Genomic DNA, 72,089 nt, shown 5'->3' on the forward strand with positions numbered 1-72,089 from the left:
GTCACCACCAACACCCAAACAATAACTTCTCCCTTCTGTCATAACTTTCCATCTCACCAGTGCCGACCCCTGCATTACGAAATTAAAATAGAATAAACTAAAACAGAAAATGTTCTTAGGGGGACTCACTGACACCAATCAATCATCCTCTCAATGCGTGTAACATCGAAATGTTTCCAATCCCTAACCCCCACCCCTCCCTTAACCGAGGGTCCTTCTTCGTGACAACATTACCATTTCAAATAATCGCCTTCGAATTAAACCGATCGACCAGCGTTTCGGACAGAAACTAGGGACGCGTATAAAGTTGGGCGAGGGATCGTAATAATGACCCTAACCAATGGTTACAGATATAGGCCGCTGCTGTCTAGTTCGGATTGTCTCCGCCGTATTGTCTTCGGAGTTCTAGGTCGCATTTCCTCGCTCTGTTGGTTCTCCGTTAAATGTTCTACTTTTTCCGTAAGGCCGAGGTGGTGCGGTGGGGCAAAAACAAAAGGGGAAGAGAGAAAGTTTCAAAAAGATTGTCGGGCTAACACGTTTGGGCGACTCAACAGACAAAGGTCCGTAACAGGCGTGTCTCCGCCCATGCCTTGCGGCGAAACTGCTGACCTTTAACCTACGTGTTGCGCTGACCACTTTCCTTCGCTCTCTCTTTCTCTTTCTCTATGACTTTCCTTTTCAGTGAGGGTGGCCCAAATTTTGGATGGGGAGGAGGCGAACTGTTGTGTAATGTGGGGCAACAGGAAGTCACCGTGTCTACGTATATATATATATATATATAAAAGGCCCAAGATGAACGAAAAGTAAGTTTCCTGTCATATGTGAGCTGGACTTATCACAACCATGATATCCAAGGTAAGTGAAAGATCCATAGCGCTTGTTTTTTCTGGTAGAGGTTTTCCAAGGATCTGAGGACGCGAACATTTTATTGCTAAAAGGAGAGTATCGAATTAAATTGATTTAATTTAATTTGAAGTCCCGTGTTCGATCGACGTGTTTCAGTTTTTTTTTCATTTATGTTATTTGAGATTGGACTATCTTCGGCATCCTGAAGATTCCCCATCTACCTTAGAAAGGCCTGAACGTGTTAAAATCCTCGCCTTTGAAGTGTACGAGTGCATGAAATCATTACAAAGTACTCTATCCCGAATCTTCGACAATTCAGTTGGGATTAAATGGAGGAAGAGCAGGATTAATCGTAGGATGTTCAATAGTGCACCTGTACTGGAAAAGGTCCCCCGCCAACTGCAAAATATTTTATTTTGTGAGAGTTTGTCTTTGTTCAATGTGCAGACGAAATTCACTTTGACACCCATCAAAAACGTTTAATATTTTGTAGTCTTCTCTTGAATTGCTATTAATATTATAATGGTTAAATGATGCAGGGTAACAACTTTTTCTGCATCTGCCAAAAGACAATAAAAAGAGAAAAAAAAAGAGAGAGGAAGTTCTCAATCACTCACACTTCCCTCATCGCCAAGGAGTGCCTGTTCAAGCCCACTTTAAACTTTGCCAAGCTCTCGTCCTGGACCACCGGCATGGAATTTATTCCAGTGATTTTCAACACCTTGCCCAAAGGTAAACTTCATGAGATCGATTCTTCTGTTACTCTCAAGATTTTATATATATTTTCTACCCGTACTGAGTGCCGGCTTTAAGACTCACATAAACCACGACATCGAACCAAGTTGTCCAAGGCCTCGATTTTTAGGGTCTCATCGTGTCTAAATCTTACCCTGGCCATAGTGCTTGTTTCTTCTACAAGTAAAAATAACCCCCCTTCCCAATTCATCTTACTAATTCTGTTCAGGACTTATATACCTTAATCAGGTTTCCCGTAAGATGCCTAGTTGCCAAGATTTGCAGTTCAGACCTAATCCGTTCTTCATAACACCGATTAGCACCCGTTGCCAATCGAGTTATAACCTTCTCTGAACCCTTTCTAGAAGCTCTGTCTTTCTTCAAGTGTAATCTCCAGACCTGAACACAATATTCTAAATGCGGTCTCATCATCCTCTTATATAAAGGGGCAATGACGTCTCATATGTGACTGAATTGTAACCGCTAAGTCTTTTCCGTCCTCGACCACTGTATACTCCACTCCACCTCTTGAAATTGTTAGAACCGGTTATTACAGGTTTATAAGTAACTGATGGGTTTCTATTCCCCAGATACTAAACCTACATCTAGAACCATTAAACTGCAGTTGCCATTTTTCATTTGATGTGTGTTTTAAATCGTTTTAAAGTAAAATAGCCTAGTTGTGGTCGTTATCCACCGCTTCTACTTTAATCATCAGCAAACTTTGATAACTTTCCCCTGCACCAACTCCATCGACAATATCCTTAAGGAAGATAAGAAACAGAACTGATCCTTACGCTGATCCTCGAGGGACTCCACATTGATCCTCCTTGAGGAACGTTCATTTTTGACTGCTTTTTCTCTCCTACTCACCTGAGTACCTTCTGTCTCTTAACGCACATCAAATGAATGCCAAATATTTGAGTATATGTATGTTGTGGTGTTGAAATTGTTAGAACCACATTATTACGATAAAATACATTTTCTGTTTAGGACTTACTTTATGAAAAGTTCGTTTATTTTAAGAGTGTACGATTTAATAATTATTATTTATGTCGATTACACGTTTAACTATTTTACCAATCCCCCTTCCTTTTCTTCAAATATGGCCTCCAAAAATATTCAAGCCCTCGTCAACATAATGGCAACAATAACTCAATTGAAAGTCCATCGTGGTTGTCATTGATGATCGTTCACTGGAACTGAACTTGGTGAGTTACCATTAAGTCTATGACTTCATAAAGTACATAAGGTAAAGTTTAGATTTTTGCAGTTTTTGGAGAATTATAGGACACAAGGATTTTTTCCAAAAGAGTAACAAGTGGTGGAACAAGTGTGGGCCATGAACACACAAATCCTGATAACAACCAGTCAGTCGGACAATATATAGAACTGCAAGCAGTATGAGTGAATGGTAGGTATACAAACTACATACTCTCATAGGACTTCTCTGTGACTCAAAGTGTTTCAAACTGTGGTTACTTTACAACAGCGAAGGAAAATTTGCAATATAACAAGAAGCCACCGAACAATTCAACTTTCAACTAATATATCTTATTTTAAAATTTTTAAATAAAATCAATTTAAAATTTAGCAAAGTTTTTCTCTAAACCATAAATTACATGCATTATGTGATTAGCTGTAATTTATTTATTTTTTCTCCAGGTTTTGCTACTTTACTTTCTTATTGCGGTAGCGAATGCTTCCGGATATGGCTACGGGCCCAAGCCTTATGCCTACCTTTACCCTTCATATGCAAATGAAGCTCCAGTCTATGATTCTTATGTAAGTATTTCTATACTTATTGGATTAATGTTTATGGTTAAAAAATTACAAATCTCAACTGCTTCACTGCTTAATATATATATATTTTGTGCTTTAATGGTGTCAATGAATAGGACCGGCATTAAGAAAGTTACTCCCAGTGACGAAATTTAGGTTAACGCCGACCGTGCTTATGAAATTCATCGGACTATCGAGATTAACTCCAGAAATCGCCATAAATAACTTAATTTAAAGGCAGCCTGATAAAGGAGAAACAAATTTTAACCGTGGGACCAGATTTTATACTTAAATTAAATTATTTATAATTGATTTAATATATAAAATAATGTATCTAAAAAAGAGATTTCTGAAGTAACTTACCCGTCCGTTGAGAAACAATTATAAATGAAGCATTCACTTACTATGTTTGTAAACAGAACAAATTTCTTAATGCGCATGTGTCATTAGTAGCAGACGTTAGTATGCTGAAAAAATCTATGAATTCATTACTGGTCGGCAGATGGCAGCATAATCGGCAGATGGCAGCGCTTCCATGCAGCACTTTTCTAAAGCTTGACTCGTGCTGCCATCTGCCGTCTATTTTCTTCATTTATTTTTTTAAAATAATTACTTTGGTATTTAAATAAATAAATTTTTGCTTGGTTACAGGACAAACCCCAACCTTACAGCTTCGGCTATGATTCCAAGGATGAATATGGAAACAGCCAATGGAGGCAGGAAGACAGCGATGAACACGGAAACAAAAAGGGATCTTACGGATACACAGACGCTCACGGGGTCTATCGTCAAGTAGAATACGTCGCTGACGCTCATGGATTCCGGGCTTGGGTCAAGACAAATGAACCCGGTACAGCCAACCAAGACCCAGCAGATGTAAAAATAGCCGCAGAAGATTCCCCGGTGAGACACGTTGCTCCGGCATATGCGACCCCCAAACATTACAGCGTTCCTGTTTACGGATACAAACCCGCTTACTCTCCCTACAGGTCAGGATACGGAGGGGGCGCAACTCATAAAATCCCTTATTACTAATGTCCTGAAAAGTACTCGCATTTTCGTTGTCAGGTGTAACACGTGCCAGCTATAGTACGTCACCACCTTCGGTATGGTTGTGTCGTACTGTCCGCCCCCTCTTCTTATCCCTCAACCGGCTGCTGTAATTTATTTCCTCTAATGAACCTGCCAGAGTGCTTGTAGTGGGTGGTTTTTTCTGTAATCTGCAGCCCTGGAAAAGTGGCTTGCATGTAACGTATGAAATATGTAAAGATATTGTTTGATTATTAAGATGTCTCTTGTTTTCTTTGCGTTTGTCTGTCTTATTCATCCTCAGAAAAACAAATTGGCAATGAAGAAATGCATTTATTAACCAAAATCGAATTACAAACACAATCTTTTCAGTATGAAATGATCTTGGAAGAAGGTAAGCTCGGATTGATCTAAAGAATTCTTTTCTTCAGAAATGATTTCACATTCTTGGGTGATTCAAAATAAACTGCGAAAGCTGTGTCTTTATTATTTACATCTAAAAATAAGCAACGATGCCATTTTTTAGAAATCAGAAAAAGGTCACTTTGGCTCGCAAGCCTCTTCCTATCATGGACTCATCAGCAAGAATTAGAATGAGAAAATTTCCATTGGTGGAATATTTTCTAGTGCCCGGGGCAATATCAGTGCCACAATACCTGTAAAATAAACAAGTAATCAAAAACAATACTTTGAGTTAGACGCTTGCGTGAAGCTAGAATTCATTTAAAAAGCTAAGGTTACTACAGTCACTGGCCAAAAAATTAGAAACTTTCATTCAGTATTTAGTAGAGCCACCTTTTTCCTGAATTCCAGCCCGTTCACATCGTCTGAGGTGTCTGAGGAAGTCCAGCTCTAGATTTGACAATTCTTCCATCAGGATGTTTGTCAGCTGTTGTATTGTGGTCAGCAGAGAACTGCGAAGCAGAACTGTCCTTTCCAACAGATCCTAGACATTCTCAATTCAGATCAAGACCAGGGTAGATGTTGGAAATTGTTACTTTTGAAATGGTTGCTTTCGATACACCAGTAATTCGTTTGCTGTCTCAATAGTGGCTCCCTCCTGCTAAAAGTGCTCAAACAACACCTTTCTGAAAATCAGAAAAATCACCTTCTTCACCACGATGACCGGATGGTCTAAGGAGAATCAGAAAAGCGTACAGTATTTCTCAGATACCAAGGAACTTGTGATTGTGCCACGTGACAACTGATATTTGTATACTGCACATTTGATTATCCGTTGACGCTAATTGTAAAAAGTTTCTAATTTTTTGGCCAGTTACTGTACTAAATAATCAAATTACCCGTTTCTGAATCTAAAAGCAGCGTTTAGAATTTACTTACATGTCCCCATCGTATAAATCGGTTGTCCGGATTTCCACGAATTCGTCAACACAACGCTCGTAGTAAAGACTGTACGTTGTATTGAGGCGAGGATGGAAACTGAAGTCTTCAAATTCAACTTCCACTTCTTTGTCTGTCGGAGCCTAAAATATAATAATTCATTATTCAAGAAGTTAATGATGACCGAATACACTGGATGTTCAAAAGTACTTATACTAATGAATATTTACCTGTATCCACCAACTGCAACTCTCATTAGGATTTTTTCTTTCTGGATAATTTGGGGTTTCGATTATTCCGGGTTCCGTAATGTTTCCTCCACAAGGAAGAGGCCCTGCGGAAAAAAAACTGATTAACACCAAAAAAGTATTTCGAATACACATATTAAAAAACAGGTCCATTAACTCAATGGAATTTCTGTACTGTTTGAATTGAGAAGAAGGGAAAAACTGCTAAAATATTTGGTACTGTACCATAATATTCCCCGAGGACTGTTTGGCAGAGCTCTCCAGAAGTGTATGGTGGGCAAATACAAGGGCAGGGCCCTTCGGTGCCTCTGTATGGAGCCAGATAACCCCCATTTCTGCAGAAAGTGTTCCCTTTGTTGGGACACCCCTCTACAAAAAGATAGTGGTGATTTTCTATCAGGACGAATATAAGAATTAATGGTTGTCATTCATTCATCAAGATATAGCTAATTATTAGAGGTAGGCCATACTTTATTTATAGTCCCAAACAGTGCCGAAGCCCACCTATACTCACCATTGCAATTGTAAATCATATTGGCAAGTTTTCTGTCCCTAAAACTAAGACCATCCCTCCTTCTGCCGATCAGCGATTGATAGTGTGGATTGAGTGCCACCAGGGTATTCTTCTCATAGGTGCTTCTACTGAAGGCCTAGAGGAAATAACATAATGTCAATAGATGTGGTATTTGCCCAATGAATGTTGTGAGTGTTAAAAATGAAAACGTTAAGAAAAGATCTTTGAGGGACACTTCGTTCGAACACTCACCATTGGATCGTAGTGCATTATAGATGTCAGGTCGTACTCCACTCCATGAGGGTTGTCTAACCCTCTCCAGAACTGCGCAATGCCCCCAAGTCGAATGTTGCGCCACAGAACTTTCACGTATTGATTTCTATCTCTCCTGGACTGTTCATGATCGAAACCCAGGGCGTGGCCGACTTCATGAACCACAACATATTTCTATAACATACACGCTGTTGTTATTAAACAGGCCTTGCTGAACTTAGTTATTAAGAAATACAGCTGATTAAAAAACATTAAGGAAGGAAATTCTAAAAATGTTTTTTCAAATAACTTCTTTAGTAGCTTTAGAAATTCATGACGGATGGCGCAATGTGTTATGCAAATTCAGTTTAATATCTTGATCGGTCTACCCCAGAGGTTCCCAAAGTGTGGGATGCGCTCTCCTGAGAGGACGAAAATTTGGTTTTGGGAAGCGTATTTTTTTCAAAGCATTTTTTAACGAAATATAGACGTCCCACTAATCCAATCTCTACCACATCTTTGGTGGCATTTTTAGGATCTTTGAGGAGGGAGAAGCGGTCTGTATATAAAAGATACCCAAAGGGTAACTCTTCAATAAAAGATGGCTCTTCCTACAGGCGAGGATGCTTTCCACTATACTACCGAGGAATTACAAGCGTTGTTTTTATTGTAATGCCTGATGTAGAGTGCTGTATTTGACGAATGAAGAGAACTTTAAAAATAGAGAGAGAGAGAAGGTATACGACTAAATTTATCTTATTTCTACTTATATCCATAAGGAAAGAAGCAAACCACTTTTCCCCCTCTCAGTTGTTATAATCGGGTGATGCAACAACAAAAATAGGAATCCTACCTTTCCACACCTTTCTCCAAGGGACACATCTTGGCCAATTAAGGGTAAAAGTCTTCTTCCCAAACTGGACCAGCACCTAAGAAATACAAGTAGTTAGCCCGCTGCACTAGCCAGTTAAAATATCATTCACTATGATTATAGACATGATTAACGTTCGCGTTTCAGAAAAAGCTGCGAGGGTACTAAGGCCACTAGGTGCCGGTAATAGATAACTTCAAGCTGTGTATAATTTATGAGTTTAGCTATTTTGTGAGTGAGAAACCCAGCCGGGGGTGAAATAAGGATTACTCCAGGTCTGTTTTAGAATCCACGTGACAACACAAAATATGGTAAAAATATCCTTTATCAAAAGAATGTTTTTACCATGAATCTCTATAAAAATTGTTAAATATTTGTTAAGACACGAATATCTTATTTAATTTTGAATAACTTCTGTAGGCCGTACCTTTGATATTTTTTCAGTGCTGTATTAATGTACCTAGCTAATTTAGGGCCATGGACTGTAGCCCTACAACTTAAAATTTATTTCATTCTTGCATTCCTAGAAAAACTTCACCCTGAGCAACTTACCCGTTCACCCATGCCTTGGCACAGCCCTGTTAATGAAATTCTGTACTTTCATTACGATGAAATAAAATGATAAAATCAGATGCATAAAAATGCGTTATTAGAAGTAAACGCGCAGGATTACTTTAAAACATATTCGCATTCAGTTTATATCTTTGCATTGCCGTAACTCACCCCGAAAAATCACTACGGAAGCGAATAAACCACATTTCCGCCGGTCTTCTGCTACGGAATTTGACACAAGTATTATCTTCCCAATGTTTGAGGGCTTCTTCAACTGCTGTCCTCGTCTTGCTGTCTACGGCTGAAAGAGATGTTATTGCTCAATTGCCTTCAATCTTTGAAACTACAGGTGCATTCTATTTCTTAAATACGTGTCATAAACTAGAACTATTCATTTATTTTAAAAATAATAAAGTATTAGTCGAAAAGAAAGCTAAAATGACATAAAATAGTTCAACTTTTCTACGACAGAGGGCGACACTAGAGTCAACCGTTAAAACTTACACGAATGAAAGGTGTAATATACTTCCGCGCGGTTCCATCTACTCAAGGTAAAGGCAGTCGCTTTCTTAGAGAGTCCATTTTCGAAGTTCAGAACTTCTTTGGGAAGTACGATGTCACCTTCCACTATCGGATCACCGGTTTCGGTGTAGCTTGGATTACCTCCGTAGATGACTAGCTACAATAAAATAGTACACTTTTTTCTCCATTTTAATAACTTCAATAAAAAGTACACTCTTTTCTCCATTTTAATAATTTCAATAAAAGTACACTTTTTTCTCCATTTCAATAACTTCAAAGTAAAAGAAATACAATAAAGTGTACGTATTTTAAACATAAATGTAGAGAAATTCATTTTTAAACTTACACCTTAAGAATCCAGTAGGAAATGTGCATTTGACGAAAAATGCAACCTTATTATATTTTTAAGAAACGAGCAATTAACATGACAATAAAAAATAACAAATAAGAATTTAACATGAAATAAATGAAATTAACGTGAAAAAAATATGAAATTAACATGATATAAACATGACAATAAGAAAACAAACATGATATAAACATAACAATAAGAAAGCAAACATGAAAATAACATGAAATAATCATGACATGAAAAATAACATGCAAAATAACGTGAAATTAACATTCAAAATAATGTGAAATTAACATTCAAAATAACATGAAATTTACATTCAAAATAACATGAAATTAACATTCAAAATAACATGAAATTAACATTAAAAATAATATGAAATTAACATGATATAAACGTGACAATAAAAATATGATATAAACATGACAATAAGAAAACAAACATGAAAATAACATGAAATAATCATGACATGAAAAATAACATGCAAAATAACGTGAAATTAACATTCAAAATAACATGAAATTAACATTCAAAATAACATGAAATTAACATTAAAAATAATATGAAATTAACATGATATAAACGTGAAAATAAAAATATGATATAAACATGACAATAAGAAAACAAACATGAAAATAACATGAAATAATCATGACATGAAAAATAACATGCAAAATAACGTGAAATTAACATTCAAAATAACATGAAATTAACATTCAAAATAATACGAAATTAACATGATATAAACATGACAATAAGAAAACAATCATGAAATAATCATGACATGAAACATAACGTGCAATTAACATGCAAAATAACGGGAAATTAACATTCAAAATAACATGAAATTAACATTAAAAATAGCATGAAATTAACATGAAAATAACATTGAAAATAACAGGAAATCAACATGAAAAACGTGAAAAATAACATGAAAAATAATACGAAATTAACATGGCATGAAATTAGCATGGCATAAAAATAATGTGCAATTGACACGATATAAAAAAAATAAAAACCAACATGAAAAGAACAAGAAATAATCATGACATGAAAAATAACTTGATATTAACATTAAAAATAAAGTGAAATTAACATGAAAAATAGCATGAAATTAACATGAAAAATAACATGAAATTAACATGAAATTAACATTAAATAAATATTGAAAATAAAATGAAATTAGCATTAAATAAATATGAAACTAATATTAAATAAACAAAATTTCCGTTGCAACTGAAAAATAAACTTTCAAAATCGCCAACTTGTGACAAAAGTAAAAACTTCGATGTATTTAGTTGCTTAGCAACAGTAACGTTCTAGAAAAATGCTCGAAATTAAATCTGCTTAAAGTGCGATGTCCCGTTTTAAAAGGTGTCGTGGCGCAGAACGGAAATCTGAAGTCTAAAAGAAAAAGGAAAGGTGAAAAACGAGAATTAATTAGCGCATCACCTTTAAATTATTAAAAAGAAACGATGATGATGTGAGTTAAGTGAGATCAACGAATCTTCCGATTGTATAATGCATGTGGGATCTTGAAAAAATCGGAATCCCACGGATGTGAGCAAAATGAACCAGAATCATGTCTCACAGCAGACTTCTGTTGTATTAAATGGATGTGACTGGAAACACTTTGAGTCCCGTGTTAGAAAGCAATTCATGTAGAATCCAGGTCAAAAGAGAATTCACGGCTTGATTTGGAGCAATGGGATTGGTAGAAAAAACGATCACTCACGAGAACCAGCTATGCATTCAGGAAGCTAAAAGACACTAGGAAGATTTACTGGAAGGTTGTTAGCTGTTATGCAACGTTCAGCAGACCACGAGGAAACATTATCCGTAGATGCAGCTCGAAATTCGGGATATTTTATAGATTTAGCGAGGTTAATTTATATGATCGTGTGCTGCGTGAGCATTCTGAGGTATAAATGAAAATGAAATCCGTGATCGTTATTTAAGCCATGAAATACAAAACGAGCTGACAGAGTTAATGGGAAATCAAGTCTAGCGTCTCTGGACGCATGGAGCATGAATTTGATTAAAATATCTTTGAAACTTCTCTCCAAAACGTAATGGGAAAGCAGATTAATTAGTGTCAAAATGTATAAGATTTCAGTTAGATGACATACAACGCTATCAGAAATCGTTGTAATATATACGGTGGTTCAACAACCACAAACTCGGTTTCATTTTCGATAGTTTGTGCCTGGTTTAGTGAATATTATTCAAAAAGGTTTCAGTCTACGTTAAGAGGAGTTGCAGTCTGCAGAAAACAGTAAAAACATTGCACTCATTTGACACTAAACGAACGAGTCTCCAAGAAAAGATTTAAGCAATATAATAGACACATAAGATGTAATGACCACAAAATAGTTTTTACACTACACTCATAATAGATCTCTAAGTCCATACAAACACGTCGTAACATTTTCCCTTGTAGCCATGGAACAAAGCAGAGTGTCCCACATGATGACTTCACACAATACAAAGCATTTTATAGCAGGAAATCGTTCCTCCTCAGTAAAGATAGAAGATGAGGAGGGCGGTACAATAGAACTCATAGCAAGTGTAGTAGTTGTTAAAGCAAGAGTTTAAATAATATCGTCATGCAGTAAATTCTGATTATGGTTAAGCATTGGTCGATGAAACCATAAAGCTGAAGCCGTAGTTGTATTATTTAAGTTGGAATTAGGAGATATTTGCAAGAAGATAGTCTTCTTGCAAAGACATCGTGGGCAAACAATTAGAGTGCGTGAAGAGAGTTAACATTTTGTATTAAGAGAATCTCTTGACCAGGAGAGAAATTTTCGGCCGACTGAGATAAACCATCTCTTATAGCGTACAGTTGATACTCATAGAGGACGTGTTTCCAATTCTACAATAAGAACAGAGATCAGTTTCAGATAACCTAAATTTACATAATTTCTCATTTAGAGATCCGTGTGTCCTGTTAATAAATAAGAAGTGTGCAGATCCAGGGAGAAAAAAAGGTAAAGTAAGCAGCAGCTGTTATCGATTCACTGCAGGATGGAAGCCTTCTCGGCAATTCATGTTCAAGGCAATGGACCATAATCTGCCACTCTGGTCCAGTACAGGTTGTCAGATCGACCGTATTTAGCAGTCAAAGGCTTGAACCCCAGTCTATTCAAAGGGTGCGTGCTACTGCACTCCCGCTCCTGACCACTCGGCTATGGAGGCCTTTTGATCCGTAGATAACCAGGTTTTAATTTTGTCTGGAAAAAAATTCTTTGTTGATGGTGATATTCAAAATTGAGTATTGATGGTGATATTCACAAACTCAGTTGAAATCTATCTCTTAATGCGATAGCAGAAGCCTCTGTATATTAGGTGTAAGTTCAAAGGCAACGTGCCACCGATAACTTGTATTGTTTCTTCGCCGAGTTGTTGGGTCTCAGGCGAGGTTACATGCGTTTAATAGAAATTCTAGTGGTTTTGTCCAGGGACAGTAAGCGATCTTAGGAATCGCCTCATAACCTTAGTTGCTTTGGCGTACTTTGATGAAATGAGCGCGGAACGGGCAGTGCATACAGTTGGTTTAGAATTAGGTTTGCGTGCTGCCATTAATTTATGGCATGGGGACACGTCATAGGATTGTTGCTATTGGTGCGTAAAATCAGTGACTTATTGATAATCAGCTATGGAAAAGAAAAATGAAAAGAGCTTCATTTCATTCAAATGAAAAAGGTAAGAAAAGTTAAATTTCAAGTTACGAGGACCGCTACCAAGGTAATGCCTCCCAATTTTTTTGCTTTCAAATGTGGCCCCGTAGATCATTTGGCGTGTCACTCAGTGGTCACTAGAAGGCTCTAGTTTCACCATACTGAGTGGCACTGTGATCGGTCTCGTGAGTGCAGCACACGGATAGTTCCAAATGGTGGCTATTACAGATATACGTATCAAGCAAAGAGTGGTGAATTGAATTTCTTACCAAGGAAGAAGTGACACCTGTCGAAATTACTCTTCTCTAAAATGTTTATGGTGATAATACTGGAGATATAAATACAGTTAGACGTTGGGTAAAACACTTTCAGAGTTGGGAAAGTGACATTATATATATAAGTCTAAGGTGGCACCTGGACTAACGTCCATCTCCACTGCTGTCTTCTGTATGCAAGTGGAACCGCTACGGATGGGTCTGCAGTGTAAGTGAGTGAAGAGTGTGTGGGTAGTATGAATGTAAAAAAAACCCAAAAAAAACAGGCCATTTCGCCACCAGGGAGTCTGCTTTCTGGTGCCTGTCCATGGCACGAGGATCTAGGACTGGGTCTACTTTACTGCCAGTGCATTCAGCACAAAACACCGCACCCACCAGATGTAGTGCAATACCGGTGGGTGCCAGCTCTCCCTACTCCCAAGCTGCCCACACCTGGGAGACAACAAAAAAATAAATAAATAAAATCATCCTGCATTCAGAGGAGAGAAAAAAATCCTACTGAGTGCCTGCAAAGCAAGAAGAAGTTCAAAAGACAGCCTTCTATCGCTAAAGTCATGGCGACAGTGTTTTGGGACAAACATGGGGTCTTGCTTGTGGACTTCTTGGAGCGTGGCACCACGATCAACTAAAATCGATATGTGGAAACGTTGAAATCCCGCATCCGTAGACCGGACAACAACCTTAATGAGGTTCTTCTTCTACGACCCCACACCAGTCTGCGCACGATGGAGGCCATTGCAAAACTGTGGTGCACTGTTCTTCCTCACTCCTCTCATAGTTTGGAACTTGAACCTTCCGACTATCACCTCTTTGGCTCGCTGAAGGATGCACTCCTTGGAACCCATTTTTCGGCCGACGACCAGTTCAAGCACAGTGTTCGCGAGGCCCCGCGGAGCAAGATTAAGGACAGGATTGGAATACAGCGTCTGACTCAGAGATGGCAGAAGGGCATAGAAAATGATGGTGACTTTGTAGAAAAATAATGGTGTATTTATTAATGATTGAGGATTAATTGATAGTTGTAGGGATTAAATTTTCTGAGAGAAAAAAAAATAGGAATTAAAGACAACAGCAAAAACTATCAAAATGAAGAACGCTCAGTGCAAACGCTGCGTTTAATCACCTAAATTAGGCGTAGTGAGAATTTTATTGGCATTTTATTAAAAAAAAAATAAAAGATGTTATTTTATCGCAATCATCGCAATGAGAAAACTAAGACTGCTACTCAGTGCATCGATCTCATATTGTGGATGCCCTTCACAATGAGTTGCCTCGGTATTGTATTACTCTATATAAACAGCACCAATGGAGAAGTATAGTTATTTTATTTTTTTTAATACGTATTAATTATTAAGCATAAGTATTTAGGGCTTTATGCCCTAAATTTAGTTGCTAATATTTTAATATTAATAATAATTTAAGAAATACTTACGTGGTCTTTCAGTGGCCAATTTATCAGCCTCTTGATTTTTTTATTCGCCTGTTTGAGAAACAATAGGAATGTTTGTTTTAATAAAGTAGAATGAAAAGTGAACAGAAAAGTCTATTATTTTTAATTGTTAGTGTATATATTGAACAGTATAAATGACCTTTGAAGCACGGAACAGAATAATTTTGCAGCAATACTTACCCCTGTAAGAGAAGTCAGGAATGGACGATCTTTGTTGGGCAAACTGGTCACAGCCTAAAAATATCATTTCATACTTGAATAGGAGCAGAAATAGTTATATCGTTAAATAGATAATGTCTATGATCATGGTGCCGATCATTCCTATCACTTAACAGAAAACCATTCATGGCGATATTGGAATGCCAAATACACTGTGCTTCAAAAAGTACTGGGACAGTAGTTAGAGTTAACATATTTTGTGGTGTGGTTGTGGAAATCTTAGAGGGAAATACAGGGGAACAATGGTATAAACGAAGCCCCAAGAAGTAGAGATCCAAAGAACTAAAGGTGTCATCAACCAATCTAAAAAAAGAACCAGAAATTTTTATCGTGGATAGTTGGTAGGATGTCATAGTCAGAATACCCTGTAGTGGATTTCAAAGCTTATCAGGATTTGGAAGATCTTCTTCCCATGTCTAAAACATCGTAAGCAATTGTAAGGCAGTTGCCATGCTAAAATGGAACATCGATCACAAGGAGCGACGTATTTTAATAAGAGATCTCTGAATAATCATTCACGCTCGAATGAATCGTGTCCAAGAGTCGCCCCAAACGTCTGGGAACGTACATAAGCAGTTAGTGCTTATAGTGACGCAGAGCTTTGTATCAAATGGAATTTCACACCACGAGCTACTTGTGTTCAAAAATCTTTGAGAACTCAGTATGATACCAGTTATGTTATAATTTGAGCAACTGGAGGAGTGGAAAACGATTCTACTGGGTAACGAATCTCAATAGAAGATGTTTACCTCAGATGGAAAAACTTCGGTTTGGGGCAACCCCGGAGAATGTTTTGAGGACTGCACCGTCCCAGTTGTAAACACAGTTCGGGCACCTCTAATGGTTTGGACCTTCTTCTCTTTGTATGGTGTTGGATTGATTGATTTCGTGGATGCTACATTGCAAAAGGAGCGATGCTCATCGAAAACTGGTGCTTAAAATGGCTCAGGACCATACGTGTCCCTACAAGATAATGCCTCTGTTGCAAAACTTCGTTGTGTGACGACTTGGTTCGGGGAAAATGATGAGGAACGGCTGGCCCACTCCAAATTCCAAAGGATCCGGTATGCTATGAACTGAAAAGAAGCGTGAGAGCTCTTCTTCGATGAGGAGGAGAGGGGGGGAAAGGATTAGAGTATCCTGGCCCGCAATCCTTCAAGGGGCCGTCCAAAACCTTAATATTATATTTAAGTAATTTAGTTAAATTTTTAATGATCGGCAAACAATTTCTACAAACTTAAAATAATAAACCTGTTTTTGTTTTATTAAATTTATATCTTTTTGATTTATTACATGTTAAAATTGGCATGTTTGACATATGGACACATACAAACAAAGGGGTAGCTGGCATCGTGCACTTTTTACCGGGACCACTGAAAACTGAACTGGAGAAATATTTCGGTACTGGAAAATTCATATATTGGTGGAATGTGTTCCATCTTTGGGTTGTATTGCAGGCCAAAGATGGCGCTACAGCTTATTAAAATCCAGTTTGCAAGTAGATGGCTGTTGTCTTTTCTTTTAAGAGTCCTAGTATGTTGGTAACATAACGTATACTGATAGATTTAAATTCGTGTAATTATAATTGAGATCAAGATACTTTAATATAGCTTCCTCTCTCTCTCTCAGAATTGAAAAACAGAGAGAGAGAGAGACTAAAAAATTTCGCTACCGAACTATAACATTTTATCATTCATTCATATAATTTATCAGTGATTACACATTATGGCCACTTACCTCTATTGCCACAATAAACAATAAGGCCAAAAGTGGACATCCATCACCTCTTTTCGACTGTTTGAAACTAATTTTCATGCTTTCAATTTCCTACAAAAGATAAATGCGTGGAGAGATTTTCAGTGTGTGATTCACCTGTTCGCGAATATTTATAATAATAACATTTCAAATTTCAAATCATAAGAGATCAAATTATGATGCTTTTTCAATCCATTAACATGCAGATTAACTTAGTCCAGTAACTGAAATTTATTTCAGTCAGCTAAACATTCACTTCCGTAGCTCAAGATCCACTTTCGTTATTTTCGGAAGTATACCTATGAAGATTTGGTAAAGTCAATGTTTATTTCCTATATAGTCAATGCTCACTTCCAAAGTACACGTGCTTTGAGTGACCCAGGTTCAAACCCGTGATCTGTTAAATACAGTGCTGTTTCTTGTGTTTTCTCTATCTTGTGAACTCGTCTGACTTCTGATGTGGTCGTCCCGGAGTATAAACAAAAATTTTATTATATTTAATCGAATTGATAACGCTATAATATTTTGTTTCTACGTTTATTTCGACAATTTACTGAGGTGATCCAACTCACTGATTACCTCTATTGTTTATTTTATTATTTTTATTTTTTAAGTTTAAGAATAAGTATTGTTAGCGAGCAAAATCAAGATAGATGAAATCCTATTAAAAACAAAAAAAACTTATCTAAAACACACAGCAACAAAAAATAGATTTTACTCAAAATGATTTTACTCTGATGTACCAAGCCTTTGTAATCTGTTTTCATATTTTAAATATGAAAACAGATTACAAATATACTTCCGCAATATTTGCATGAACTTCCTGTTTATTTTGAATGTAAACTTCCGGAGATTACTTCCGATTTTTTATGGTGTCCCGACCTCCATTTTAGAGAACTCGAAACGTCCAAATTGCTAAATTATCCTTACATTTATGTCACCAAAGCTATTCATTCTGATCACAAAAAATGCTTTTCCTTCGTACAATTCCAAGAATTATGGCTGAAAATGCTCAGAGTTACCTACCTGCTAATAGCAGTGCCACTGAGAATCTTCTTAGGGAGAAAATCTATAATGCAAATGTGTTGAAGAAAAAAAAAAACGAAATGGCGTATTTCTTCTATTGCAAACCTCATGCAGGTGTCCAATGCAGTTTCAACGGTTTCTTGCGGTGTGGCGCGAACAGCAGTCAAACCCGATGACGTCATTCGGTGTAAAAGGTAGACTCGGGCATTCAATCGGTCATCCCACCCGGAAGTCGGCTAGCGGTGACGAACGGTGAGAATCGACGGGGTTCCAAGGTCAAGCTTGGCATCCCCATGTTTGTTTGTTTAATCAGGGAGAAGAATTACCAACCAGATCAGGGCTTCCAAAACTCTGAGGACCAGGATTTTATTCAGCACCTTCTTTGCGGCCCAAAAATAAAAAAAGTGGATAAGTTTTCATTTAATCTTATACACGATATTGTATAACGTCATATAACAACTCTATGTCAGGAGCCAAAAAAGGAAATTTATCCTTAAATGCGGTTCGACACTCCATCTACAAATTTCTATAGAAATTTCTGTTTCTATACTTTACTTTTTTTTTTAAGAAAACCAAAGAAGAGAAACTAGTTTCACTTATGTCGTGACAAGTTAAATTATTTTTATATTTTCTAAGCACCTATTTTTTTTTATTTTTTTCAAGGGTCGGGTTGCAGGCACACTTTGGGAAACGCTAATCTAGATATATATATATATATGCAATTTTAACGAAATATGGGTATTATCCAGCATGCAGGACAATTTATGGTAAGAAACTGAGGGTTTGAAAATGTGATTGCTATTTTGGATTTTAAAAAATTATTCTTAACCATATTAATGCTTAGGATTTTAAATTATGTCAAGAGAAAAAAGATATATTATTACTCATCATCTATAATATTGCCATTAGCAAATAATAAGTGCACATTTTTAATTTTTTAATTGCAGTATTATTTAATTTTTCAATGTGCTTTTTCTAATTTTTATTGTAAATTGTTCGAAATAATATTATTCTATAGAATATCAGTTAACGTCAGATGTGTGTTTAATATAATGTTTTATAGGAAGTTAAAATTAAGAGGAAATGAAAATTCTCCACTTCCTTTAATATCCTCTTCCTGCAAAACATGTCTAAGGTTTCTTAATTTGTATTCTCGGAGTAGACAAAAACATTTCACTCTAATGAGGTTAATATATACACTACATTCAAATTATCTGTCATCTCTTTTGTTAAAAATTTCTCCCATATTTTTTTGCTGCAAAAGGCAGAAATTAATGTCCAGTAAAATGTCTGTCGGTTTATAAACATGATTAAAAACACAAAAGATAGTTTTAAAGTTGCTAAATATATTCAAAAATTTTAAAAATTAATTTGTTTAAAGACTTTATTTAAGCCACCCCAGTCTGCAATTATTACATTTAGAATTTTAAATGTTGATCTCGTATTTATTTCAGTGAGTATGCACATTATTTAATTACTGAATATATTAAAGTTAATTATAATTATTATTGCGTAAATTATATAATTTGGGATAATAATTTTTCATGATTCATTTATAGCCTTCGATACCTTAATGATTTTCTATACTTTTATGGAAGATCTCGTGTCCGTTTCCATGGCAACAGTTCAAATTAAGCTAAGTGGAAGAGCTCTACACCGATAGATGGTATGGAAAGCGTGTTGAAAATCTAAAAAAAAGAATTAAACTTTTTCAGTTAATTTAATAGACATCAGACAGCATATTAATATTGCAAGAATATTTTATAGATGTATATTCTGTATTACAAGTTCTTAATAAAAATGTTTAATTTTTTTCGATGTCAAGCAATGAGGAGGTTTTATGCATCCAATATAGCATTTATCAAGAAGTATTTTTGTTGTTGTTGTTGTTTCCCTGACAACTGTTGGAAACTTTGCAGTTATTTTATAATGCCAGTTTAAAGGCTCTGCCTTGCGTGAATAGAAAAGATATAAATTCACGCTCTAAGGTACAGATAAAAACTCTTTTTGGTAGGATAATCGTATTTTAGCTTCATCACTTATTTTTGTCTCAAATTTTCGAAAATTCTGTTTTGAATACTTGCCCTAATTAGTATAAAAGTATTGTCATAAAAGGTGTGTTCTTTAGATCTGAAAGGAGAACATTTCCCAGAGGGTAGAAAAAATATCAGATATACCCTAAGGGATTAGCCTAAAGAAAAAGAGAAAGTAAAATGAAATCAGTCACAGTAATGAAGTCATCTAGAAAGTCATTTCCATGGGAACTTGTCCTGACTAATCGACTCCCAAATGAAGTGACAGGTGTACTGGATGGCATTCACTTATTGGGACAGTTTGAGTCACACAATACACGTGTCATTCATCTGTCAGCTTGCTGGATTCTTAATTGCCCTCATTGTGATCTGGTTAGGTTTGGACATCCAGACAATTATAAATACAAAAAGGCTTTATAAGTGGAAGTGGAATATTTTTGTGGATCTCAATAGATCTTCGTTATATTAGCTGACAAAACGAAGGAAATTCTGCAAATGATAAAAGTATTTAAAATGCAAAATAATTTTTAAGGATTTTTTAGGTCAAAATTCCATCGCATGATCGACTGTAACGGTTTTAGGAGGGGGAAAATATGTCAAAAGTTAAACTCGGGCAACGATCTGCACTCAGATGACAGTGATAAACAGGACATTGTGTTTTTAATACTCTCTGACACTCTTACAGGGTTTGATGTCGTGGTTGGCCTTGTTTTTAAGCACAAAGGACTGTCAGACATAGTATTTTCATTGCACGGAAGCAAAAAACAAATACCGACTAGAAGACAATTGGGTTTTCAATGTATCCAAGCTACAACCACTGAAAGTATCCTCTCAGACGTCATTGTACGTGAAGTCTACTGTAGGGGTATCGCTTTGTCTAGTGTACACTTCAGTTATTTACAATTCCGGATGTTGAACTCAATGATTATTGTGGTAGTTGAACCCAGATGTCGTCCCTTGGTTATTTTCTGAACCAGAAAGACTATGACTAACAATTCAATTTCCATCTTAGAAAAGATTTTTTAAATAAAAAAAGAAATAAATTTTATAAACAAACAAATTTTAAAAATGCAAGAGTTCGAATTGAAATATTTCCTTTTAAATTAATCTAAAATTAAAACTTAAGATTTTTCTTATTATAATTATTAAAATTTTATTAATTGTAACTCAAAGATTTTAAAATACTAGTGCTTCGATACAATTAACACAACAAATGTCATATTTTTTTATTTATTAAGGAACACATTCATAGTATAGAATACTGAACTAGAATGTGATAAGTTTAAAATGTGGAAATAAATCAATTAAAATCATTTATAAGAATAAAAATAGTTATATAAAAAGGTTTATTAGTATTCCCTTCTCTATTTATCAGTATAATAGATCAAATTAATGTCATAGTATTAATATACTCTGTAATTAATTAGCAACCTTTCTTTCCCTTTTTTATTATATATTATATAATCCTTCTGTTGCGTCATCTTTGTTGTTGTTGTTGTTGTTGTTGTTGTTGTTGTTGTTGTTGTTGTTGTTGTGTTTTAGGAGAATCAGCGACTAAGGCAATGTTGCTCCATGTATATTGTCTGTAAATTCTGTTCTGAGGTCGATTTTCTGTTTGCTGGACGAAAAACTCCCAAGTGTCTGGAAGAAAACCATGCTACCCTCGCTTGGTATCTTCTGTTGCGACAAACACCCATAAAGAGTCTGATTGGTCAAGGGTAAGTATCGAATTCAATTTGGAGGGAGGTAGGGCTCGTCTGCAGGTGTCCTACCGTTTTCCTTGTTTGACCTTTCCATCAACTCTGAATGAAGTTACCAGTAGAGAGTCTACATAACCCCCAGCTGGCTGTACATGACATCTAGACATCATTTATTCCCTTCTTAATCGGATCTTATCTCTCTTGCTGTCTGTCTCTTGTACGAATTTCCCGTCAGTCTGGTATATATTTATGGCAATCAGGATGCGTGACTTAAGACAAATTCGTTATTTATTGTGTACTTTACTCAAAAATTTTGTAATAAAAAGTATAATTCATAAAAAAGAGAATTCATATAATTCATAATAAGTTTGGTATCAAAGATAATTCCCGGATTTGTGTCTACACTGACTTTAAGGATGGCTGTATCTGTGGAAGTTGTTTCTTGAGGAAGAAAACTACGTATGATCGCCGATTTGGATCAGGAGTGACCAGAATTCCAAAGGACATTGCCTTTAATCCTGTAGAATCCTTTAAGATGTTGAGTTAGAGCATCGATGATTAGAGAGTCAAATGCCGAATGGATGTCGAGATACATAGTTGTGATTTCTGAAGTAGTTCCAAATGCTTGAAGAATTTTTGTGGTTGCTCATAAACGGTTGGTGACTGTAGATCTGTACTGGTGAGCGTAGTGAAATTAGAAACATATCTCGTGGAGTACGTGGTTGTAAAAATGGTTCCAGTATTCTTTTCAAGACGCTTAAACAGACTAGATACTTTGGATATAGGCCTGTAGTGATCCATTAAAGTTCGTTAGCCTAACTTCTTCGTAACAGCATAACTTCACAGGCGTTCTATTGCTGTGTATAGAAGTTTTCTTTTAGCACAATGTTATAGATTGTCAGAAATACATTTGAAATATATGGACTCAAGCATTTTAGCACGAAGTGTGGCATTTCATCATAGGCGGCAGCAGCAGAGAGTGATAGTAATTTGATAGCATTTAAGAGCTGTGTTTTAGTGACGAAGATCAGCACCAAACAGGTTGGTGAATTATTTGGGACCTGGATAGCGATGGGCACAGTTTAAGAACCTTGATATAAGTTGATCCGCTCCTTTGGATTGATATTCTGAGCGGCACTATACTCAAAATTTGATAGGGGTTTCTTGTTTCAGGCTTGGTTTGGTTTGGTTTGTATCAGCGTTTAGTGGCGCATGGATTACGTAGGTCATTTTTCTGGCTTTTGGCTTGGCATGATTAAAGGCAGCCCTAGCTCTTGAGTAGATTATCCTGCACAAGATAATATTCCAATGAATCCAGTAGATTAACCAGCACATAATAATCTTCCAGTGAATCCGGTATATTATCCAGTACATTATAATCTTCCAGTGGATCCGGCGGATTATCTTCCAGGAGATCCAACGTATGGAGATTTACTGGACAAGTAAATGTTTACTGGAACCTCCCATGGGAATTTCAGACTCAGCAAAAATTAACTTTGGGATGTTCATATAGATTTAACCAATAATAATTTTTGTTCACTTCCGAAGCGGCTGACTGAACTTAGTGAATCGGTAATTGTCATTGTTTTATGATCGGAATCAAAATATGTCTCTGGCGAGACATATTTTGAATTTTGCGTCGAAACTGGCAACAGGGCTGGTTTCCAGCCAAAAATAAGGTTCAGCTGATTGGAGTCCAGGGTTGGAAGCTCACAAACACTCCCTTTGCCATTAACACCAAGGTCCGTGTTTTCTAAGATTTCCGAGTTGCTGAAGGTTAAAGCCCCGCCAAATTACGTGAATGAAATTTTGATCAGTTCCTAAACTTAACGGAGACTTTAAGCCTTCAAAGATTGGCCGGACTCTTAGCTAACTGGTATTAAATAAATCTGCGCTCCCTTGTACAGTATACGCCAAAATAAAAATACTAAAATACAAACAGCGCGCTCCTAGTGACAACGTTATGAGTATGTTTTACTACTGTGGTGTTTATTGTTCAAGAAAACCGCCATTTTTTTGTAGAACATTATCTTCGTAATAAGGAGACAGATGACGAATCCTACTTTAAAATGCTGAACAATATCAGTTTTTAAAATGGTATTGAAATAATGTTTCGAAATGCTAATATTATTTTCGAATTTCTCAGAGAGCAGTGGATTAATTTTAGATGAGTTGTTAAGCTAATCCCAAATTATGAAGGAAATAAATCTGAAAAATCCACTTTTAGTACAACACAGTCCACAAATTATCTCGTTTTGAGAGATAAATATAATGTATGTGGGTATGAAGCCCGGTTCCCTCAAAAATTATTTTTGAGATCGTTGGCTTTTACCTCACAAATCAGTGTTCTCTATAGTATAAAAAGAGGATTTTATTTTTAAATATTTTTGAATTCGTATGACATGTCTTTGAATGTCATAAATTTATCTTGAAATTGCAGAATATTAAAGTCGCACCTGTTTGCTAATAAATCAATAATATAAGTTTCAGAATCTCATAAACCAAAAAACGTAAGTTTTAGAGAACTGCTCAGTCACTCATAAAGACTATTTTGTAATGTGTTTTTGATTTGTTATATTTTCTCGATGTAACGGATAAAAATGTTATATGTAGTAACGTTCAACATCAACAGACTTTGTTTTCTAAAAAATAGCATTTTATTTATAAAGCAAATACAAAGTAACGGTACACACCAACATATAAACATAACACTGGAAAAATCAGTGCAAAACACAAGCCCGATTAAACTAAACAATACACGAAAGACTGCATAATTTATGTGCCAGTGACTATCAAAATACCACACGACCACTCCTGTTCGCCTCTTCTCAGCTGCCTTGGCGTTTACTGGGAGGGATTTTTGGTCCTTTCGATGCACGCAACATCTGGAAAGTAGACGCTGAATTTCCACTGGTGCACACTTCGAGGCGAGCTACTGACATTGACCAGACAGTGCACAAGCGGAACCTTACAGAATGATAAATTGACATGGAAAACCCGCACAAACATATAATGCCCGTCTTGGATATTCAACGAATCCATTAACAATAATGTCCCGTCGAACTTGAGGTTAATGAACTTTGACACGATATTACACTTCAATAGGATTTTGATTGGCCACCGAATGATGATTTAGACTGGTCCACAGATCCGAAACCTTGCTGACCGCCGTAACCTCCTTGACCTCCGAAACCTCCTCCTTGTTGACCACCGAAACCGCCACCTTGTTGACCACCGAAACCGCCACCTTGTTGACCACCGAAACCGCCACCTTGTTGACCTCCATAACCTCCACCTCCTTGCTGACCTCCGTATCCTCCTCCTTGCTGACCTCCATATCCGCCTCCCTGCTGACCACCGTACCTGCCTCCTTGTCCTGCGCCTGCGTACTGGGCCACTATGTGAGCAGGGGGTGCTTCGGCTGTGTAAAATGCGTCGGCAGGGTTAGCGTTGTCTGTACCCGGTTCGTTCGTCTTGATCCAGGCCTTGAACCCTGATGCGTCGGCAACGTAATTGACCTGTCTGTAGAGGCCGTTGGAATCCGTGTATCCGTAAGATCCCGTCTTGGAACCAGCTTCGTCTCCCTTTTCTTCTTGGAAGATAGTGGCTCCCTCGTCAGTTTGGATGTTGTAGTTGAACTCATAAGGTTTGGGTGCCTGAAAGTTAAGAAAATAATAAGAAATAGCAGTATTGTTAATTATACTGTATTTTGTATTTGCAGTAAGTTATACATTTTGAGTTTTATGAAGAATTGTGTAAGACAATAACGTATTTTACCTTTCTTTCATTTTTTTTATCATTTCGACGTATTTGTATTTATTTAGCCACTAATAAAACTAGATTTTATATTTGAGTTGGAAAGAAAACGATTGAAACTTTAAGGGCTCATAGCTCCATCTACTGATTATATTCTTAATGTGCTAAGGGGGAAGATTTGCAATGGGGGAACTCTATGGTAATGTATTCAATAAAAAACGTTGATATTCCAGCAATATGAGTGCAACACATATTGCAAGAATAAAGAAAAGATTAATTACCCACCCCACTGTATAAGAAGATTCAAAAGAGGGTTGATTTTTTTTAGATACTAAATTGTGAGGATAAGAAGTAAGGAATTATTTGGACGAAGGTTTAAATGCCTGAAGCCATTGAGCATCGATGTATTGTGTTTCTAATATGTGTGTATTCCAAGGCCGGTTTGTTCGTATGCGGGAACCAAAAAAATTAGAAATCCGCACGCTTTGTTTGAAACCCATTAACTCAGTTCTCTTTGAAAAGTCTTTTTTCAGTAACGTACTCTTGTTTATTGACGGGTTCGAACCTAGATATTTTCAAACGGCAAGGAAGACAGTGTTACGTACACAATGGCTAATCGTAATAAGAAGTATAGATCTTACAATTTAATATATAAAAGAAGTTTAAAATTAAGGATCGCTTTGTTTCTGCATTAAAATTAGTAGGGGTGTCCTGCATATTAACAGCATGCACTTAAATTAGCTTTCTTACAGTAGAAACCGTAATGCTGTGTAGTAAAAGAAAAGTTTCAGGTTAAAATTGATAGAAAGTCAAAATAAGTAAAGAGAAAGAGACAAGGAGAACTTCGTACGCAATGTATCAGAGGATAGAATCAATGAGAGTAAAAGACATTTAAGCATACCTCATCTCCATATCCTCCTCCACGTCCGGCTCCTCCACCATATCCGCCAGCTCCTCCAGCTCCGCCATAAGCTCCAGCACCTCCGGCGCCGCCATATCCTCCGCCTCCGAGTGCTCCGGCTCCTCCTCCAAGAGCTCCGCCACCTCCGTATCCTCCGCTACCGGCTCCTCCATAACCTCCTCCAGTTCCTCTGCCGCCAGCACCTCCGAAGCCTCCAGAAAGCCCATTAGAAGCGCCGCCAAACTGACCTCCTCCATAACCGCCTCCGCCTCCCAGTTTACCGCTTCCTCCAAGACCACCGACGCCGCTCTGACCTCCATAAACTCCGCCGGCTTGTCCTCCACCGAACTGTCCTCCTTGACCACCATAACCGCCGCCTCCTTGTCTTCCACCGCCACCTGCTCCACCTCCATAACCGACAGCGTGAGAAGCCACTGCTACACACAACAGAAGCGTTACCTAGCGGAAGAAAAAGGAAGTAATGTGATCGATATAGATTCGATATGGGACTGTCAAACATACAACATCCACGTTTTCACTCGTTACTAACTCGTATCCATTTCAGAAGTTCTTCGATGGTACGTTAGATGGCGCATTAGTAACAAGACGAAAATATTATCAAAGCGCAGATTAGATCTCAAATTAACACGCTGCATGGTAGCCAACGTGGAATCTCGCGATATTGCGAGATGTATCAGCTTCAGTGGTCACTTTTGAAAAAAAAAAATCAAGTTAGACCAAACTAGAGAATTTAAGGTATTACATTTTAAGTTAGATAAACGTTAGTGAAGATTAAGGTACATTAAAAGCATAGAGTTAAGAGAGCATAAACTCACCTTGGCTAACATTTTCTGTATTGCTGGCAGACCCGAACAGATAGAGAAGCTGTTGATGGACTGTGTTTCTCATCAAGTGACCATCCGTCTGCTTATATATACCACCGGCTGCCCTACAATTCTTTTTCTTCGGGGGCAGAAGGGGGCGGCGCAAACCAAATAGAAAGAAAAAATGTTCCGAGGATAAAAGAGAGATACAGGCATCATTCCAAGGATGGACACACATTAATGCTCTTCTTACACAGCTAAAGAACATCCCGATTGACCTGATTAGACGAAGAGGGGAGGCGGGGAATTACTGAAAGTGAGGCAGTGAGAGGGCCGATACAGAGAAAGCGTTCAAATGTGGAACAAGTGGGTCTTCCAATGAACACGCGGTTTCCTGTACAGCCGTAGTGACATCTGTCCCCAGGCATCTCATCCTTTATGAGTTTTATTAATGGCTTCAGTCCTAGTTTCTTTGTTCTTCCCCCCACTTCCTCCCTCCCTTCGTTAGTGTGAAGTCGTGAACGCGCTCGGGTGCTTCTTCTGGGCCACGGCAGTCTTTGCACAGAGAAGCTACGATAGAGATTTACAGGTGGACGGAACAGGAAAAGTCTAACGGTTTCCAAGGTCAGCCTACTTAGGCGGATAGAAGAAGAAGGCGTTTGAGAGGGAGCAGTTACTGTCCCTTAGCAGAAAGGGAGAATTAGAGAAAGGTTGAATCGAATTTGATCATTTTTAGTTTCGTTCTGATAAAGGCAATTGTTTTAAATAGGACCGGAAGGAGAAAGTGTAAGACCGGAAGTTATGTTCCATTGTTAATTACTGAATATTCTATTGAGGTTTAAAAGGTGTTCGTAATCTGGAGTACGCATCGTTGTCAAATAGATCGAAGTGTAGATGAATGAGAATGTATAGCCTTCAATTTTACCTGGTATTGGTTGCTAAACTTGAATATCTTCAGTTCTGGACCAGCTGGTACAGCTGAGAGATTTGTGGTTCATAGCGAAGTTTATCAGGAGATTCAGCTGAAGATTATAAAGTCGGTTCTTGTCATTGTGGTCTTTTCAGTTTATATGAAACTACTCGTGGCTTAATTACTTTCATGGTGCGTGGCATGAAGTTAAAACAGAACAGCGTATGTATTTGCTGGTTTATGGATTGGTATTCAATAAATATAATTGAAATTAGTCATTGCGTTAATAGCGAATGTAGTGCAAAATAAAGGATTTGAATTAGGAAAGTTTTAATAACCGATCAGAATTTCGAACCAAATTCAAAGTTTGAAATTCGTTTCCATTACCCGGATTCATTAAAAGATACTTCAATGACTTTTATAATTAGTCTCGTGTAAACTTTCACAAAAACCAAGGGTTAAAAAAATTTCCAGATGATTAACCACTCCCACTCCTAATGAATACCGAGAAGCACAATACTCTACGAGTAAACGGTGATTTAGTAGCAGTTACTTATCACAGATATCATTAACTGTGACAAAGTAACAGATACGTGATTTTGACCGATATCTAATGCAGCTCTAGCTCTATTTTGTTTTAATGTTTTCTTAGTTTATTTTTTTCAGAGACAGGAATATGTTAATGGTGTTTAAAAGCATACCCTGCTCTAGATATTTAAAAATATATAATGCTATGGACGCATTAAATTCATATTGAATAAATAAAATTAAATAATTTTATGTTTAATGTAATTATGCAATTTAATAAAATAAATCACATAAATAAATAAACAAAGTTTATTTATATGAATCAACCGCTCGTAATAGTATGCAATTTATTTATTTATTTTTCCTGATGTGTGCGTGTTAAGTTTATTTACCACAGTAATTTTTTAATACAAAGAATGGTACTCCCTTAACTTGTGGTCGGTAGCTCGCTACCTGGTGGCACGTTTTTGAACTACATGTATGAATCAAACCAAATACTTTAAATATTTTATTTTTATATTTTAAGCCTTATGAAGATTTTATTTTATATTTTAAGACTTATGAAGATTTTATTTTATATTTTAAGCCTTATGAAGATTTTATTTTATATTTTAAGCCTTATGAAGCTTTTATTTTATATTTTAAGTTTTGTTATTACATTCGAAGCTTTTATTTTATATTTTAAGTTTTATTATTACATTCGAAGCTTTTATTTTATATTTTAAGTTTTATTATTACATTCGAAGCTTTTATTTTATATTTGAACCTTTTTATATTATTTTTACCATTAATGGATTGCCATTAATGGTAATTACCATTAAGCTGTAAACATAAAGATACTCTGAAGGTATGGAGGTTAAGAAAGATAGAGGCAGGAAAAGTGGGAAAGATAGACAAAGGAAATGAGGGAGAAAGACCAATGTTACGCTCCTTCCTTCATCACATTTTCCATAATCACTACAATAATTGTTTGAAAACTTTGAAGGTATTTTCCTTGTATGTATTGATTGTTTTTTGCCAACCTGGCAGTGTGTACCTGGTGTGATTATCAGAGAAGGAGGTTTCCTTTGATGCGTCTATCAGCGGCTAAAAATAAAATAATAAAAACAGTCGAAGGTCAAAACAGATGGGAAGAAGAAGTATAACAGCGGAGATATTTATCGGAGCATCTGTCTGAGAGTGCGTGGGACTGCAGGAAGTTATGAGTGAGTGGAAAAGATCACGAGGAGTTCTATAGTGCAAGCTGTAATTATGTTTCTGCAAGGCCAAAGTGTATTCGTGAAGGGTACATACACATGGCCTTCGAGCCATTTACATACGAACATCACCCACAGGGGGCTCGATTCTCTTTCACCACTGGTTTGGCATCTTTGGAGGTGTTCTGAGAAAAAAATAATAAAAAAAGCTCGAGAATTTCGATTAGAAACACTCCTTCGTGTTGTTCCTCCATCAAAAAAAGTTAAGGTGACGTTCACAAATGCAAGCTGTCCGTTTGTATGCTACTTCAATCTTGGTAACAAAACTCGAGGGAAGAACTCGTCTGTTAAGCTCTCGAAATTAAGACATCGCCATTCAGCAGATTTTTGACAGCTGGAATTTCGCCTCGTGCATATGAAGAACCTAGTTAGCAGAGGGCCTGTATTCTGCAATCATTGCAGCACCTTCTAGAGGTAACAGACAGGTGCGAACCCCCTCTCTGCTCCGTTTCCGTCCTGCATTACCTGAAGTCCAGACATCAGCACGTCTTTGTGTTTGACTACGTAAATGTGGGTGTAGTTGGGGCACGTGAATTACAAGTGTTCACGTGTGCATGACAAGAAGATGATTCTCTAGCTGACTTTACCTTAATTGCACGTGAGATGTTCCAGATTCTCCCTTAATCTTGGACCGTTATCTGCGTTGCACGTGAGGTCTTAGAGCGCGTCACGTAGACGGTGTGCGAGTAAGTATGCAGAGACACAGCAGTTTTCTGTTTCTCTGCGTGTGAGAGTCTGAAATGAAACAACTGGAAGATCGAAAAGAAAAAAAAACAAAATTTATTAACGAATAAAGGAAGAAAATGTTTGCAAGCGATAAACATAAAGATTAAGCAGTGAAAGATATAGAAAAATATTATAGGGAGGAGAGAGAGAGAGAGAGAGAGAGAGAGAGAGAGAGAGAGAGAGAGAGAGAGAGAGAGAGATGAAGGCAGGAAAGTAAGGAAAAAAGTTGTTGTAATAAGGTTTTAGGAGCCTCAGCAACTAAGGCCATATTGCTCTGGTATATTGTCTGTAAATTGCGTGTGTTCTGTGGTCGATTTTCTGTTTGCTGGAAGAAAAACCAAGTTTCCGGGAGGAAAAACTATGCTACCCTCGCCTGAATCTGACTAACTCAGCCACGTTGTGAAAAAGGCTTATACAAATTCCTCACGTCTTCGACGGGACTCGAACTCTTTTCTACTCGGTGTGGGTAGGACGGTGATTCTACCAACTGTGCTATCCACGAGGGCAAGGAAGAAAGAACGACAGAAAAGTGGGCAGTAGAGGAAAGAAAGAAGTACGACAGGCAAGAAAGAGAGCGAGAGACCAAAAAAAAAAACACAATCTTCATGATGAAAGAAAGAAGAGAATATAGGAGACATTCATGACAATCTTGCACCAAGGTGGCTTCGGTTATTTTTAGTTACGTGAAGCCTACTTATTATGGGAACAGATTTTGCCACTTTAAACCATACCAAACATCTTTAAAACCATCAAGTTATTCTAACATCACTCTCCGTGCTCAGCGAGGACCATTTGAGTTGGGCCAAGTCAACAGATAAAACCGCCATTTCCAGGCTGATGAAACCCTAAGATTATTCGAGACATTCAAATCGCTTATTGTGTTCTGTTCCATACTTGTAAACTGCATCGGTCTTTGAAGAAGGGAAGGTCGTTAGCGCATGTAATATGTACACGCTTACAAGAAACTTAAAATTTTCTTTTTACAAAAATATATCTGCAACTGTCCGAGAATTTTCCCTTTTTCTGTCTATTGTTTCTTCTTGTCTCTAGCTCTAACACCTGCAGATTTAAAGATTCCAAGCAACCTGAAAGTGAAACTGTATAGCACAACGATCCCCTTATATCACCCACCTGTTGCTAAGTTTACTTTTTCTGCTGATTCACTTAAAAGTTCAGCTAATTGACTCTCTCTCTCTTGTTAATGTGCCGGAACCGGAAAACATTCCGAACTTCATAAAATTTAGAAGTGTGTGCGTATTACATGCACTTACATTTTCAATTTCTGTCTAAATGGGAAGTTTGTCTCGTCATCCTGGCTTGCCTTTTTGTCTTTCCAATAGCAAAGAACTCAACCCGTCAACCCTTAATAAAACTTGATTACCTAAACTGGTGCTTAAAAGTTAACCAATAAACACGAAAACGCGAATACATTTTTAAACACAAATTAAAACATAACTGGATGTTCCTTTGAGGTGGTCAACAATAAGCAGAATGCAAGAAGGAAAAACTGGGACCGAAGTGGCAAAGTAGATCAATATGACTCTCGGTGTTGCGAGCGAACTGTAGAACAACCAGTTCCAAAAGGCGCAACTTGTCTCTCTATCTAAGGCTGTCCTCACGTCACCTCCACCAAAGATGACAGTTACGAGCTGGTCGCAACTGCGAGGAGGCTTCAAAGAACAGAATTGCTTTATTGCTTGCCGAATATACAGTGGAGCTGATCTCGAAGCATACCATCTATAGAATACTTTGCGAGAAGGGTCTTTATACTTGACGATCAGCTGTTTGTGTTCTTGTGAACCCTATACACAGAAAAGCCCCTTTGAATTGTTGCCCACAGCATGTCAACCAGACCTAGGAACACTGGGTTATGGTGTTCTTCAGGCTTGTTGGTTGTAGGCGCATCAAAAACTTAGGCAATATTGCGCCGTATATAATATGTCTGTAAATTGCTTTTACAGACATATTTGTAAATCCAATTACAGATATTTGTTCTGTGGTCGATTTGCTGTTTGCTGGACGAAAAACTCAAGTTTCCCAGAGGAAAAAACCATGCTACCGTCTCTTGAGACTGACTAACTCAGCCACGTTGTGAAAAAGATCCATAAAAATTCCTCGCGTCATTGATAGGATTTGAACTCAGGTCTTTTCCAGTCGGTGTGGAAACGATGGCGGTGTTCTTCACTGATGATAAGCGAAAACACAGTATGTAATCAAATTTTCGAAGTACTTTCGTCTGGAGGGAAAGAGAAAACAAATTTCATCTCACTAACGTCACCGAAAGTTGTCCACATAATTCACTCAGTTGGAGAGAGCTTACATCTCACGACAGTATGGTATCGAGACGAAATCCTTGGTCCTTATGTTTTCCCATTTGCAGAAGCGACTGAGTATTACTGTCTTTTCATCATCATCATCAAACTCTAAAGGCTTCGCCTTGTCGCTGCAACCATACATCTGTCTTCTGCTGAACGTTTCATTTCCTCATATCCCCTAAAGTTCATTTTCCTCATCAGGTTTTCCAGAATTTTCTTCCTTGGTCGTCCCCTTCCTTTCTTTCCCAATATTTTTCCTTCTGAGATATTCACTAAAAATTTGTTATGTCTTAGGGTGTGTCCTAAAAATTTAGATTGTCTTTTTGCCGCAGTTGTGAGTAGCTGCAGTTTTTCTTGCATCTCGTTCAAGACAGATTCGTTTGATCGTCGCTCGTCCAGCTAATCTGCAACATCCTTCTCCAGACCCACATCTCCAAAGCCTCCAGTCTCTTGATATCTTGCTTGCATAATGTCCAGGTTTCACTTCCATACAGCAGCACACTCCAAACAAATGACTTAGCAAACTTTTTCCTGGTCTCCCTGTCGATGTGTCTGCTGGTTAGAATATTTTGCTTGTTACTGAAAGCTTGCTTGGCAAGGGTGATTCTTCTTCTGATCTCTGTAGCACACCGGTTGTCCTGGGTAACGAAATTCCTCAAATAACAAAACTGTTTTACTTGTTCCACTTTGTTGTTCCCCATTTTGATGTTTGTTTGAGGTTGTTCATAATTCTTGGTGACGACAAGTATTTTAGTCTTTTGTGCATTTATCTTTAAATGTGAATCTTGTAGCCTTAATGATAGCCTTTCCAACATCTTACACAGCTCCTGCTCTGAGTCGGATAATAATGCTATGTCGTCTGCGAATCTGATGCAGTGAACCTGTTGTCCATTAATCTTGATACCCTTTGCTTCCTGCTTCATTTTTGTTATGGATTCCTCGATGAACATGTTGAAAAGGTACGGGGATAAAGAGCAACCCTGCCTCACACCTCTCCTGATCCTTGCTTCCTTTATGGTACCATTAATATCTATTTCAGTACGTTGTGTCTTGTACAGATGCAGGATAAGCCTTCTGTCTCTCCAGTCCAAGCCAAAGTTTTTCATGACTCTGAAAAACTTCTTCCAATTTACGGTATCAAAGGCTTTTTGTATATCAACAAAAGCAATGTATATTCTCCTATTCATTTCCATTCTTCTTTTAAGGATTGTTCTCATTGCTAGAAGCGCCTCCCTTGTCCCACATCCAGTTCTGAAGCTAAACTGAACTTGATCGATGAACTTTTCAATCCTTTCCTTGATCCTGTTCTTTACTACATTCAAGATGATTTTGGATGCATGGGACAGTAGGGTTATAGTCCTGTAATTGGCACAGTCATTAGCATTTCCTTTCTTTGGAAGAGTGATTGTTCTGCTTTTATTAAAGTCATCTGGGATTTCGCCACTTTCACTGTCTTTTAGCGGACTTTTTTACTTTCTTTACAGAGCTCTCCAAATGAATCAATCTCTTCAGAGGAAAATTATCACCTATGGAATGGCCTGCTAGGTTCTCAGACCTCAATCCAAGAAAGCATGCCTAGGATGTTCTAGGTAGGAGGATTGACAGTCACAGCCACTTCCGTCCTTTCAGAAACCTCAATGAGATTTTAGCCCTTAATGGGGACATCGTGCTCAAGAAAGGTTGACAAACTTGCTTCAATGTATACGGCTGGCTTTCAGTAACGAATCCAGGAAGGATGTGCGGGATTGCCCCGAATTTTCCATCCTGGATCCATCCTATAAAAACGTTCTCGATCCCCCTTCACCTTTCTTCTTTACTCAAGAATGGGAACTGATAGTTCCAACGTTAACTAGCAGCCTCAATTTTGTTCTTCAGGACTTGAAGAACTTCAGATTGTTTTATTATTATTATAAGTGATAGGCATAATCGAAGCATTTGAATAATCGAATGATTATTAATTGCTAACTACTAATCATTTTCAATTATAGCATTCAAATGATATTATCTAATGATTTTCGATAATCGAATGATTTGTCATGATTGAATGATTTCTCCATAATCCAATGATTTGTCATAATTGAATAATTGTTCCATAATCGCATCAATCACTCGAATTACATGAGTGAAATCGAAATAATTGCATGCTTTGTCCGTTCCTCACTAATCATATTATGATTAGTGACAGCACCATTAATATAATGCAATAATAGAACGCACATCTATAGAATTCAACGTAGACATCGGAAAGATTGGGGGCGGTGGATGGCTATTGGCAAGATGGTGGCAAAACAAATAAAAGCTGAGGTGACTAGAGCCTTAAACGTATCAAGAAAGGTAATTTCAAGATCATAGTAGCATTCAAATTACTGTACTGCTATCTAGCCCTAACAGATGACTGCCGGAGAGCTCTCTCTCTCTCTCTTGCTCAAGACAACGATGTCCTGGAGCCAAGAACAAAAGATCACTTTTCTTTTTTACAGGTGAGTGGAGAATCGGTTTTGAAAAAGATTGTCAGTGTGTTCTCCTCTGGAGAAAACGTCGGGCACACTCCATTTCTGCAACATTAGGAAAAAGGATCACTAACACGAAGGCATTCTGATGAACTGCCTCGCCCGTTTTCACATCTTTGAGGAATCAGGTATCCTGACTTCTCAAAGGTATACAGACGAGATCTTTAAGCTATGCGTGAAGCTTTTCAGAGGTGATGTGAGCCCGGAATTCAATTTCTTGGACAATAATGCTCTTCCACGTTGGACTCAGTTAATCAAAGTAAGGAGAGTCTTCAGATGGAATGGGCAATAAAATCTCTGGACCTGAATCCGATTGAGATTGGATCACCGGACTTGCAAAAACACGAGAGATCGTCGGTAAAGTTGTGTGGCTAAAAAAGGAAAATCGCTCTCTCTACTTAACTCCTGAATTATCCAGGAGTAGTACTGGGTAACCATAATTATTATTCGTTAAAGTAGATACTATGAAACAGAGCTGTAATACTCAATATGTTCTACGTTGATAATAATATTAGTAAATTAATAAGAGGAGTTTACCTCAATATAGTACGTGGAACACTTCCGTATGATACCCTCCAGAAATTAAAACGGAAAAAACGAAAAAATCGACAACTTACCGGTACATTAAAGTAAAATATAAATAATTAAATAATTAAAGTAAAATATTAATTAAATAATCAATTTAACACAATTCAAACTCAATTTAAAATTCAAATTAACGCAATTAAAAGAATCTAACGAAAATAGGAAAGAAAATCGTTTTGAATATTTTCGTTAGATTCTTTTAATTGCGTTAATTTGAATTTTAAATTGAGTTTGAATTGTGTTAAATTGATTATTTAATTAATATTTTACTTTAATTATTTAATTATTTATATTTTACTTTAATGTACCGGTAAGTTGTCGATTTTTTCGTTTTTTCCGTTTTAATTTCTGGAGGGTATCATACGGAAGTGTTCCACGTACTATATTGAGGTAAACTCCTCTTATTAATTTACTAATGTTAAAGTAGATACATATACTCTAGCACAAAATATTTGACAGGATTCCATGAAGCGCATATTTTTTACTTGATATCTCAGATTTTATGGTTGCAATTTGAATATCATAAAGTACATAAATGTACTTTACATTTAAATATAAAAATATGCTTAGTGAATTATGCAAAACCTAGAAAAAACATAAGACAATAGTTTCATCGATGTTTAGTTTCACATTAGCACGTAAAATAATGCATAGCGAACTCATTTGTAAATAGTTTTTAGTGTTACTAAATGTGCAGGAAAAAGTAGTGGTATTGTTTTATTTAGTATATCTGAGAATGAAATACTATCAAAGGCAGAGAATAAAACACAGAAAGATCGAGAGAATTAAAAAGATGAAAAGAAAAGAAAAGAATAAAGGGGTAAATGCTGAAGTTGGCCCTGGTAAGTGACGTTGAGATTTTGAGTGGCGAAACATTGATGTGAGGTTTAGAAAGCAGTGAACTTGCAACTCTTCTTACTGGTTAGTAACAAGTAGGGTGTTTAACAGTAGGGTGTGTTTGTATACACCAGCTGGTACTTCGCGAGGTCTCCTCCTGACCTACATCTGTCTCCGGTTCCTTCTATGCGTGTTTACCTTTCATATTCTTTATGGCTTTTGTTTCATCTCAGAAATTCTCCTCCTCCTCTTCCTCCTCCTCTTCTTCGCTCTTCTCCTCCTCCTCTCTTCAACTCCCCCTTGCGTTCTTATCGGTCGCCCAAACCACTCCTTTACACATTTCTGTGTTTTGACAGAAAGAATCCACTTAGTAACGCCACCTCATGCTATCAAGGACTTCCAGAAGGATGCTGGGGTGACAGTTCACGGATGGTGATTCACCATGCCAAGAGGAGAGCACACTTCTTCAAGAATTAACTCTTTGAAGTGACTTAAGTACATTACATTTATGGTCTCGGTCTATCTTTCGCTTTATTAGCCAGCGACTGAGGTCGCTCGTTTCATTCTGAACACTCCTAAAAAGGCTGAGTCTGCAACTGAAAAAAAAAAAAAAAAATGAAAGTGAAAGGATAGATATTTTCAAATTTGGACAAAGTGATTTATTTCGTTTGGATGTTAGAGTTAGAAATAGTATTAATTATAGAATTTAAAAAAAGGAAGTTGCACGTGCTCATGTACTAAGTTAAAGGGAAGAAATATACGCATGCGCAAAAAAAAACCCATCCCTTTGGAAGGTGGATCTGCGTTACCTTTACTAACGGCAACTTTTTTAAAACTGTAGACAAAAAAGCGACCCAAGAAAGAATGTTGCATCGCCATTGTGCTCCAAATTAGTTTACATTTGCGACCGATATTTTGGAAATTTCTAGAACAGAGAAAAAGAAGGAAATGTGTGCGAAATATGAGAAGCGTTATGATAGTCCTATTCTTTCGTAGGCTGTGAAATGATTGCTTTATCTCTTCACTTTTCTCAGTAATGATCTTAATAGTCGACAGATGGCTGGCGATTAACCAAGCTGCGCACCACCAACACAGCAAATTATGGGTATTTTGTGTCGTTGCCTGAAGCAACTGGGGCGACTTCTATTCTCCCACTCCTTACTGGCTTCCTTGAGTAGCATGTAATTGTACAGTACTCTTACAGATGTTGGCAAGGTCGCATCTACTATTACAAAGTCCATTCGTATTAGGCAATGCAGATATTGGCTATTTAAATCAAGAGAAAGTACTTTGCGATTACTATTTTAAAGTACATTAATCGATAGGCGAAATCAACGTATCATAGCAACAGTGTTGCTATGATACGCTGAATTCCGTATCATAGCAACACATCAACGTATCTTAGCAACACGGTTGCTATGATACGTTGAATTTCATATCATAGCAACCTATCAACGTATCGTAGCAACACATCAACGTATCTTAGCAACACGATTGCTATGCTACGTTGAATTTCGTATCCTAGCAACACACCAACGTATCATAGCAACCCATCAACGTATCATAGCAACCCATCAACGTATCATAGCAACACCGTTGCTACGATATGTTGAATTATGATGTACTCAACGATTGATCTAGATAAACGCCATCATACATTAATGTTTCCTATTGCTGGTTAGACGAGACAATCTACACACCGGAACCGGAAGTTATTTACCGACAAAGCAACTGCACACTTCTGATAGGAGCAGACATAACAATAGGCAATAATACATGATTGCCATCCAACTTATTCTTTATTGCATTCTTCAAAGGATGAAACGCGTTTGTTGTATGCTGTTTGGATGAGGAATGTCAAAGCTGACATTCCTCACCGAACTGACGTAAATTAATCCAATTAGAGGAAGTTGTGGCATGTATTGGAGTCTATTAAGAGAATCTAAAAGGACCGGCAGACACGTTAGCGAACAGGGCAAAAGATATTTATGGAGTTATTATCAGAAGTGAATGTATGTCAAGGCGCGTTCAAATCGAAATTATTCATCTTTAAATGCGTACTTTTAAGTTGCTGTCAGCGTACAGATCGCTTGCTGACACCACAAAAACCACTTAAGACAAAATAAATAAAAAATTAAATAAGTAGTCACGGGGCTTATCCGAATATACAGTACCTAATGTTAAGTAATTATTGCAATCCAAATAATCCTAGTTCTTTGCCACCCTGGGCGCGCATCCGTTTCTAAGGAGAAGACAATTGTCCACGTGATCAGACGTCTGACATCTGAGTGCCTGCTCACTCTGAGCATTCATTCAGAACCTGTTTATGGACTGAGGTTTCTTAGTGTGTATGCACGCGCTTGCTGGCTAACCCGCAGTGGAGACATTCTTGATGATATCAAACTCGTCATTGAAATTATAACGTTATCGTGTCCTGGCAACCGATTATATCCATAATTGCTATAGCAACAGTAGCCATAGAAAAATATAATTTGGTTGTCTTGGCAACCATATTGGCGATTGCAGAATATTCGTTATCTTTACAGATTTCAACTCTTTAAATAAACAATAAGTTTTATTTAAATATCTTTTTATATTTTTTTTCTAAAATTACTAGATAATATTTTTAAAACTTTTTGAAATGTTTTTTAACGAAGAAGATCCTTCTATTGCTAACTTCAATAGAAAGAATATTGGTAGAGATAGTTCTAAATATAGCCGAACTAAATTTACCACGCATTTCCATCCTCTTTAAGTTCACCACAATGGAATGTTCACGTGTGTGATTTTGTAAACCTTTAGCAGGTGCTGTAATATTACCATATTCAGCACCTCCTTCCACATTGAGAAAGGGAACGTGAACAATGAGGCAACCTTGGATGAGTTGGTGAAGAAATCCGAAATCATTTGGAATTTCCTCACCTGTAATTGTAGTGCGTGTGAAATAGTTCAGCGAGGATGATGTAAAACGTGGTAAGGAAGAACTGGGATTCGTGCCGGATCTTAGCACATTACTATTTCATTTAGTGACCTCAGCAAAAGGCTTTTCGTAAATCATCTGTTGTGATAGATTACCAAAAGGGACATTACTGGTAGCAGCTGCAGTTTTTTTTTAGAACGAATTTAGGGTTTACTACCGCGTTGTCATAATTTAAGTATTTTTTCCCACATTTCTTTTCCCCCTTTACTTTTTCTGGGAACCGGAAAAAAACCTCAAAATCTTAAAAAGGCTTCTAATAGAGAGCAGAAAACAGCAAAAAGTTTGAAGAGAGGACAGAATAATAGGCAAAGGTCGGTTCTCTGAAATAGAATACACTGTCCTCTGAAATTTGATTGAAAGTATTGCACTACTTTCAAATAAATCTTTTAAAGGCAAATTAAAATAGTTTGGCCATGCCATTTTTTTTAAGTAGTACAAAACAGGACAACTCGTTGTGAAGGCAGAGTTTGTTCTTCTGTAAGCGAATTGATCACTGCATTATGTGGGAAGTCACCGATGGCGCCTGACCCCAAATACTATGCCACTACTATGCATTAATTGGACAGTTAAATCCTGCTGGCCGCAAACGCACATGAAGGAAGAAGACAGTCCCCCTAACTTCGTGTAATTTCAATAAGACCAAACAGAAGAAGCTATTATGATCATATATCTTTATTGGCGTTTACCCTGACTTCTGATCTCCCTTGGCATAAGCACATCAGAAATATTGTTTCTTCTGCATGGGTTTCTCTTTCGCTCTGGGGTTACTTTTCTTCCAAACAGCTGTTGACTCTGTACAAATCGCAAATCTGCCCTACCATGGAATATTGTTCCCACATTGCAGTAAATCCCTGCAATGAATCGATTGTTTTGAAAACATTGTCAAGATTGCGACTTTATCCCAAAGAGTGATAGATGAAGAATATCTCTTAACGACATTCCATCGAAACATCTAGAAACTTAGTGTTCCCAGTGGCAAATATTCTTATAAAGTGTCTCTTTGCCATGTACTAATGTCCCTTATGGGCGTTTCTGTGAACTGATCAGTAGAGCACACATTTATTTTTTCTTTCTTTTCATTTATTCACTCTTTATATACTCATTAACGGCGCAATTTCAACTTAAGATATATGACCACCGCTGCAAGCACTGTCCGTCCCCTTTTCACTTCGTGAACATATTTATATTAGCAACAAACATAATTGAGTATTACCAGTGATTACATGGAGCTGTACTGATAACTAATGCTTAATTTGGGTTATCAAACTTTCATCTGTTACGATCCACCTGGGGCACCACTTTCTCCATAGACCTCGTCATGTCCGTTGGCGATATGAACCAGCCAGGGCAGGGAATAGAACGAACAGAATAGGTCCACGAAAATATTGCTCAATCAGTACGCGTTAATAAACAAGATTGATAATGGGAAGTATTTTCTGGTAGGCAAACTAAGGTCTCGTCTAGTCTAAAGTGAATTAGGGCTTGTTTATTTGTTTCTAGTGTCGATGAAGGAAGTGCCAATTATGATCAACTGGAAAATTATAGCTAACAATGAATCTATAAGGTTTAGTCAGTAAATGAAATAAATTTTATTCCAATTCCAATGGTTTTTCAGCTGACTGTGGTCCATAAAAAAGCATCCGTTTATTATTTATTCCAGAACAATGGGAATAGATTATTTTCCAATGCAATCAATAAGTATTTACCATCATCTAGAAATATTTGAGTTAGGGATTTGATATTTTGTGGTGTATACTACTAAGTGTCATAAGTTAATGTACATTTATTTGTTTTTATAGATCCATCGGTTACTGAACTACAGCGAGAGGTAGTATGCTGGAGAAGGTTGAGGTTCGGTCCATTAAAAAATTTCTCACTTTCAAGACAAAGAAGCAAAGCAAATCCATAAGGAGATGAAAGCTATATGTGGAGAGAACTTCCCATCATATGAGACTATGAAAAATTGAAAAAGATAGTTCGTGTGTGGGGAAAGTAGTGTGCACGAGCGAGTGCAGTAGCACACGCTCTTTGAGTGGACCGAGGTTCAAGCCCGTGACTGCTAAATACGATTAACATTTTTTCAGGCTTCTTGAAAAAGAGTTCTCTTCAAGAAGCCTGAAAGAGACCTTATCCACAGATGTGAAACATGTGTAGCTCTATAAATAAAGAAAGGATGGAACTGCCAGCCAACATGGAATTCAGAAGCTTATATTTAAATAGCCTAAATGTGTGAAAATTAGATGGCACAAGATCAGGCTGCATAGCGAATGTTTCGAAATTTCAAAACGTGTCACTGGCTCAGCAATTGATTACGGCCTGTGACTTTATCGATTGATCATTTGGGTATTAAAGAATGTGATTATTAATTCGAAATAATAAGTAAATACTGTATAAATTGTCCCACAAGCAAAGGTTCTGGCTTTTTGCTTTGTATTTGCTTATTTCAAATATAAAGCAGCTGAAAGCAGCTATTTAACTTGTAGTTGAATATTTTACATTAAGCAAAGAAAAGTTCGAAGTTCGAAGTTAATGGCTTAAACCATTTGTCTCTTCAAACAGTATAAACTATCGTTTTTAACCCTTTAAAAATCGTTGTTCTAATAGCTGTCAATTCTCTTTCCTAATTGTGGTCAAGGCGGCATTTGACAGCAAGGACTTCTTTACTTATATAAACTCTAGAAGAAAGGGGATGAATCAGATGGTCCAATTCATATCGATGGTTCGACTGTTGATGATCCTGCTCAGATAGATGATAATCTGAATGAGTATTTTGCATCTACATTCACACAGTAGGGGTTATTCAAGGAGGGGAATTCCAGAAGTTTATCCAAGTTTGCAGATGATACAAAGGTTGGCAGGGTTGTTAATTATAGTAAAGACAGTATGCTATTGCAACAGGATCTAAAAAATTTGGGCAGATGTGTTGAGAAGTGGCAACTGAAGTTTAACATTGACAAATGCGAATTACTGCATATGGGTAGCAGTAACCCAAGAGAAACGTACCAATTGTGTGATACTACACTCAGGGAAGTGGAGAATGAAAAAGACCTTGGGATAATTGCGCAGTCAGATATGAATTTCTCTGAGCAGTGCAGATGGGCTGCAAGAGCAGGTCATCGAGTTTTGTCAATGATATATAGGAATTTTCTAGCAGAAACAAGGAGGTGATTATACCTTTGTATAAGGCAATGGTCAGGCTACACCTTGAGTACTGCGTACAGGTCTGGAGACCTCATTTTACGAAGGATGTAGAGTTGCCAGAACAAGTACAGAGAAGGGCAACAAGATTGGTGAGAGGAATGACGTAGCCGAGTGGTCAGGAGCTCGAGTGCAGTAGCACACGCTCTTTGAGTGGACTGGGGTTCAAGCCCGTGACTGCTAAATACGATTAACATTTGTATTGATTGATTTATTGTAAACTACACTGGCCTGGTGGTTGTGCCGGAGCATAAACAAGAACAAATGGGTGCTCCTACCAAGAGAGGCTTAAATTCTGAAAGTTTCAGCATCTGGAGAGTAGGCACCTGCGAGGTGATCTGATTGAGGTGTATACGCTCTTGAATGGTTTGATCAGACTCAATGGTGATGGAATACTTCCGCTTGCTCAGATTAAGAACCTGAGGGGGCATAAATTAAAATTGAGTAAAACCAGTTGTAGAATAGATGTGCGGAAGTTTCCCTTTAGCCAGCCGGTAGTTGATTGGTGGAACAGACTTCCATCTGTCGTTGTGGAAGTTGGTAGCTTCAATAAATTCAAGGAGGGACTCGACAAACTTTTAGAGGGAATGGATGCATGAAATTGCTTTTTTTTTTTTTTTTGGCTGATGCTACATAAACTCATGCGCTTACTCTCTTCCATCACATGCCTCCATTACTACTACTACAGTAGCTCGGTTAACATAATGCACTTGACTTGCGGTATAGTTGACCCTCTCTTGATTTCTTAAATGACTGTTAAATACCTGTTACACCGAGCTGTTAATATGTGTTGGGAATGGCCCAAATAGTGGAAGGTATAATTAAAGAAAATCTCAAAAAGAAAATCACACTTTGGAGCAGTCGTACGAAAGCCCCCTCCCCCCATCTATCTCTCGACACAATCGTCAATACCTATGCACCTTACGATACTTGCTAACTTAACCCGATTTGAAATATGCGCGTGCCGAACACTACTTCTCCTATGGAAGTCAACGTCCTGGAGATAGTCATTTGAATTACAGATCGTTGCCTACATAATATTTCAGGTTCCAACTTAAATGGAAGTAGGTGTTTATCACGCCAATCAGCTGACCTTTACGACCCTTTTGCGCAGCTAATGGGGATCTTTTGAAGAAGGGTGAGTAATTACGACACTCTGATCCAGTTAAAAAAGTTTCTCTGACTTTGGTGTTTTAAATTATAGATTGCGCTAGAAAGCGAAGGACCAGAAATTCATTAATTTTAACTCGAGACCCTTTTAAAATATAGAACAAGTTTATTGAGGAACAGCAGATTACTCTCACTTTCCACACACCCACTTTCGATATTACTTCATCAATTTATTTGCCCCTTCACGCTCATATTACACGACTATTTGAGATAGCCGATTCATAATGAGCACTCAGATACGCTGGCGAACTTCGAGAAGGGGATAATAATTGATGTCAGGTCATCAATAACTAGTTACTATCGATTTAATCGATTTATTGACAAAACCAACCTACTTGTTTCTTCAGTTTAAACTGGGACTTATCATTTTACACATCTGCACTACATTCTACCTGTTTTTTAGCCACAAAGGGGTCAGCTGGAGTAATGTCTGTTTGTGAGAATGTTTATGTCAGAAAAATGCGTACAATTCTCCTAAAAAAAAACATTAAAGCTACTAAAGATGCTCCATATATATTAAGAAAAGTGACCTATATATGTCATAAGGAATCAGAAGTCTTCTTATGAAGCCTCTAACCCCTTGGAATGGATGGAGTTGTGAAAAACGACCAGCAATCAAGTCCTGTGTTACAGAGAGGCACTCTTTAATACTCTAAAGAGTACTAAAGACGAATATTTAAATAAATTGGAGCAAAGGCTATGGAGTAGTTTTAAAAATTGCATTTATTTCAACATCAAACTATACACTTTCTTAACTGCACACAACCATTTGTCTAGAAATTCGGTTTTCTAAGCATATACCAATATTGAATCGTACCACAGACTGCATATTAATTACACCAACAACGTCTGTTTATCTCTTCCGGTATTCTGCAGCGAACCGGCCCTGTTATTTCATTGGTCTGTGGCATATTAAACACGATTCAATAAATATGTACAATCCAGTTTAACAGGCCTATATTAATAACCAAAAACATCTAGAAGAATGTTAGAAGTTTCTTATTCATATTCATAAGGATAATATTCATACTTAGGGGCAGGTGGGGAAGGAGGATATTCCTGGTATTTTGGCACCGGTTCGTAAGACACCGGGGGTTGTAGAGCGACAATTTCCACGTCGGCAGGGTTCTGATTAGCCGTTCCAGGTTCGTTGGTTTTTATGTTAGCCCTAAAGCCCGTCTTATCTGCCGTATACTCAACTTGACGGTATAGTCCGTAGGCATCCCAGTAACTGTATGACCCTTGGACGTTTCCGTAAGAGTCTCCTTCCTCGTGTCGGCTTTGTTTGTTGCCATATTTGTCCTTAATCTCGTAGCCGAATTTGTAAGGCGAAGATTTTTCCTGTGGAAAAAACAGAACAAAATTGGTGAGTATTGAGTTAGAGAGAGGAGGATGGAAGCCTTAAATGTCTAATTTTATTATCACGTTTGTGGAAAGGGTTCGGATGAAACGAATGTCGTTAAAATCTTAAATACTAAGGTTATTAACCTGTTTGTTAGCGTGGTATATTTTGGTCAATCGAGCTTTGGAATTACCCCTTAGACAAGACGTACAAATCCTTATGAATGGCATTAGTGGTTAGATGACAGATCTAACTAAAGATTTTAAAGCATAATCTGTTTAAAAACACTGTGATATGCGTGAGTTATTTGTAATTAATTAAAGCAATATTTAATTAGTGTTTTTTTATAAAATAAATCATATACAACACGTTAGAAGCAATGAGTATTGGAATAATAAATCGCAAAGTCCACTTACTTGGTATGTTGGGTAGGCATAAGGCGGTGGGTAGGTTTTAGGTGGGGGGTAAGAACTTCCCACCAAATATGCAGTGAAAAGAAGTAGCAGAAAAGCACAGACGGATATTTTCTATGAAAAAAAGAAAGAAAAGAAGAACTTAATGATACTTAAAAACAGGTTCAGGGGACTCAAACTTAACATAACTTATCATCATCAGAATTCAACCACACTAAAACATAAGATGTTTCTTTGTCATGGTAACATTAGCGTATTACCATGACAATGTCTTAATAGATGTGGATTTAGAAAAATATATAAAATAAAATAATAATTTTTAGTATTTTTGGTGAGCAACAGTTGGAGCTTCAAGTCAGTGCCTGTGGCAACTTAAATCTTAAGCTGGATTTTCATTCGCGTGACGATTTGGACTGGTGCAGTTGAAGTGTTGGTGGTCTGGCTTGGTTGTTTGCTTATTATCAGCTAATGGATCGCACTCCTGATAAATATTCAACGAAACCAATTGTAATCATTAGGAAACAGGTCTCTGCTCTTACCCCGTCGTTTAAAGCAGTGTGTGTAGTCTGGTCACGACCCCTAGTATTGATTGTAATGTCCTGAATTATTGAAAGTTGCAATAGTAACCATGGGTAACTTCATTTCCGTCTCCTCACACTACCTTTCTCATTCCTCTATCTCATTTTATAAATCTGAACAGATACAGCAATGGACACTGTCCATTGCTGTATGGACAGTGTCCTACAAGTGTCTGCTGGCTCCTACCTAACTCCAATGAGCACTATTTAGACTGCAACACGTCTATCTGGACCATCAGAATGCAAACTCATCCTTGTTGCAATAAAGATTAATTTACAAAATTCAAAAGACAAAATTACTATAGGATCGATTAATATTATTTTATTCTACGTGCATGCATCGTACTGATAAATCTGATGATCAATTGTACTCTTCTGTTAATGTTCAAAAAAATAAAATCTTCATAATATCAAGTGATCACCATGCTTGACACCAGATCTGTGCATCGAAGTTCTGATTGACAATTGAATTTACGAGTACAGTATTTAGTAAACTGATAACAAAAAATATCAAAAAAGCAATTATTATGAATGAACCAAGAATATTTTATTTCTAACCATCCATTTTCCTTTGCCCCACTCGCAACAAGAAATGCAACTTTTTAACAAATAAATTATGAGAAAAAATGCTAGAATTAATCTTGAATATTGCTAAAATCTAATAACTGGCCTATCCAGTGAATTACAGGAATTTGTTTATTGTAATTAATTTTTCCTTATTCGTATTATGTGGATAAATAAGATGGCTTCTGAGTTTACCAATCTAAAAAACCTGCGATGCGAGAAGAGCAGAAGCGAGTCTTACCTGAACCGACATTGCTGCGAATCCTCGATAGCTGATATCGAATTACTAGACTTTGAATGTTTGTGACAGTTTTTATAGTAAAGAGTAACCCAATTTTGCACCTACAAAGATGGCATTGACTTTCACAGGAAGGCTGGACCAAGAGAACCCATCCTGTGCAAGCGAAGTTGTTCGTTCCGTGTGTGTTACTTAATTAATTACGTCCATCGGCAGTAGTAAGGAAGCCAAATGAAACTTGAGCAAATTTATTCGCAGCAGATGGGCATTTTCCCAGCAGGAACTGAATAAGGAAAACTAAAGGTAACTTGTAGTTACAAATATCTTGAACTAGAATTTCACCCCTTTTGAATTAGAGACAGAAAACGTTTCGTGTTTTAATTCGACCTCTTTGAAGAATTAAAAAAAAAAAAGATGTACGAATACCAATGACTAGTTTCTTTAAATGAATATTTATAATTATAAATGTAAAACCAGAGATCCAACACAGTCCACTACAGTATTTATTTATTATTTGGATAACAGTTCTGAGTATGATGGAAGCCAGTAGAAGGCAGGTTGGTTCTGACAATATGCAGTTAATATACGAACTGCGCATGAACGTATTAGATGATGTTTTGAATTACTTTGCTTATGGGCACGCTGTAAGGAATCTTGTGTAACTGAGCAGCTGCCCCACTACTTCTCAAAATTGATGAACCCTTAAATTTCCACGCAAACACACACACACATATGTTCTGGCGACCTCTTCTGATCACCAATTGACACATTTACCATCGCAAGAAGAAACGCACGCGTCCACTCATTGCCCCAGTAACCCGAATCGGACAAGCGTCTCTGATCCCACCCTTTTCTATCGCTTCAGATATCTCCTCCACCCCTTTCGGTTTCAGCCCTTAGGTGACGAAACCAAATACAGTGAGCATGCAAATTTGGTCACGGAATACATCAGATGGATGAAGAAGTTATAACTTATCTTTGACGCAACTTCTAGTGTTGTATATTCTTCGAAGATTTGTGGTTGGTAAAGCATGAAATATTCCGAATTGGCTGCGAGTTGGTCGGCCAAACTGACTTACACATTTGAGATCTTGAAGCCAACAAATTCTAATATGAAATGACCTCCAAAGAGAAAGAATTAAAGATGTTATTTGAAGTGTGTAAAAGAAGAGTGCAGAAACTAAGAATCAACAAAACGAGCCTTATCCATTATCTGTTGTTATGGCAACCTCATCCATAATTATCACTCCAGATATACTAGTTTTTGGTGTACAGTTAATAAAGCTTTGAGAAGGACATTAAGTGGAAATTCTATTGAGAAAATATAACAAAAGTTTCTTTTTGTTAATAACTAGATTTGATTAACTTGGTAGTGTTCGCGTTTTATTTATTTATTTTGAGATATTTAATCGAGTTTCATCATTAATACGTATTCTTCTTCCTCATTTATTCATTCAACTTCTGTTTAGTGGAACAATCTTCCTTCATGCGTATTTTCTGAAAATCTACAATCTACAGAAGTTCAAGTTTAATGTCAACAAATACAGTAGAACCCGGATAAGAAATTCCCGCATCAGACGTTTTCCCCTGTAATTTGGTTTCTTAATTCCCAATTTCAACTCTACATATTTAACGTATTATTCTAACGACATTTTCGCACTTAATACGTTTTTTTAAATATAGAAATTCATTATTTTTATATAAAAAAAATAAATAAAACAATATAAACATTTTGGTAATCTAACAAGGCAGTGCCAAGCATCATCTTAGTTCGTATAGTTAATATTTCATGCCCTTAGGTCATTTTCCCTTCTAAGAACTTAGAAAGCTTCTTAATAGGGTTCTACTGTATCCTCTTTCATCTTCTTAAATTATAAAAATTAAAGAATTAGAAGTAAACTCATGAGCTGGATTTAATTTCGACATTGTTTATTTGGATTTTAGCAAAGCAATTGACCTCATGAGAGGTTGGGATTACTGGTAAGATTCTAAGATGGATTACTAGGTGGCTGCAGGGTAGAAGGCAGCGAGTTGTGATTAATGGATATTCTTCGGATTGGTGTAGCGTCAGGAGTTGGATCCTCTTAAGGATTGGTTCTTGGACCACTGTTGTTTCTCATTTTTATAAATGACATCGACGAAGGGTGTTAAAATTTGCAGATCACGTTAAAGATTGGCAGAGTCTTTAATGATCAGCGCTCCTTCTGAATTACTTGAACAGACTTCAAAGATGGTCAGAGAAGTGGCAGCTATGTTTTAATGCTGCTAAATGCAAGGTCTTATACTTGGGAAATAACAACCCACAAATAAATTATACACTTGGTGGGGATGAATTAAAAATAGTGGAGGAGGAAAGAGTTCTGGGAGTTACAATACGGGCAGATATGACCATATTTGGAATAACGTGTTCAAATATGGAGACCTCGTCTGAAAATAGACATCGAGCTTCTTGAAAGGGTCCAAAGACGAGCAGCTCGAATGATGAGATCGGCAGGAAAGACTTCGATTATATGAGCTACACAGCTTGGCAACCGAGCACCTCAGATGTGACCTAATTGAGGTTTATAAGGCTCTGAGGAGGATTAGTAAAATGAATGAAGGTGGAATTCGCATTGTTATAAAAAATTTCAGAGCTAGGGATAATAAATTCAAATTACAGGGATTGGGGTTTAGATTAGATTGTAGGAAGTTTTCTTTTAGTCAGCGAGTCATTGATTGCTGGAACAAGTTGCCCTCGCAGGTAGTTGAGGTTGACACTGAATAAATTCAAAGGTCTACTGGATCTACCTGTGTGAGGAAGCAAGAATTTAATTCAGGATCCTGCCTGCGGCTTCCTTGCACTATGCATGACGAATACTATTACTAAACCCAGGGGGGGACTTATGGAGATAGATAAACTCGTTACAAACTGTGATTATGGTGTTCCAATACTTTTTATAATATAGTATATCATAATATCGTGATAATGGATGTTGCAGTCGAAAATGATAAGAGGGAACATTCAAAGATAAGAGGGGAACAGTATGGAAAAATATTATCGAAGAGAAATTAAGGGAAAGGCTATTATTAGGAAGGGGAAATCATAGTAAGTGTAGTAATTGAGAGATAATAGCAGGAAAAAAATAAAAAGAAATGTAATAGTTGGTGTTGAGGCCAAAGAAACCATAGATACGATAAAAGAAGGAAAAACGGAAATGGAAAAAATATAAATACTAGTGATGGTAGAGGAGAATATACAGAAAGGAAGATAATAAGCCAACATTTGAACCTCGCAATATCAACTGTAACCTCCCTTGGGGTATGGTTGGGCGTTATGCTCATATTGCGTTATCCAGGTTTTGAGGGCTCATTAACTGATTTATTTACTTACAAATTATCCATTGGAGTTAATTGGAAAAGTAATTGAAATAAAACCCCTTAGAAAAAATTTAATTAAGTCTATTTTTCTTTATATTACATGTGGAATTTTCAAAATAACGGTACTTATTATAAAGCTTTTCAGTTTGGTCTTTAGGTACTAAGACCTTTGGGGAACTTTCAAAAGACTGATTTGGACCAAACACATTGGTCCAAATCGTGGGAGATATCACAATTTGGTGATATTTCTGTAAATCTATTTGTAATTAAAGAAAATTCGGTTTCATCACCGTATTCATAATACACAAATGGAAGTGGGAGATAGAATACATGCAGAAAGGCATTGGAAAGTTTTCCAATGAGTCACTCATTAAAATCGAATGTGATATACATTTCTAGACTGGAAATTGCCGATCCAGAAGGAGTTTTATATAATTAACTCAGTCGTACATAAGAACACGTATCCAAGGAGGGAAAAATATTATATCTGCGAATCAAAAATTTCATTTATTCTCAAAATATAAGCAATATTGACACCTGAATCTTGTTTCCATGACAATAATACAGGCCATCCATACTCTGTAGCAGTGAATCAAAAAAAGAAGTGCCGACTGCCATCTAGCGCTGCACTTATGATCAAAGTTGGGCAACAGGTTCAAGCTGGTCATACCGTGGAGGACCCGTATATCTTAGACGTGTTCTCTCATGTGACCTTGAAGTTGAGGGAGGCATACCATCACGAAGACACTGTCAAGATTTTTGAAGTGTATCTGGGCAGGCACGGACTAGTTTTCAATGGCTGAAATGGAGCTTGTGAATAGGATAAAGGATATAAAACGTTAATCCATCCAAGTGCCTTCAATAATGGCCAAAGGTGTAAGGGTGGTATAGATAATGACTTCTCACACCAGGGTAAACAACCTTTCTCTCCAGCGCATGGCCAGATCAATGGAAGATTTGCCTCGGTCCTACGCTACCTAATGCAGCACTTCCCCAAAACCAGTTCAGCAGAATAACCAAGCTAAAACTGCTAAACATTTCGAAAAATCCTATTGAGTTAGCTTAGTGCTACTATTCTTTAAAAGAATACTCAAAGTGAAGCAACCTGGATTTCAGTGGTACACTTAACGTGAATCAAAGACTGATTCTTTCTTCTAGAAAATTAAAGAAAATGAAATATATCTCCTGACAGTTCAGACACCGCAAGTCTATGATTATTCCAGGACAGTTAATGCCATCATTTATAACTGTAATCTACGCCACACCTGAAAGTTCACAGATTGCAAAGATTGGCAAGCCCTACCCTACCCTCATTTATGTCACCATCACAAAGAGAAGGCAACATCCCTTATCAAATGTCTTAGTACTTTGCTCAAATAGAGCAATTAAGAAGGTTCTGATGCTCAAATCTATTTGATAAAATCTTGTGATTTGCAGTTGAATCCTTCCAAGTGACAAACTGTGGAAAATTATGGTTTCATAAGGAGATACCTATCTTGAAAATCAACACGTTTACTTGTAGGCATTAATGAAAGATCATATTCACAGCCAAGATGATAAAATGATCAATCTCCCAACCTACCATTTGGGACTGGTGCTCCTGGAGGGTCCCACAACCTCGTCTCAGATCCATTCCACTGCTCGTCAGTCATATTAACAGACTTGCTCTAGCGAACAGATTCTTTCCCAACCAAATGCTCTTCACGCACGCTCAGCAAAATAGATATTTTTTGAAATCATCTTTTTTATTTGAAAAAAAATCATATCAGCAGATGACAACGAATTGTATGAAGAACAGAATTAATTCATGCAGTAAAGTCATAGAAAACATCATGAATAGTAAGGCTCATTTAAACACTCTTGGGACCTAGAAATGGTTTTGTGCCTGAAGATTATTTGCATTTTCTTCTTTTTTTATTATTGTTTAGACGCTTAGAATATATTCATAATGCGCCTTTTTTGTCTTCATCATGTCCGTCCGTCCGTCTGCATGTCCCAAACTCGACTCCCAGTCGACAGATATTCATGGAATTTTATATTTTATCCTTTCATAAAGATTTGTCAAGCTATTCAAATTTTATTAAAATCGGACCAATAGAAATCGGGTAATTATTATTTTCCGTCCTCATGTGGTAAGAAGGGGAATTTAATTAAACACCTTTCTTTTATTCAAAGGATAACTATTTCAGTAATACACGGGCGTATAAAGGGTTTATTTTCTCATTTCACAGAATGATTGATGTAGTGCAGTATGAATTATGTGTTTAGTGTAAACAATATTTATTTATTATTATTTTTTCCCCCTCATGTAATAACTCAACTCCCAGTGGATGGATTTTCATGAATTTGGGCCTTCCAAATTTCATTAAAATCAGACAAATATAAAATATTATGGAAATCCATCCACTAGCAGCCGAGTTATCACATGCAGACGGACGAACGGACATGATGAAGACAATACGCATTATACACATATATGTTAACGCGCTTAATAAGCATTGATACATACGAGCAGATTATACTATATATTATTTTTAAGGGATATATTTTTTTAATTTCTCATTTATTTTTTTGTTTTAACATAAATAACTTTAAATAAATTGTAATATAAGGAAATTTTAGAGAGGGCACTGCTTGGTGCCCTCTATCACCTCTTAAATGGATCATAGTAAACAGAGTATAGTAAAATAGGACGTAGGACTGACTGAGTTATGTTCCCTTAAGAATGTTTTCACTTTGGTTTGTAGAAATCATTTCGAAATTTTACTCGGATTTCTTAGAGAAATTTCTCTACCATGCTGAACTAGTTTAGCACTCCATTGACCCTTTTTACGCAAGCCCTCGAACGCTGACACAACCGCTGCATGTGGGAAGAAGGGGAAACTATGATTAAAAGAGTATTTTGAAAGAAATAATTCCTCGTGAGTATTTATCTCACTCTGAGAATGCGATAAACACTAAAAAGACGAACTACAGGGAAGTGTTAGGTAGAAGCGTTGGAATGCTATTTATTTATACCAGGATTGCTCCACACAGGGAGCATTAACCGCACGACTACTGTGTCACAGGAGAACAATACCTTCGAGAAGTTTTATTAATAATGACTTAAACCGTGTTCGAACACACTCTACACCAATGAGTTGTGACAACAGGATCTTCGTCGTGAGGAATTCGACAATGAAACGCCAACTTCATGGTCACAATGATGCATGTAGTGGACGAATAGTTCTTGGAATAAAATGCACGTGTTCTCGTGACATCCCTCTTTCTCTTTCCCTGTCCCTTTTTTGTTGTGAAGGGGAGAAAAGGTACGGTGTCTTTTGAATCACGCTTCGATAAACAGTTATTGCGAATTGGATTTAGAATAGGATTACCAACTACCTGTTTAACCCACCCCAAAGAAACAATAGGAGGTCGGGACATACATTCAATAAGATTCACGGACCGCCAAAGAGAAAGGTTACGCGTTGGAAGGAGACACGTAATGAGAGGCTAGCGTTTACTTATGTAGGACACTCTGCAATTATGTTGACAAACCGTGATGTTTATATATAGATATTCCCTTTTCGGTTTGGAATTTCTTGTTAGGATAGAGAAGGTGAGGATCGATTTCTGTATGTGCGTGTGCCTTTTGTCTAATTCAATTTTATTTTCGTGTCCATTATTATGGTTGTGACGCTTACAATCATACCCTATTTGAAATTATCACAAACTCAATGTACATGTTAGTTATTGTTTTTAAAAGTTCTTTTTTATTTGTTTTTTAATATATAATAATTTTTATTTTAAAAATACTTTGTATTCTTTAAAAGTAAACTTATTTAATAAAGAAATTTTAAAATTAAGCTATTTAAAGTTAGTAAGCTGAATTTTCATTAGGCACCTTTCCTTTATTAAAAGATAATATCTATTTTCGTAAGACACAAGCGTTTAATAAACTTTTTCAATTTTTTTTTTTAATTTTATTTTTTTTTTGGCCTCTTCGTTCTATCTTAGTGTGTGATTTAAATTTTTTTTTTTTTTTTTTTTTATCATTACATATATTTGTGTTTTGGTTTTCCCTGAAACAATGTGGAGGTTTCTTTAAATAATTAAAAGGTATTTTAAATAAATAAAATAAAATACAACGTTTCAACTTCACTTTTTTATTTGCAATATTTTTATACATTCCCAAAATCTTTTTTTTTTTTTCTTTTTCTGATGCACCCACGAAAATTTCAGCTTTAAATATAGATACCGTTAACCAACCCCAAAATCCATCACCGGAAGTTGCAACTGATATCGATGAAGAAGAACCGGATGAACAATCGATCAGCCAATCAGCGACCTGCTTTCTGCTTCTATTGATCTTCACAGAAGTTTCCTAGACTGAGATCTCTCTATTACCAAAAATGATGGAACCAATACCAAGACTGTACCGAATCTTGCGGACATGTCTGGAAGACCAGAATTGATAACTTTTAAGTGATCACCTACTGCTTCTTCGTACTTGCACAAATCCATCCTTTCCTTAATCTCAGCACTCCCAACTTACTAATGTGATGAAACCAAAGCTGCTATGGGCAACTCATATCCAAAATTTCGTCTTGGAAATGACTAGCATCAACTTACTGCAGACCAACATGTGCGCCATCTAACGGCATTCTACCACCATTAAATTGCATCACCATTAAAGTCCTTTAATGGTGATGCAAAAGAAAAAAAAAAGTTACCAATCGTATGCCGATAGTGGGATTTCGTAGTATTCCAGCGGTTCGTAGGAAAGTAGAGGGTATCCACTGGAAGAAAGCTCTGGAAAGTAAGAAGGTGGTGACTCTTGTGAATAAGTCGGAGGGATTTTCAAGGGAGATGCTGCTTTTGTCGGTTGTAATCTATACCCGTATTTTGGTTCAGCTGGTGGTGGAGGCGGGGGTGGAGGAGGTGGATATTTAGGCGGAGGAGGTGGTGGTGGATATTTAGAAGGAGGAGGAGGTGGTGGATATTTAGGCGGAGGAGGTGGTGGTGGGTATTTAGGAGGAGGTGGGTATTTAGGCTGAGGTGGTGGTGGTGGCGGATATTTAGGTGGAGGTGGAGGAGGAGGAGGAGGAGGTGGTGGTGGATATTTAGGTGAAGAAGGTGGTGGCGGTGGAGGTTGTGGATATTTAGGGGAAGGTGGTGGTGGTGGTGGTGGTGGTGGAGGATATTCTTTGGGTTGAGGAGGTGGATATTGTGGGGGAGGTGGTGGATATTTAGGGGGAGGTGGTGGTGGTGGATATTTAGGTGGAGGTGGTGGTGGATATTTCGAAGGTGTTGGAGGAGGATATTCCTTGGGTTGGGGAGGTGGATATTGGGGTAGAGGAGGTGGTGGTGGTGGATATTGTGGTGGAGGAGGTGGTGGTGGATATTGTGGTGGAGGAGGAGGAGGTGGATATTGTAGGGGAGGTGATGGATATTTTGGTGCGGGTGGAGGAAGCTTTGGTGGCTCAAGGGCGATTATCTCTACATCTGCTGGATTCTGATTGGCCGTTCCGGGTTCGTTAGTTTTCACATTGGCACGGAACCCTCCATTGTCGGCTATGTAGTCAACCAGACGATACAGACCATTTGCATCCCAATAACTGTATCTCCCCTTAACTGTTCCATAAGAGTCTCCATCTTCTTTCCTGTCTTGTTTGTTTCCTTTCTCATCTTTAATTTCGTATCCAAAGCTGTATGGTTTCGGCAACTCCTAGAAAGAAAAGGTTTTATTAATAAAAAGTTTGGATACAGTACATCCAATGAACTTTAAAGAATTTACGTTAACAACATATAGTTCAATAACAGACCATCACTGTCTGTCAAAGTGAAAAAGTTTTATCGAAAAAAAAAAAAAATCGGCCAAGATTCTCTTTGAATACTTCACCGTATTTGCGTACTGATTTTGTGTCCATAATGCGATTATCTTTAGCTTACTGAGGTAAATTTATCGAATCATTTATCTTGAATGGTTGCGTACATCATAAAAACAAAGTTGGTGACAAAGAACAGAACCAAAAGAATCCATTCTTCAAATGAGCGAATCCGTACCTTAAGAACTGTACGTTTAAGCTTGAAAATATAACATTAATGGTACTTAACAACTTACCTTTGGCTCTGGTGGAGGTGGATATTTAGGTTCTGGCGGTGGAGGAGGAGGATATTTCGGTTCTGGCGGTGGAGGTGGAGGATATTTAGGTTCTGGTGGTGGATACTGAGGAGGAATCGGAGGCTCATATTTTGGTGGAGGATATTCCGGTGGTGATGATTCTTCCGGAGGATATTTTGAGTCAGAATCATAGGGGGACCACTGAGAATGAACCCCGATGAAAATTATACACAAAAAGAATCCCTGAAAGGAAAAATATTATCAACTAAAGGAGTCTATTTGTTTAAAAATTTAAGAATTTTATTGTAAATTCTAAATCTATCAATGTTTACTATTTTTATCCATCGATCATCACAAATCCTTTACTCCAAGATCATCACAAATCCAAGGTTGGTATTTTTAAACACAATGCTGATAAGTAAATGTGAAACAAAATATTATAATTTTAATATAATAATTTCTTATCTGCGTTGAGCAATGGTTGTATATAAGTAAATCATATTGGCTTCTGCCACCACCGAAACATCATTGATGGAGTGTATTATGACAATACACTCCATTAACAATATAACATCGCATTAAATTTATAATTAATCCATAATTACTCATGGTATTTTACCGTTCGTGGAACTTATTGCCATAACTGGAACGCGAGATAAAAACAGATAGATCCCGGGATATATTTACCTGATGCAACATGGCAGACCAAGACAGTTTTTAACCCATGAAGAGAGCCAATACCAAGTGTCTTTCGTGATACTCTGCAACTTCTTCGAAAGAGAGTACGCTTTTATAGGACTCAGTGGTACAGATACTTGGTCATCTCAGGATGTGGTCAGAGGAAAGTGATAAGAGCGAAATACCTGAAGAAATTACACATAGCAACTCCCATCCCCTCTCTCTCTCTCTTGGAAGTCTTATTAATTAAAAGGATGAAATGAGTGCGGGGAAAGAAACCCCATTACAGCACACTTTCAGGAGGTCCAGGTAATGATTGCGAAACTTAGATACCAAGTAAAGAAATGGGACAAGCTCCATGGCTAGTTGAAAATGCTCTCAGACTTAATTCTAAACATCTCTGAAACAGCTCTAGAATAATTTTCTCAGGTAGTTTCACAAAGGAGAAAAGATCCACACTGCTGGATCGACATGACAAAGGGCATATCGCTATGATTTTTTGCAGAGGAGTGTATTTACAATCTTATCTATATAGAGGAATTTCTGAACCATGCTGGTCGGATGATGGGAAAGAAAATGAGTTTGTATTCGGGTTAGTTAGGTATAATCACTATTTTAATAAAAAGTTTGCATATTGATACGCGCAGCAACTTGTTGCAGGTAACAAATCTTTTACTTTTGTTCAGTGTTATTTAAATTTCTATTTCTTCTTTCACCTCGCCAAAGTAGGCCCAGGCGTTGTTGTTTTGTAGCTACACGACCGAACTAAACTTCCCAGGCGTAAGGTGCCTGCAGCTTTATTATCACCATTACTTCTCCTTCGACTGCTAATCCTTTCATAAAGAACAAACCATCCCTGATTATAACAGAAAACAATTCTGTGGAGAGTCTCCTCCAGGCCCTTTGTGTTTTATTTTATTTAAGAAGAACGTGGCGTGTGAAATCTCTCGAACTACAAATCAAACTCGAGTAATTTAAGTGTCAACAAAATTACGTGTGCCCACTTCCGCTGATATATTCGCAGATACGAGATCAGTCGAAGTTTCCTCATCAGCGGGTGTTAACTGATGTACGTTAGATACATTTTAAAACGTCCCCTGGGAGACTAGGTAGCTAGCGGCCACCAGAAGGCGTGCTGTTTGACTCGGAGGTTAAATTAAAAGCTGGAGATGTTCATTCATTGCTGACGGCTCTTTTTATTTTTACCCACTGGATTTGTCCGCGCGTGAACTTGGGATCTCCTCCCCTTAACGTTCATTACAAAGTCTAAGGAGAGTTGAAATAAGGGCACTTCCCACAGCTGCTCCAGTAATTTGGGCCGCACCTTTCCCCCCAACGCTTTTCGAAAAGGGGGGTGTAAGTAGAAAAGGGGTGAGTGAACTGATTTCAGCAGAAACATGCGGAACTGGGAGAAAGCTGAAATGTAAATAAGCAGATGGAAAAGGATTAAGTACCTTCATCCCTCCTATCGGAAGGCAGAATTCGTTGAACTGGTTAACCGAGTGGTAAATTATGCTTAGCTACTTGAATGCTGTGCCAACTAACCTCTAATTACACTCCCCCAGAGATCTTTTCCAGACACATGCGGTAGCTCTTCATTTGGAACTTATTACCATAATAAAGTAGGAGAAGCACCGCCCACACACCCTACAGATACCAAAATACAGCAAACGCTTTTGCAGACATCTCTTGGCAATGTGGAGATTTTTTTACACAAATAAGTAGACTTTATAATGCGTATCGAATTAGGTCTTCATCTACGAAATAAACCAACAGATGAATGACAAAATTTAAAAAAATAGCGGTCAAAAGTGTTTTCTGAACAGTCGGCAACAGCCAACGAAACAGCATTCAGAGTAACGAAGTTTTTCCCATTTTTTTTCTGTCTTCTTTTTGATCTTGTCCATGTTTAGTCTGTAATGAAACCAGAATTTCAATAAATCTCATTCATCGATCATCGAAAGAGGCATTATGGGATACCAAGCGTGTTGTCGAGTAGGAGTCGTGTTTTATGCTCATAACTGCGGGCATGTTGTTCTTCACTAACAGAGTTCAAATGAAAGTCGTTCGGACGTCCGTTTTCTGGGGTCATCGCTTCTGGCTGAGACTGTGCATGTCGAGTAGGGGGTCATTTGGTATGAAAAACCAAAGGGGGATAGCTTTGAGTTTCGTAACGAACTGCCGTGGGGTGGAAAAAAAGAATTCGGAACGTCCGGGATCGCGGTTTCGAAGTGAAGATGTGTGTGACCGTATTACTAAAGTTGTGGCTCTGAAGATGAGGTGAAAGAGCCCTAAGGAAATGAGTATTTTGTATCCATTTATTTACTGTGGCTCGTGGCAACGTGACTGAATGATTAGATTCTTTCAGAGATGCTCCTTATCATATTCGTGGGATCTCTTTCTCTCTCTGTGTGTCTCATTTTTCACTTTATGAGTGTGTTTTCTTTCAGATCTCTTGGATTCCTGAAGAATATTGGGTACACACCGTATTAAGTTCCTTTTTTTTAAAATAGAGGTATCCTGCTGTGTCCATCAAGAAGGGATTCTTCTTATTATTTGATTTTTAACTATCTATTTTCATAAATTATGTTAAAGTGGATAATAAAATATACAACAGATTTAGTTCACTGTTCAAGGTTTGGACTCAGCCATTGATGTTGGACTGAGCCATTGAACGCATATTCAAGCATGTAGGACTATGATGCTGGTGCAACAGATTTAGTTCACTGTTTAAGGCTTGGACTCAGCCATTGAACGCATGTTCAAGCATGTGCGACTAACTATGATGGAACATACTTTTCGATTTGCATTCATGGGGATTTAATTAAAAAACAAAAAAAGCACGATTGTTGTCGTAGTAGGGTTTTAGGAGTATCAGCAATTAATGCCATATTGCTCCATGTATATTGTCTGTAAATTGTGTGTTCTGTGGTCAATTTTCTGTTTGCTGTATGAAAACCGTGTTGCCTCGCCTGAGACCGACTAACTCGGCCACGTTGTAAAAAAGGCCCATAAAAATTCCTCCCGTCATCGACAGGTCTCGAATTCAGGTCTTTTCCATCTGGTGTGGGGAGAACGACAATTCTATCAACTGTGCTACCCACGAGAGCAAGAAAAAAATCAGAATTACCCGGAGAAAAACAGTACCCCTCTGATTAATTACAATATTCGGTAAAAAAAATCCTTTATAGGTAATAGAATAATTTTTTAAAAATTTAAATTAACTTAAAAAAGCATTTTTAGTTTTAATTGTAGATATTCTACCATTTTAACATCCGTATAAATAGTCTGCCGTTTTAATAAACAATCAAGTCAGTGGAAACAGTATATTATTAATACCCCTAATCCTGACCCAAGGCCTTTTCTTTAATAATTAAAACTATATATTTTTTAAAATAGAATTGGACGGTTGATGGTCGGTTTATTTGTATTTTTTTAAATTTAAAACTCATACGGGGACATCATGTTTTGATAATCAACAGAATCATTAACCTGTATAAAAAGATTTGTGTAGTTTTAGACAACAGTAAAAATGCAAGTCCTTGAGGGGGGGGGGACCAAATGTGTCTCGTAGGGTAAAAAACAAGGTTTCATTAAACTTGAGAACGTGATAAAGGAGGAATTAGTAACTGAGACTCAGAGAATAGCTTGAAGTGTTTTTAAGTATGAAAAAAATATATAAACTTTACTATTCTTATATTTTCTAAGAAGGCATCATTACAAGATATGGGTTAATTATGCATACACTATTATTTGTTGATGCAAGAAGTGTTAATGGACATGGTAATATGTAATCATTATGGTTAATTGAAATTTTCTCGCTTTAGGAAACAATAACAGAGGTATTTTAGATCAAATCTTAAACCTAACTGCCAAGAAATGTGTTCTGCTTTTTTTTTTTAAATAACAAGTTCGGTTAGATTTTAGTCTATAACTCAGAAAACATCCCAAAATACAACTAGAGGTGTTTCTCTAACTTGTTTTCTCACTTATTGATAATATAAGTTGAGACAAACAAATTGGTGTGCAAAGCTTCACTGGATTAACTGATATTGAGTAGCGATGCGGATTTCCACAAATATCCACCATTTCTGAAGAGTTTTCAAACCACAAACAGATAATCCTGCATTAGATACGTCCTGGATGAATGAATTTAACTCCAGACAAAGTCGTAGGAAGTTTACCAAACTGAAGGGTCATAGGTGATTACCCTCGTGGGTAGCAAAGTTGGTATAATCACTATCCTCCCCACACCGGGTGGAAAAGACCTGAGTTCGAGTCCCGTTGATGACGAGAGGAATTTTAATGGGCTTTTTTTCACAACGTGGCCGAGTTAACCGGTCTCAGAGGAGTGTAGCACGTTTTTTTTCTCTCTGAAACTCGAGTTTTTCATCCAGTAAACAAAAAATCGACCACAGATCACACTCAATTTACAGACAGTATACACGGAGCAATATGGCCTTAGTCGCTGATGCTCCTAGAGTCCTATTACAACAACATAGGAGATTACTTTCTTAAAGCAATTTTTAAATCCTGAATTTTAAAATTCTGGATTAGAAAAAGTTAAAGACCTTATAATTTTCTAAAAGAAAATTCATTTTCTCAAGTGAATTAAATAAAAGCTATTTTGTTTTTGAATAAAAATGTAATTTAAGTCAAATTTATAATTTCTATATTTTTATTTAAAACTTAATTCTTACAGCGTAATTTTTTACACGCCAATAAGAAGTTTGTGTTGATTTTAAAATTCTTAGCCTTAAAGAATTCAAGCTGTTTCCTCACAGAGTAATACTGAACTCCCAAATACCTCTGACTTATGATCTCATAAGTCAACACAGTAGCCTTTCCACCTCTAAACATCGTGGAAAACCAAACATTTCGCAATTTTTCATGTATCCGAAATGACAGTCGTTTTCCATTTCTACTCTACCATTCCCACGAACGAATGCATCTGTCAACAAACCTATAATTAGAACCTGTCAAGTCGGAAACACCACCGATTACCACCCCCTTTTAGCTGACAAGGGGTAATTATGAAAGAAAAGAATTGTCCCTCAAAACCAACAGTGGTGTCCGTTCGAGAAAACCCTCACCGAAGTGAGTTCACCATTATTTGTAACTTGGTGTTCATATTGGTTCAACAAACAACTGACACGAAGGAAAAACACACTTTAAGAGCTCGAGTGGTGAGGTCTGTGTGTACACAAAGTGACCTCTTAGGCATTCCAAAAAGATGCTGTCATCTCAAAGAAGTTCGAGTAATTACTTCCCTTATGTGCATTGCGAGACCATTAAAACAATGAAGTCAATCGCGTGTTTATCTACCTTGTACATATTCCCTGTATTAAAGTCAATCAGACCAGACCTTGGACTGCTGAGAACACCGATGTTCGTGGTATAAAGAAATCGAAATTATTATCAATTTATCGGATAATTAAGAAGACTGCTATTGATGGTAGTAAAAAGAGGAAAGAATTTGGCCAACGAACTGTATCAAATAAAGTATATAATTATGAGGGCTGTTTGGAAAGTAAGGTGACTGTTTTTGTGGAAAGAGATTTAATCGGCAGTCCTGTCCTTTCAGACGAGCGATACTTGGTGGGTGCGAACATAGCTCAAGTCATTCAAGAATAGAAGTGGACAGCAAATTTGCACTCAGGGCCATTCACTAGGCCTTCCTCCTACATATTCATGCTATTATTCCAGGATACAGAACCGGATTTAGAAGCCCCCAAACCCCTATATGGGATTTCAAACTTTTTATCCCAAAATGATACGAAGTATGTTTTTATAGTCGAGGAAATCTAGAATTATAACAAAGGTATGATTATGATAAAATCATTTTTTATTTTATAAGTTATACAAATGATTTTACAACAGTGACGCAAGTCCAGAAATATTTCCGGAAGCATGCAGTTCACGAGGCTCTATGATCATGCACCCTAATTACTTGTAAGGAAAGAAAGAACGTGCAATACGGAGGCTGATTGAGGAGAAGGCGATCGTGCAGGAAGCGTTAATAGTCAGACAGGATAAAAAGTATGTCGGTGGACTGATCTGCTTTGATTGATTTCCATTCTTCTCTCTCTTATCGAAAGAAAGAACAACTAAGTGCGAGTCTAATAACAGGGGATGTGTGTAGGAGACAGAAAATTATTACTGGTTATTTGTCTCTCTCTATCTTTCTTTCTTTTTCTAGGATTTCAAGTGCTCTCTTCGAGGAAGTTCGATGCAACTGTAACTTCCCTATTAGCAACACCCTGAGGGGATGGCGACTGTGAGCATCTTAAGGGCATCACGCTGAAGTCTCAGTGCACCCATAAAAATTCAGATCCCATTCGTATAAGTAGTGAGAAATTGCACGTTTTTTTTTTTTTTTTTTTCTTCACGAAATCTTAACTAGTGACATCTTTCGGTCATTGGACAAATGAAACCTGAGATTTCTTTAATGGAGTATCAGACATCTTTCAATTTGAACTCTTTCCTATTTTAAGTACCTTTATAACGTGACCCCCTTTCAGAATACTTTCTAAGTCATGTTATGCAAGATCGCTGCGGTGGTTCTCTACCAGATGTCGCTTTTAACTTCTCTAAGAAATTTGAATATATTCTTTGGTGGTGAGGGGAACTTTTACCTATTCAACAGGGGATTCATGCATTTCTTAAAGCTTTTCTTTTCTGTGTATTACAATATATTTTTGATAATTAATAACCGGTACGGTGTTCCATCTAAATACAAAAGTAAATGTCGAATCCATTTTAACCAAACGATTAACTACTTCCAGATAACTGATACTTTTTTACGCTAGTGTATCTAAAATAATGCAATGGTTTTATCATTTTCAGTTATAGTTAAACACCTTTCTTTTACATAAAAATTCTACAGGAACTTAAAATTAATTTAATTTTAAAGTTCGTTTAAATTACTCTCTGATAAATTTTATCTTAATTTTAATAAAGGAAATTACTTAAGAAAAATTATAAGTCAGACGTTCATCATTAACTGGAAACGAATACCACGTTTAGGAAACTTTTAAGAACATTCATCTTAATATCTTCTTAATATCTGCTATTTATCAAAAAACCAACTTCTGCTCCATCTTAGAAAACTAAGTCTTTATTAAATCCTTTTAATTTTTGACAGTATCTTAAAGAAGATAATAATAAAAGCATAGCTTACTGTTTGTTAAGTGCAAATGAAGTTTGGCATTACTGAAGAAACAACGAACTTAGAAAAACAAAACAGCCAGATATAGTGCCGCCATCTACTGGCAATAAAGGACAACAAACTTGAATAGAATTTATTATTATTGTATTATTAGTTAATCCAATTTAACAGATATTTCAAAAAACTAGAAAAGTAACGAAACCAGGCATAAAATATAGCTAAGTAGTTAGTTAAAGTATAGTTAATAATTAATATATTTATTATTTAAATTAGTAAATTAATTAATTTAATTGTAATATGTATATATATTTTAATTAATTAAAATATCTTAAAATTATTTTAGCATTTTTGTATGTGAATTAATTTTTCTAATATCAACTTTCAATAAAATTTAAATACTTACTTAATTAGAAATAATAAATAATGACTATCATTTATTATCATACTATCATATCAGACTATCATACCGATATATATCGGTGGATATATATATAGATCCATGTGCTGGTCATCCCTGGTTGGGACAGTAACCATCTGAACCAGGTCAAAGATTTCCATGGATGATTGTAATTCTTTCTTGGCTTCAGTCTGTCTTGGTGCTGATGTGTTAAAATCTTCATCACTGGAGCCTGGATGTTGGATATAAGGTTGGTGGCTAGCCAGGATTGCAGTTCGATTCCATTTTCTTCTGCAACATTTGTATGATTAGGGGCCAGATATACCAAAACAAACCTTTTGGTCTGTTCTCTACGAAAAATAACGCTGATAGCCTGAAAGTTTTTAGTTGGACTATTTCGAATCCGATTAACATACAAGGCTTCCAGATTGAACAACGTCATTCCTCCCTTTCTATCCACTTTGTAATTTACCAAGAATTTACAGATGGTGAATTGAGCTAGTATAATAAGTTGTCTTCCTTGTGAAAACTATGCTTCGATATGTTAGCAACTGGTTAACAACTTCAGGCATTTTGGATACAGAATCTATAAATATAATCTTTTCGGCTTCAGTTAATCTTGGTGATAAGTGATCGCTCATCTTCCGGAGACGGGCTTAAGTAGGGCTTCAAGAAGCCAGAGTCCAGAACAGCATGGAAGCTACGTGAGAGAAGATAAATAATTATAAAGGGTGAATATGTAGGATTCCTCTTTTGGATTGTAAGAACGGTCTAAACAAATCCATCTGTATTCCTACTCTGTGGTAAAGAGATCTTTGACATTATCTGCCTTCATTTCTGGTCTAAATCTGAATACAAAGACAGGTTACCACGTTTGGACAATGGTGTTATACTGTCCTTGATTTCAGTCGTGTTTGGTAGGGTGGTGCCGTTGTCCGTGTGCTAATCTTCCTGTCGATCTCTTGATGGGTGCGGACTCAAATGTTATACATGGGGTGTTGCTACTGCCTGTGTTCACGTTGTATATAAGCGTCTTAAATACTATAATTCATATTTCTGCTTAACCCGCACCATATATTTGACCATTCGGCGTGTCCCACTTGTTCTAGAAGGTTAGTGACCACTGCTTTAGACTGTTTTTCGCGCTCTTTAATATTATAATAACACGCTTTTAAAATTCGTTTTTGTTAAACTTGTTTTCTGTATATTTGCATTCGGAAATATAACGGTGTCTTAAATTAATAGAGTCATCTTAGTTGATGAAATACGGCAGGAAGATGGACGTGTGGATCTTTATCTGGCCCATTAGCAGAGGGTGAAAGGTCTCTGTGCGACAAACAACCGTATCCAAAGGAGAAAGCTGAGGAGGAAGTAACTCATATGGGTCGGAGGCTCAGAATTTAACCCCCAATTTTGCCACTACGTATATTTTCGTGGATAATAACACGTTATTTATCGACATGATTCCACACGGATACTTAATATTCAATTAAAGGAATGAAGAGGTTGTTATGTCGTTGATAAAACAAACCTTACCAGCTTCATTCAAACACGAAACTAATATTTCTTTCCACTAAATACACGTGCAAACCGGTAGCGCACGTGTTTCGCAATTATATATCATTAGGCAGGAAGACTGAACGAATTTTCCGGGAGATGAAAGTGGGAAGATAAAAATAAAAAGGGGCGATTAAAGTGATTCTTAAGAGGAAATGAACCAAGGTCTTTCGCCTAGTTCGTGACCATATTAAATCTAAGGACGGGTACAAATAGTGACAACGTATTTCCTTTTTGGAAACACGCTGGTTGTGAAAGAAAAGCGCAATAAAGTCTGATCTCTTTGCCATGTTCTCTTTGCACATAATGTAAAGTCACCTTTAAAAAAACATTTAAACATTAAAATTATTGCATATAAAAGCAAAGGAGAGGAGGAAGGGCCTAAAAGTGAGAAAGAAAAAAAAAATCTCATATTCCGATATAACGTGACAGCGCTTGGGCTTAGATTCTTTAGAAGTGACTACATTTGTCCACGTAGTCAACGTGAAGTAACTAATATCATTTTTAATTAGATTACATACGCGAATTCGTTATTCGTTTAAAACTCGAGTCACTTCTGTGACAGGGTTCGGAACTATTTATTTCCCATTCGCCTAATGTTTTTCGATTAAAAACGGTTGAGCACGCGGACAAAGGTAGTTGCTTCTAAAGAACCTAAGCCCGAGTGCTGTCACCTTCACCGGAGGGACAATAGCGCTCCCAGAAGGCAGACAGAAAAACAACACCGAGAAGCGTTATTTTAAGAAACTATAAAAGAAAGAGTAAATGAAGACTTTCAATCCAGTTGTGTATCTATCGAATGAAGTGAAACGAGCTCTTTGGAGTACAGATCCTCAACCATGAGGAGTACAGATCCTCATTCAGTTTACAGCAACTGTGAAAAGCAGTTGAGTCAACAGCTGGTGAGTGGCACGGGCTCAACAAGAGTTGAGTCTATGTCACCACGAATCTAGGCTGTTCTGGAGGCTGAAATGGGAGCTACTGGCTATTAGATTGGCATGTAATAAAGCGACCAACGAAACGTCAAGTTTTCTGTACAGGCGAAACACAGAAGGTCCGTCTATCTCTCTATGGTGGACTTACCTTAAAACCGATTGGTAACGAAAATGCGAAACGGAAATGATGTTACATCCTAAACTCAGTCGTCAACACAAAAGTGCGAGACGGAAGTGACGCAAATGACGTCATTTCCTAAATGACGATAACTCAGTCACTAACGTTGATTCGATAGGGTAAGCAGCGGGCGTGAGCATAAAACGTTACATCGTTCATAACTTCGGTTCTAGCTGTTCGATTTTGAAATTTTAAACGCTTTTGATATTCGTCAAAGATGTTTTCATATAAAATAAAACATCTGTCGTGTGTGCAGGGTACACACGCGGTTTTTTAATAACACAGTCTGCCTAAGAAGTTCACAAATTTTTTAAATGTTATGGCCTATCTTCTAATTTTGCAATTTGATGATTAATTTCCTCCCTGGTTTAATTTCAACTACTTTTTCTCCATTTTTAAATTTGAATAATTTGCATACCGTGAAATATAAAGTGACGCAGTATAAAACCATTTTTTTCCTAACATTTTCCATTTCTAATTTAGTGTTATTAATAAATATCAAGTGATGAGTTTAAATCCATTTTATTAAAACCAATAATTACATATATTAATTCTTCTACTATAATTATTGTTATTTTTATTTTAAAATCATTGTTATTATTTTAAAAATCATTAAATTAAATTAATAAATAGTCTTTCTACAGAAATGCGCGCACGTTTAGTTGGAAATTATCAGAGAAGGAGATTAGTTGGAAAAATACAAAATGGCTTACAAAATTGCTTAATTATAAAGGCCAGTTATTACAAAACTTCCTGGAAGCCATCACGAACTCGCAGGAGCCATTAAAGTAAGGTGGTACAAGAATGTGCGAAGAAGTAATTATTTTAATTCCTGCGAAACATTAATAACAGACCATTAGTTAAAGCCAGCTCTAATAGGTTGGTAATTTGTGGCTTTCCTTAAGAAATATTACCACTATTTCGTCTTAAAACAGAACATCCCCATATAAATTACTCAGCAAAGAAATTTATTCTGAAAGAGGCTTGTTGGTGGGGCCTTGGCCATCTGATGTTCTAGGAAGACGAACGTGAGTGTTGAAGTCTATAATTAACGTGGCCATCACATCGAAGACTATTGTTTACCTCTTAACACGTCACCATTTTCCCTCTTCGAGAATGAACTAAAAGGGAATGTCTGTTATTAGATAACATTACTTAATCTTTGAGTTGCTATCAATTATACTTTGCGGTAGGTGATGATTAGCGCTACCATTTCTGGTGAAGTGGAAGAATACAAATTGGGTCTAACTGCTCCGAGTGGTTTGGTTGTTGTTAACTGTGGTTGAAGACTACAAGAGTTAAGCTGGGTCATAAAATAGTGTCGTTGGTCCATTTATTGGAGATTTGAGATGGAAAAGAAAAGGAAAATGCAGTTGGAATATCTTTGGAATAGTTGGAAGAGAAACAAAGGTTATGTGTGGAAAAGAAAATGAGGTAAAGAATGAACTAGAGACAAAAGATAGAAGAAAAAACCAAGTAATTATTAGAGTGAGAGGGAGAAAGAGAATGAGGAAAAAATTAAAGAATAAAGTAGGTAATTGGATAAAGATACTGAAGCAGAGAGGACATTCATACAGAGGTAAAGAAATAGTTAAAGAGTTAGTGTAAGACAGAAAAAAATCAGATAGAGAATTCTTTAGAAAGAAATTAGGTAGAGGATTGATTAAAGAGAGGTGAACCATTAAAGAGAGAGACAGAGAAAGAGAGCATGAGGAAAAACATTAAAGAGAGAAAGGAAATTGGTGAAATAATGAGCATTTCAACCTGCCTGTTTACTCGGACGTTTCGTGGTACTTCCTGTACCACTTCTTCAGTAATTATCTGTGTAATAGATCCTGAGTTGTTCAACAGATAGCTATTAGTCAATAAGATTAAATTTAATAAAATTAAACTTAAGTAAACAGATGGCCATGAATACTTATAATCCTGTAATGCGGTCCTCATGACACCATTAGCCTCGCATACTCTATGTAAATGAAGTCGGCGTAATTTATCAGTTCTGCTGTCTTTACAGCCACTGAAGAAGTTGTATAGGAAGCACCACGAAACGTCTGAGAATAATCTGTAATAATTCTTTAAAGGCAGATTCGCGCAGGTTCGAGGGCTCATTAAGAATATTTAAGATCCATCCATTAAAGAGAGAGAGACCATTTTTCTCTTTTCCTTTTGGGCCCCCTCAGCTCAGGGTCCTAGTCCAGCTTCAGCTGAAAGCTATTTTACTTAATAGCTTTTACTATTTTACTTAATAGCTGAAAGCTATTTTACTTAATAGCTTTCAGCTGCTGCTCATGCTTGTGATTAACAACTAAACGCCATTTGGAAGCTCACACAGTTTATTGGTATCATGTCTGTACGAATCTGTGTTCACAGGATGATTTGCATATTGTGGGGCTGAAACCTGAATAAAAAATTTAAGGTCCCTTTTGTAACTACCAACCAACTCCTGGTGAAACAAAAACGCTGGCGCTACACCTCACAGGTATAAACTTTTTTTTTTAATTTCTGGAAAAAGTTTATGGATGTTTTAAGTTATTCCATAGCATAATAATATAAATACGAGGGATAAAATTAATTAAGTACCAATTTCTTGGATTAAGAAGATGAGCAGAGCGTCATACAGTCTTTTTAAACTCTCATAGGCCGATATGATTACATATGATTACTATTCTATACACCTCCCCACGCAGCCTCCTACTTTTTACACCCATTACTAAATGGGTCGCCTTCAGTGTGATGATAAAAGCATGATCATGTTCAGCAAGTCTCTTATATGATCACCTACAATTAGCAATTTGTTTACTAAATTGGTTGGCTGCCTTCCTGTTTCTCTTTCCGCTTGATTTATTCAAGCCTCATTGGCCTGCCCGTTGATGGTTTGTCTGTTTTTATTGTCAGCTCAAAACATCTAAATTATAACTACTAATACTTAAGTGCATTTAGATCTTATCGTTGGTACATTTAGATCTTAACGTTATGTTTATTTTTTAACTCTTAATGCTAAGAGAATGCAATAACAATGCTTTGGAATGCAAAGCAATGTTATTTATGAACGTTCGACACGTTTAAACAATCGATTGTATTCGTATTTCAAATAAAGACAAGCAAGTGACACATAAAAACTTTGTAGAAAAAAATAAACTACGTAGAATAAACATAAAAACTATAAGAAAATGTATAAATAGTGTGTGTATTCCTACTAAACTGTTCATATGTAAATCCAAAATAATTCAAAGCATGATTGGGATGACGTCATTGCGTGATTTGGATCTATTGTCAAGTGATTGCCTGTTCCTATCCATCAAAATTTGCTAATCATCATTAATTTAAAAATTATTGATGATTTTATTTAAAAGAACGATTTAAAATGAAATTTTAGCTTAATTTTTTAAATGATTTTAGCAATTTTTAAAATATTTAATAATTAATTATAAATTTCTTCAGACACCTTTTTTTATTTTCTAAGTGTGAAATGGCAAAAAATGAAGGGTATATTGTAGTTCTAGAATACTGATTTTCATTTTTGAATTATAAGAAAATCATTAAAAAGTGATTCGGTATTTTTAAATACATTTTACACTTCTTTTTTTATTATTATCATAATTTGCATCACTGTAAATTTTCTCCCAAAACAAACATCACATTGAAATAATTGTCTATAATTACAGACTCGAGTTAAACACAGATATTAGAGGATTATGTATTTTATTGATAAGAAAATAAATCCTACAAAACTCTCCTTCTTGCAGTATTTTTCTGTTTCATTCTGGTTCCAGATTCTCCTTCGATATCTCCAGTCTCGCGTTTCTTTTTAAATAACCTTGATATAGTAGACTGATTACAGCAAACTTTTGCAGCTACTGTATATGTTGACTAGAAAATCCCTCTCTATCAAGAGCAATAATTATAAATTTCTTCCTTGAAGTTAACTGAGTACATGCCATATCACTGCTTTTACAGACAATATGATGATGCAATGCCCTCTGTCATTATAGAATTATGATGCAATACCACTCTGTTGTTATAGAATGATGATGCAATGCCACTCTGTTGTTATAGAATGATGATGCAATACCACTCCGTTATTATAGAACGATGATGCAATACCACTCTATTATTGCAGAATGATACTGCAGTATCACACTACTTTTGCAGGATGATGTTATAGTGCTTGAGATGACATAATTTTACCTATAGAGGGAGTTATCAGAAAAATATTGCGCTTTTAAGAGGGTGGTGCAATTTATGTGGCCGCTACTGTAACTTTCAAGTAAGAAATTTCAACTCCAAATTTGGAAATCGGATTAAGTTTCGTACTCAAACTAATACCGCAGCTATTTACTGCACGCCGGTAGTTCTTACTAAGAACATCTATCATTTGGCTCGAAATGATAATATTACTAAACTGAACTGTATATTTAAAACTACTACGAACTTTCTTCACTCTGGATTTCATTGTACAGTTGTATAAACACGAACGCTTTCTTTTCATTCTCTTTTTCTCACTACTTACGTACTTTTTTTTTTTTCTTTTTTTTTTTTTTTGGCTGATGCTATATAAGCTTGTTTTCTTGCATAAGTTTTCACTACTACCACTTCAACTACTTGGAGCACTGGCGTTAAGGGCACGTTACTGCTAAGGATAAAGGGATGGTTGAGAGTGAGAAGACACACAGTTGTTATTAATGGACACTGCTCATCGCATCGTTGACTAATGTTATCAGTGGAGTCCCCCAGGGTTCAGTGCTGGGCCCATTGTTGTTTTCTGTATTTATCGATGATATTGACGAAGGTATATCAGGCTTTTGCAGATGATACGAAGATTGGCAGGGAGGTTAATGACAGTAATGACGGTATGCTATTGCAACAAGATCAAGAAATATTAGGCAGTTGGGCTGAGAAATAG

At 36.8% G+C, this 72,089-nt stretch overlaps 3 protein-coding genes across 3 annotated transcripts; 1 reads left to right on the forward strand and 2 right to left on the reverse strand.

The window, feature by feature from the left end:
* Positions 1–740: 740 nt before the first annotated feature.
* Positions 741–4,512, forward strand: LOC150084237 (uncharacterized). The gene is made up of 3 exons (XM_090375962.1): positions 741–855; positions 3,247–3,366; positions 4,015–4,512. Exons 1-3 carry the CDS (start codon positions 844–846, stop codon positions 4,396–4,398), a joined length of 516 nt encoding a protein of 171 aa, XP_090232088.1. The 5' UTR covers positions 741–843; the 3' UTR covers positions 4,399–4,512.
* Positions 4,513–4,921: 409 nt separating this feature from the next.
* Positions 4,922–16,483, reverse strand: LOC150084238 (blastula protease 10-like). The gene is made up of 7 exons (XM_090376159.1): positions 16,406–16,483; positions 6,748–6,942; positions 6,496–6,631; positions 6,207–6,350; positions 5,964–6,067; positions 5,734–5,876; positions 4,922–5,048 (listed from the first exon to the last, which is right to left on the reverse strand). Exons 1-7 carry the CDS (start codon positions 16,481–16,483, stop codon positions 4,922–4,924), a joined length of 927 nt encoding a protein of 308 aa, XP_090232285.1.
* A 7,700-nt stretch (positions 16,484–24,183) lies between these two features.
* Positions 24,184–26,687, reverse strand: LOC150084239 (uncharacterized). Its single transcript, XM_090376160.1, has 3 exons — positions 26,676–26,687; positions 25,840–26,298; positions 24,184–24,838 (listed from the first exon to the last, which is right to left on the reverse strand). The coding sequence occupies exons 1-3, from the start codon at positions 26,685–26,687 to the stop codon at positions 24,281–24,283; spliced, it is 1,029 nt and encodes a 342-aa protein (XP_090232286.1). The 3' UTR covers positions 24,184–24,280.
* Positions 26,688–72,089: the final 45,402 nt, after the last annotated feature.

Source organism: Mastigoproctus giganteus, chromosome 6, assembly GCF_048544385.1.
Source record: "Mastigoproctus giganteus isolate SK-2022 chromosome 6, ASM4854438v1, whole genome shotgun sequence".
NCBI lineage: Eukaryota > Metazoa > Arthropoda > Arachnida > Uropygi > Thelyphonidae > Mastigoproctus > Mastigoproctus giganteus.

Bases quoted from the DNA above. Each gene is read 5' to 3' on its own strand.
- LOC150084237 (XM_090375962.1), top strand. The intron at 3,367-4,014 runs GTAAGTATTTCT...GCTTGGTTACAG, and splicing joins CTCCAGTCTATGATTCTTAT to GACAAACCCCAACCTTACAG.
- LOC150084239 (XM_090376160.1), bottom strand. The intron at 24,839-25,839 runs GTATGCTTAAAT...CTTAACTTTCAG, and splicing joins GAGGAGGATATGGAGATGAG to GCACCCAAACCTTATGAGTT.
- LOC150084238 (XM_090376159.1), bottom strand. From the start codon at position 16,483: ATGAAAATTAGTTTCAAACAGTCGAAAAGAGGTGATGGATGTCCACTT. The intron at 6,943-16,405 runs GTAAGTGGCCAT...TGTATGTTATAG, and splicing joins TGTTTATTGTGGCAATAGAG to AAATATGTTGTGGTTCATGA. The intron at 5,049-5,733 runs GTAAGTAAATTC...TTTATTTTACAG, and splicing joins GATTTATACGATGGGGACAT to GTATTGTGGCACTGATATTG.